General features: G+C 46.2%; 2 protein-coding genes across 2 annotated transcripts; one reads left to right on the forward strand and one right to left on the reverse strand.

Annotated features, from left to right (window-relative positions):
* The first annotated feature begins 644 nt into the window (after positions 1–644).
* On the forward strand, positions 645–30,937 carry TTC16 (tetratricopeptide repeat domain 16). The gene is made up of 14 exons (XM_073590841.1): positions 645–754; positions 1,259–1,310; positions 1,389–1,564; positions 2,528–2,618; positions 2,809–2,952; positions 4,053–4,153; positions 5,140–5,269; positions 25,417–25,631; positions 26,172–26,434; positions 27,098–27,239; positions 27,312–27,477; positions 28,433–28,566; positions 28,644–28,752; positions 30,326–30,937. The coding sequence occupies exons 2-14, from the start codon at positions 1,266–1,268 to the stop codon at positions 30,482–30,484; spliced, it is 1,875 nt and encodes a 624-aa protein (XP_073446942.1). The 5' UTR covers positions 645–754; positions 1,259–1,265; the 3' UTR covers positions 30,485–30,937.
* TOR2A (torsin family 2 member A) lies at positions 30,285–43,063 on the reverse strand. Its single transcript, XM_073590842.1, has 5 exons — positions 42,765–43,063; positions 41,791–42,056; positions 39,404–39,579; positions 38,407–38,534; positions 30,285–33,318 (listed from the first exon to the last, which is right to left on the reverse strand). The coding sequence occupies exons 1-5, from the start codon at positions 42,886–42,888 to the stop codon at positions 33,074–33,076; spliced, it is 939 nt and encodes a 312-aa protein (XP_073446943.1). The 5' UTR covers positions 42,889–43,063; the 3' UTR covers positions 30,285–33,073.
* Positions 43,064–72,089: the final 29,026 nt, after the last annotated feature.

A 72,089-nucleotide genomic window follows, 5' to 3' on the forward strand; every position in this document is an offset into this window, starting at 1 on the left:
GCAACGGATCAGTTTAGGATCTTCATTACGTTTGTCTGTTCTGCAAAACAATGTCCAGGAAAAAGTTGTGTGAACAGAACCTAAGATTTATATTACATAACTACTACAACAAAACAATAAGGCTATGTGCACACGGTGCAGTTTCTGCTGCGTTGTACAGTACCATTCTTTGCAATGGTCAAACCAAAAACGCTGTGCACATGCTGCGGATTTTTCCGCAGGTTACAATCCGCAGCATGTCAATTCTTTGTGCGGAATCTGCTGCGGTTTCACACCTTATCCATTGTGAGGTGTGAAACCACAGGGCTAAACCGCAGGCTAATCCGCAGGTAAACCACAGGACTTTTGACCTGGGGATTTACCTGCGGATTTTTACAAATCCGCAGGGAGAAATCTGCAGCTCTCCAAACTATGTGTGCACATAGCCTTATAATAATAACAAAATAAATAAATAAGGTAAAGCAAATAAACACCAATTTATTGTGTCCCAATGTGTTAAACTGCATCAGATATGAACACGGTCCTACAGATGCAGGCAGAACAATGCAGTGAAATGACGCTCAGGTCCATCACAATGAAGGGCCTTTTCCCAACCCACCAAGCTCAGGATCCTGAGCTCCTCCCGCAGCTGTTGCCTAGTCACCAAGAAGTTGTAAACTCCACGGTAAAGTGACCAAGTGAGCTGCAATGTTTTTCCAGTACAAAGACTAAGTTTCTATGTGATTTCTTGGAAGGACAGTTATAACGCTTTGAGGTAGGGGAGACGAGGATCTATTTTTTTTGTGACGCGTTTTAGGTTTCAGGGGTTTTGCCAGATTTTTAGATTTTACAGTTGCATAATTTTTGGGTCGATTGCTGTTGGAAGAGGTCTTCCCCTCATCAGACGTATTATAGCTGGATTTGTGGTGTGAAATACTTATCTGCTATAACTAAATGCGAAGATTAGTCTATTTGATGCAGTGTGGCATCATTACTGGATAAACTCCTTTCTTTAGTCTCTATTTTACTTTTCCATACCTCCTCTCTTCCTATTTTTGTCCTTTTTAATTCTTGTGAATTTCAATGTAATCCTTGCTGACACTCATGGAGATTCTTCTTCTTTTTCTATATTATACTTGACACCTTTCTGATTGTCTTATTATTTGTAATTTGTTAATTTGTTTTCTCGTTATTCAAATCTGTGAAAAACTTTAATAAAAATTACAGTTAAAATAATAAATAAAATAATAAATTCCTTATAAATATTTTTTTTTCGTAGAGCCTTCATGGAAGAGATGATGTCAGAGATGGATAATCCAGTCCTGGAAGGGGTAAGGATGGGCGACGCTGCCATTGTGTCTTTCTGGCATTTCTGCTCAGATGATGGAATTTCTGATATTTTCCATCAGGCGACATCGGATCTATTCCCCACCGCTGTGAGCAAAGAAAAACTTGAAGAATCTCGGAATAAATCCATAAAGAAGATTTTTGGCTCCAGTAGAGTGTTTTTAGATGTTCACAATGAGAGCAATCAGCGCACCAAGTCTACATATGAAGATATTGTGCACGAGAAGATGACGGAGCAGTAAGTCTTCTCCACGTTCTTGTCGAGCTTCTTCCTCGGACATATAATATCCAGGCAGTCGCAAAACAGACCCACAGAGTTTCACTGATCCATGCACCAGTTAGTTTGAAAAACAGATTCATGTATCCAATCCTATTCTTATCCATTTTTTAGATCAGACTCAATCAATAAAGGGGATGTTCACTACTGAGGCAACCTCTTGTCAATCTCAATGTTCCCCCATAGTAAATTGATAACACCTATGCTCTTCTTCAGTTCCGGTGCTGTTCCGGCGATGTCAGCACTGGCTTTCCCAGGGATCGTGTGACACTGGTATGTCATGCCATCCCTGCAGCCAGTCATTTCTGGTTTTGCTCTGCTACAGCTGTAATTGACATTTGGAGGAAGTAAGAGTGCAGCCGCCGCTCTCATCTCCTCCTGATCCCTGATTTGGGCGAAGGAGAGTGAATCCAGTTCTGATTGGCCAAAGGGATGTCACGCGAGGAGAGCCACTGCCGAAACTGCTGGAATGGCACCAGAGGTTAATATAGTTGTCATTATTTTACTGCGGGGATCTGTGAGACACAGGTGGAACACGGAAGACAGACTTTGTACTTCAGAGTTCCATCCAAGTTTCATCCGTATTTAACTAGTCCATTGTTAAGAGTCAATGGATAAAAAATTTCAGACACATTTCATCCGTATTTAACTAGTCCATTGTTAAGAGTCAATGGATAAAAAAATTCAGACAGTCTATTGATGAGAAAAAAAGGGTGCAACTATGATGGCACCTGAGAAATAAATCACTTCGTTATTTTTGGAAAGTAAGACTTACTCGGGTGTCTGAATGCAGCCTTACAAGCAATATATCATAAGGGATATGCCATAATGAAGTTGGATTACGGCTTCGCACGATGGTTGCGCATCACTCATTTTCTTCTTTCCACCATTGGATACATGCATATATAATTTTTGTTCCTACAGCTATGAGCGTGGTCTGAGGTGCTTGGCCCAAAAGGAATGGGAAAGAGCCATAACTGCGTTTTCAAAGGCCATTTACCTGTGTCCAGAAAAGGTATGATCAGTCAATCATAGTAGAGAATTCTATAATTATTGCCACTTTATAAACTATTATGTCTGATTTTAGCAATAAGAATCTACATGGTCTGCCAGCAGTTCTAATGGCAGTGGATTTTACTATATTTAGCAGTTTCTTCCATTTCTTTTAATTAATGATTGTCTTGTATTTTTAAATGATACCATAGGTAGAGCTGTACGCTAAGAGAGCAGAAGCGTTCCTCCAGATCTGTGACTTCCAGTCTGCAGAGCTCAACTTGAAGAAGGCTTGTTCCATAGCGTCCCCACAGAAAGAGCATGTAGAACTGCTGGCCCTCACATATTCTCTCCAGGTAACTCTGGGCTATAATGTCTGGTTAGTCATAAGTTCGAGAGAACGTGGGTGGAGAACTTGTGAGCGTGGAGAACTCGAGAGTATCGAGAACTTGTGAGTGGTGAACCTTTGAGTGCGGAGAGCTCATGAGTGTAGAGAACTCTTGAGCGGGGAGAAATCATGGACGCTGAGAACCCGTGAGTATGGAGAACGCGTGAGTGTGCAGAACGCGTGAGCATGGAGAACTTGTGAGCGGGCAGAACTCATGAGTGGGCAGAACGTGTGAGCGTGGAGAACTCGTGAGTGTGAAGAACTCGTGAGCGTGGAAAACCCGTGAACGCAGAGAACTCATGAGTGTGGAGATACCTGAAGCTGGGTTCCCATTACATCTGTGTCACCATTATCACTACATGGGAAATCCCCAAAAAATTCCAACTATGCCCTTGACTTAAAGGAGGCAAAGGACTCGAAATTTGTAACTGCAGACACTAACCTTCTTTCCATATTATAGCAGACTGCACTATTATGGATGGGTAAATACATTTGGATGGAAATTTCCAAAAAGGAAGTTACATATTTTGGACTCTGTTTGCTTAATTGAAGTCAACAGCTCCATCCTGGGCAAGTCTTACGTTTTTCACCAATTCAGACAGAGTCATGAATGGTAGAGACACAGATGTGATGTAAACACTATGTAAAATTATGTAAATGCATCTAGAGCAGAGCGTCAGAGGTTGTGCAGCCTTCAGAAGTTTGCGCCACATATTCAGTGTGTAAGCTATTAAAGGGATTGTCGTGTTGAAATTTGATCAGTGCATAGTTCTGTAGACTTATATAAAAAGAACAAAAAAATAAATTGACCTTTTATTGGCTCCAGCAGAGCTTCTACACCAATGCTCCAATTTTTGTTTTTTGGCTGCAGGGTTGACGTCAAGTCTACAGTTCTCGTACCCACTGCAGTCAATCACTAGTCTCAGTAGCTCATGCAGTCCACATCTTTAGCGCTGCTGAGCCCAGTGATTAGTTGCAGCAAGACTGTAACAATAGATAATAACCTATCCATGGTTTCAATTTAATTGAATGTGGTTTCTGGTCCTAAACTACTGTTCACATGTGCAGGGACAGCGATTACTTGAGCAGAACTGTCACATGGATGCCCTGGAGGCCTTTACCTGCGCTGCAGAGGTGCAGCCTCAAAACAGACAATATCACATGCACAGGTGAGAGGACTCACACCAAAAAAATATGTCAAAGGATATATTCACATGTGACAGATGAGTGTTCTCATTCACATACTGAGTTGGGTCTTTTGAATGAGAGCAGTATTCCCCCTCGACTACATCTTAGGCATCTAATTCAGCCAACCAGTACCCTGCTACTGATGAGGGGCAAAAGTCCTGAAACACTGCTGTCAACAGATACTCTCTGGTTTGGTTGACATGCACTACCTTACATACTTGTTTTTCCCATGAAGCATTGGAGGGAAGAAATGTCATGAATAAACTTATTACCCCTGTGGCTCCTGAGGCCGAATGTTATACACTGGAGGCGATGGGCCGAATGTTATCCAACGAGAAAGAGCTGCCGGATATTATACACCGGGAAATGAGGGTGCCGGATGTTATACACCAGGGAGCGACAGGGTCGGATGTTATACACTGGGGCGAGGAACCGGATGTTATACTCCGGGAGTGAGGGGGCTGTATGCTATACACCAAGGGCTGGATGTTAGATACTTGGGTGAGGAGCCGGATATTATACACCAGGGAGAAAGGGGACCAGATGTTATACACTGGGGGCGTGGGGGCTGGATGTTATACACCGTGGGGGGGGCTAGGAGGATGGATGTTATACACTGGGGACGAGTAGCCAGATGTTATACACCGGGAGTGGGGGAACCACCATGTTATACACTGGGGGGAGATGGGTCGGATGGTATTCACCTGGGTCATTTCTGTATGCCAAAACCTGAATTCCATTATTAAGACATGTGTCCCAATACTTTTGCCCATATAGTGTAAGTCTCCATACTAAATTGGGTCTCTTGAATGAGAGACGGTATCCTCCATTTTTTTTGTAAATCTTGTTCTGTGAATTAAACCTTACTATGCTTTCAGACTAAGTTACCAGTCTGATCCCTGAAAGCTGGTCTATAAATCATCTTTGCAGGATATTGCTCACCATCACTGTGCTGGTTTTCTGACAGTATTCATTGTCTGGCCGCATTGGGAAGATACGCAGAATGCATCTATCTGTTGAATAAACAGCTGGAAGAAGAAGGAGGCGATCCTGACATGTACGCAGCACGTGCCAGGCTGTACAATCAGCTCAACCAGGTAACTATAAGGTCTTATTTTCAGTTTTACAAAAGTTGAGTTTTCTCTAAATATTCTGACACTTTTTCTCAAGTCTTATATTAATAACCAACTCATGTAATTCAGGCAGCAGTGGAAACTGGAAATGCAAACAGGAAGGAGGCAGATTTACATAAATTAAAATTACTGCAAAACTCTGCCACATGTGGACATACTCCAATGTGGACCCTAAATCATGCCCGCTATCCCTCCAGTTTTTTGGCCTCATGCACATTGCAAAGTTGAGTCTATGGAGTATCGGAGCCTGTAAGCTGACACATTAACACATTCCTTGGCTACAGTTCTGTATTATGGAGCCAGAGTCAATCCTTCTGTTGTGTGGTGTCTCTGCATGGCACGATACCTCTTTACTTTTGTATAGGATGGACCACGCCATAATTTTTCTCTTCTGAATTCAAGGCACACAAGCAGGTTCGTATTTACCACTCTAGGCCCGATACCTAGGGCGGCGGGTTGCAGGGGGGCGGCGCCTGGATCTAGATTTGAAGAAAACATTTTTTTTAAAACCCTCCCCTTCCCGAGACTAGATAAGAAAACCGGAATCTTTGCAAAAAGGTGGGTGGGACAACATCCCTGTATTCATTTGTCTTAGGGTTTTGAAGACACTGATTCAAATTAACCTCCATGTGTGCAGGCACTTCCGGAGTTCAGTGTAGCTACAATCAGCTCCCTGACCTGATCTTTGGCGGCGTGCACACACTCCTGAGCAGTGCACTACTGAGCAGGCACAAGGATTCTCAAACAAAGCGTCATCATAAAGGAAGCATGAAAAAAAAGAAAAGCAGTTAGATAGTGTAGTGAGGGAAGCATAGGGAATTTATAATGCAAATATATTAGAAAATAGTTTGTATTGTGGCACTAAATAGGTAGGGATTTAGAATGCAAATTGTTTTGCCTTCTGACCAACCCTTTAAGTTACAATTTAAATGTTTACTGGTGCTACTGGCTACAACTAATCACTGTGAAAGTTTTATTTTCCTCTGATTGAGGTCTGGTCCAGGGTCGTGATGCCCCCACGTGGTCTGAGGAGCACATTCCTTAATTAATGTAATAAGACATAAATCTATGTAAGTTCATTCCTGCTCTGAATGTGCCAAATGGCATCATAAGTTTGTATCATACTCTTCTATCTCTTTGAGATGTGAAATTACCTTTCACTACCAGCAATTTCATGTTTTATTGTCAGAGGACAATAAATCTTTCAGACTCCTTATCTATGAAACCCTCCAATATTTACTACCATAGCTGTTTTCTCCCCATCCCACATTGATAGTTCTGCTACAGTCACTTGTCTTATTTACTGCATTATCCTTGTGTCGTGTTGTGCATAAATATGTGACTCTTCAGATTTTGTGTTATACTGATGCCTGTTGAAAAGACTTGAGTAGTCTGAAATGTTTGCTATATATTACCATGTTTTCAGTTAGCCATTAAAAGCTATCAACTACTGAGAACTCTCAAATTTTATTTTTTTTATCTACTGGCTAGCATGGTTCAAAGATATACTTTTCCTGATAACAACAACTGCCAATCATCTCCTTACCATTGTTAAGGACATACTGGGAGTTGCAGTTTCATGCGATAAAAGTGTATAAGCTGAGTGCTAACCTGACAGTGCAAGTGATCACTGTACTAACCTTGGTGATGTGTTCATGTACTTACAGTAGTTCTGGTGCTGTATTTCTGTAGTGACGATTGTTCTGGTGATGTAGTCATTTGCTGACTGTGGTTCTGGTGATGTATTTATGTGCTGATAATGGTTCTTGTAATGTAGTAGTGTACTGATCGGAGTTCTGGTGATTTATCAATGTAGATGTTGTAATCTTAAATTTATTAGACATGATACTTTATCATTATAGGTTCAGCGTGCTGGACTAATATTACAGCCGTATGAATTAGGACGTATTTGTCAGTGAAACAAGTGCTTGACTAATGCCCCCATACTTTATGGTAGACAAACTGTAGGGAAATAAAAGCGCACAAGACCACTGGGTGATAACCTTTTAGCTGCAAAAGAAAGTAAAAGGAAGGTGCTCACCTAAGCAGGTTTTGTGCATGCACAACTCCTGAAAATATCAGCAGCTGCTGCAACGTGGCTGGGTGATGATCTCCTCTAGGATAGTTGACTAATTTTGACTATAAGGCCGGGGTCACACTAACCGACGCAAAATACGGTCAGTATTTTACATGCGTAATACGGATGAATGTCCCCTAAATAGTGCTCCGTATGTCATCCGTAATCAAGGTGTGGTCGCGTATTTTGCGCATCTAAGTATCCGTATGTAATCCGTATGGTGAGATTTTCTCGCCGCCTTGCAAAGTGGACATATAATGGAGCCCTATGACAGTTTTAATAAAGAAATGAAAGAATAGATATAGACACATAGAATGCATATATATATGTATATTTATATATATATATGTATTCTATGTGTCTATATGTATTATTTCGTTTCTTTATTAAACCTGTCAGTGTGAGTTTACTGTATAGCGCACTGAATTGCCGGCTTTTCTAAAAGACACCGGGTGCATATTTCTCGCAAGTCACATGTGTGGTCCGTGTGTAATCCGTATTTTTTGCGCACCCATAGACTTGCATTGGCGTATTACGGGCGTAGTACGCTGACAATCGCAGCATGCTGCGATTGGCACGGAGCGTAGAATACGGATGAGAAATATACAGCTGTTGGGAGGGACCCCATAGAGAATCATTGGTCCGTGTCTAATGCTTGCTTTTAGCGCCTCTCACTCGGCCGTATTCCTCGCCAGTGTGACCCCGGCCTAACACAATATCAGGTTGCACTGATGTAATAAATAATCTATAGGACCAAGATGAGTTGAACGGTTTTTATCTCCACAACGTGTTTCAGCACTGAACTACCGTCTTTCTCAAATTGCATCCATGGTTTTTTTTCACTTGAATAAGATTTTTGTACCACACACTGTAGACAACTGTCTGATCATTCATCCGGCAGCTATCTCACCCAGCTCTGCTATAAACAGGACCGCTCACATTGCCGAGCGCTTCTGTGTTCTCTATAAGGCCAGGATCAGACTTGCGAGAAACTTGGACGAGTCTCGCACGTCAATACCCGGTACTGCCACCGGCACTCTGATCGGAGCGTTCAGCTACATGTATTTCTATGCAGCTGAAAGCTCCGATCCGAGTGCCGGCGGCAGTACCGGGTATTGACGTGCAAGACTCGTCTGAGTTTCTCGCAAGTCTGACCCGGGCCTAAGGGTAAGTTCACACTGCTGCTTTTTTTTCTGCAGCAAAACCTGATTTCTTGGCTGGAAAGAAGCTGCGGCAAACGCAGGTTTAGGTGCATTTTTTGGTGTGGATTTGCTGCGGATTTGGTTCGGTTTTGGTGCAGTTTTTGTGTCTTTTTGTCCATGCTAATGTCCATGGCTTTTCTGCAGAAAAAAACACTGCAAAGGAGGGTGACTTTGGGCTCCTCAGATGGCAGTTGTGTGAGCGCTCAGCTCCTGTGACTTCACCCATTGAAGCGACTCATAACCCGGCAAAAAGGCATTTTTCTCTTAGTTTTATTGGTAATTTTATTCCCCTTAACTAATGGGATCATTTTGATACCAAAAACATGAAATTCGGTTCAGCAATACTCGAGATATGTCCCTCTGAGGGGAATGGTGCAGCTGCCTGAGGTGATTTTCTCATTTATGACAAACTGCGTGCTGTGGAAGTGTGTACCTTCCAGTGAATGCAGACTTCTGGGCTGATTAAGATATCCCCGGTTATCGCCGGTGCCCTGCCTATATTGTAGCGACTAAAGGTACTGTCACACTAAGAGATATCGCTAGCAATATCGCTATAACTTGTGACGTTATAGCGATATTGCTAGCGACATCGCTGTGTCTGATACTTACCAGCGACCGGCTCCCCCGCTGGTTATCGCTGATCGCGCGAGAACGTTCAGGACCGTTTCTCGTCGTCAGCTTCCTGCGGCGCTTCCTGCTGTGAGGACGCGCTACGCGCGGAGCCGGGCGGGAGGACGCAGGATCGCCTAGTGTGACAGGTAAGTAGCGACCCCCGTCCCCGGCGATGTCGCTGGTGAGATCTGCCTGTGTGGCAGCTCACTAACGACCACTTAGCGATGTACCAGCGATCCTGACCGCGTCATATCGCTGGCACATCGCTAAGTGTGACAGTACCTTAAGAACGGGCTCGCTGGCTGCTGTGAGTAAAGACGCAACTGTGAGGAGAGCGGAGGGAAGCTGAGGTGGGAGGTGCCATAGCGATCAGCTGTGTAACTGAACCCACATTGTCACAGAGCAGGCACCTTTTTTTTTTTCTCAGAGAAGTGACAGGTCGGTGCACCGAGACTTGGTGAGTTAATAACGGAACTCCTCCATCACTGCAGCAGTAACCATTGAAGCGGTGAAGAGCTGAGTGAGACGGAGGGAGGAGCTGCTGCGTATAATCAAGGGGCTGAAGAAGCTTTTATCAGCGCTGACACCATCTTTCCCCGCCTTCATCCAGAGACACAGCATCAGAGGATACCTGACAGGATACAACGAGCAACAGATTGGCTAACAGGAAACTGGTGTTATATGGCGAATTAACCAATATATTAGAACGTGACTATTGGATCTCTGAAATATAAAAGCAGGTCCTTAAAGGAATAAAGACACCGGGCAATATTGCTATTTTTCTCTCTTATTTGGAGACACTGAATTCTGCTTGCCTGCTGCGACTTAAGCCCCCGTTACACACTGCGATATCGCTAGCAATATCGCTGTAAAGTCACCGATTTTGTGACGTTGCAGCGATATTACTAGCGATATCGCTGCATGTGATACTTACCTCCGACCGGCTCCCCCGCTGGTTATCGCTGATCGCGCGAGAAGCTCCTGGACCGTTTCTCATCGTCAGCTTCCTGCGGCGCTTCCTGCTGTGACGACGAGCGACGCGTGGAGCCGGGCGGGAGGACGCAGGATCGCCTCGTCTGACAGGTAAGTAGCGATCCCCATCCCCAGCGATGTCGCTGGTGAGATCTGCCTGTGTGGCAGCTCACTAGCGACCACCTAGCGATGCACCAGCGATCCTGACCGCGTCATATCGCTAGTCGGGATCGCTGGTGCATCGCTAGGTGTAACGGTACCCTTAAAGAGGACTGGTGTATTCATAGCAGGGAAGCTATTAAGACATAAAGAGATCCTGGAATCTGGATAATTCAACACAGGACATACTATTCTGAAGGAACAACAGATATTAATGTAACTTAATATACAAACAAAGTTTGGAGGTTGAGTATGGATAATTGTTTTCACTTGCAGGGTTGGAGTGTGCTATTACTATAATACGATATGGGGGTTAAAGTAATTTAAAGTGCTCTTGCATGGTGAGCCGGTGATTCATACTAAGCTCATTTTATAACAGTTGTGATAAAATAATTCTAGTTTAATGCTCTCAGAGTTAATCTCTGGAAGATAAGAGTTTGGTATTCACTTGGTATTTATTGGAATACCTGTAAATAAGAGTACATCTTTGTGCTAATTTGTTAAGTAAGGGTTCTTGATTTAATTTGCAGATCTGAGTTTCATATAAGTCAAAGCTTATATACCTGACTTTATAGCTAACATTCTGTATAACAGCTTAGAAACGTCATATTAAGATATACTATGACAACAGGAGGTGCTAGATCCAAAACCAATAATAAAACAAGAGAACACCACTCCAGTAAGACCAAAAATTCAAAACACAAAGAAATCCCAATACAATCAACTACGAAACCAAATGAGGATTTTTCGAACTTACTAAGTCCTCCAAGGTCTCAGCCATTCCCTGAGAGAGAGGACCCGATTATCAAACCGACCAAAACTTCCTCGATACCCATTTTTAATAAAACTTCAAAAAATGGAAGCGATTTAAATCATATAGTGTCAAAATCTTACCATCAAAGTACTACTAATAGAGGAAGTGATAATATCGAACCACATATTTATACAGTGGAAAGCAACACATTTCAAACACTACTAAAAGGAAAGGTTCTGACAGCAGAGCACCTGATAAAAACTCCTTGAATGACAATTCCGATAGCTTATTGGACGAGTTTTCCCCTAACATGAGTCCAAATAAACAATATCTTAAAAAAATACGACCAGAGCTCACGAGTCCACCATTTGCTCCATTCCCTAAGATGAATTTTGAGGATTTCATTTCCTCAGATAGATAAGTAACAGAAGGTTTTATGGCCAGGCTATGCAAATCTTCCTTCCAGATGGGTTTTGAGGCACAAAGCAAAACACTCCAGGAGATACAGGGTTCTTTTTCTCAGAGATGTGAAGTTAATGAAAAAAGAATCTCAGAGGTGGAAACAAAAACCAACTCCCTTTTGGAGGAAAACTCTGTCCTTAAACAAGAAATTCATTCTCTGAAGGTCAAACTCACAGATTTAGAGGATAGGAACAGACGCAATAATTTAAAAATAAGGGGGGTCTCTGAAAACATAGTGCAGTCTGATCTCTTTAGTTACGTTAAAAGTTCTCTAGTTACGTTAAAAACTTGTTTAAGAACGCTATCCTAAAATTGTCGGATCTAGACCTCACTATCGACAGGATCCATAGACTCCCTAGACCAAAGAATATCACTCCAGACAAACCAAGAGACATTATATTACACATGCACTTCTTTGACACAAAACAAAAAATACTGAATTATATCAGAGAGAGAGGTACTTTCCCAGACTCGTATACAAACTTAAAAATTTTTGCTGACCTTTCCAAAGCGACGATGGAAGCTAGGAGGGATTTTCGAGAGGTGACCACAAAATTAAGATCTATAGGAGTATTATACACATGGGGATTCCCCACAAAAATTCTGGTGTGGCACAGGGGAAAGACTACCCCATTATATACTCCTGAAGAAGGGATACATTTTATTTCTTCTCTTCAGAGGTCCCACAGTAATAAAGAAAATGGCTGAGCTTTAAATTTCTGATGATCTCGCTTCAATTTGATTACTAAGTTATAGTGGTTATCACTTTGTTCAACAGTTAGAAAGATGGATGTGACGCGGGTCATGCCCATTTTCTTTGCCCCCAGGGGAATTCACTAATTTGTAATTGTTCTGTTTCATTTCTTTTTTTTAGTGATAAGTTTACTTGTCGCCTCATTGGAGGACACAAAAACATGGGTGTTATGCTGCTGTCCACTAGGAGGCGACACTATGCATAATCTGAAAAAGATTAACTTTGGCTCCTCCTCTGCAGTATACACCCCTGGACGGCGTCAGCCTTCTCCAGTTTTTGCTTAGTGTCGCATAGGAAGCACACCTAAAGATTTTTTTTTTTCCGTTTTTTTCCTGACGGATTACAGATGAAAAAAAGTGGGTCTCCTGCGAGACCCCCGGCATGGCTCCTTCCTCGGCCCCTATTATATGGTGCCCGGTTGAAGTTGAGGTGGCTATTCCCCATGTCGCTCCTTCCCCAGTCCCTCAGGTACTGGTTCGAAGTCGAGATCCCCCTCCTTCCCCAACCTCTTTGGGGTCTGGGTTGAGGTCGAGACGAGGATGAAGACCCCTGATGGTGACAAACGCACCCTCCTTAATCCCCCTCTGGGGGCATTAAGTTGAGACACCACAGGTACGGTCGATATAAGGCAGCATTCTGCAGCTTAAACAGCCGGGGACCCCAGCCTCGCTGCGGGCTCCTGTTGGGGCCGGGGAACAGTGCAGACAGACATGACACAACAGAGACAGGGCTCCCTGCTCCCCTGTCTCTGCGGCAGCACCTGCTCCATAGCGCCTCTGGGGGACCCCCCATACGGACACTGCTATCGCTGCTGGCCCCAACGCTACTCTGTCTCTCAATGCGGGGGGGTCTGGTTCAGATCCGACCCCCTCCTGGGCATCAGGCTTCTAATTTAGACAGCGGCTTCGGCCTAGCTGAAGCCGCCGCCTTCTCCCCGCCCCCGGCCCGCCCCCGGATGACGATTATGACACTCTATAGTGTCATAGAAGGGGTGGATCGAGGCAGAAAGGGCGTGTTTTTACTTAGCCCTGCGCGCCCTTTTCAGTTCTCCGCCCCCTTCTTCTCCTCCTCAGCGTCCCGGTGGCCATCTTTGCTGCAAGCCATCTCGGAACAGGACGCCCACAGCAACGTTAGCAGTCTCCGGGGGGCACAGGACTGTGATTTGTCAGCGCTGGACCTAGGGGCACACTGGTGGGGTAAGATCACACCTGGGTTCTCTTTACTCAGCTGTGAATCCAAATCACCTATAAGGCTCTCCTATAGGCGCCTCTGCGCAGCCACCCCTGTAGGGTCCCTGATAGCCAGCCTCTGTGCACTATGCCGGGCTCGAGAAAGAGAACCAGGCAGGACTGTTTTTATGCATTCTGCACAGCCTGCAAAACCACTCTCCCCAGTGGTAGCATGTACCCGCACTGCAGGGATTGCATCCAAAACACTGGGTCAGAACCCCAGGAAGCCCCTACCAATGCTTCAGCGTCAGCTACCACACCGGAATGGGCTGCTCAGATGTCGCAGTTTATGTCACAGTCCATAGATAATCTAACCTCCACACTGCTGCAGGCTCTGCAGGGGCATGTCTCGGCTCATAGCACACGGTCATCTCCCTCCAGGGAGAGACACCGTGATTCCAGGTCACCTAGACCGTCCCCTACCAGAGACAGACAACGCAGATCCCCACAGCGATCTCCGACCACAGCAGACCTCCACTCCACTTTGTCCACCAGGGAACGCCTTAGTGACACGCAGGATTCGGAAGGCATCTGTGACTCCGACTCAGACAACGAAACGGAGAAGTCTGCGGTACCTTGTCCCCCTAGCACTACAGTGCTAGTTGAGGACATAGTCTCTGCTATCCACTGGGTGCTGGAAATTTCTGATCCAACCCCGGAAGCCCCAGAACACAAAATTTGCTTTGAAAGTGTCCTGAAACCACCTAAGGTCTTCCCTAATCACCCGGAGTCTCAGACGATACTTACTAAGCAGTTCTCGCAGCCTGAGAAGAAATTTGCCAATCGCAAATATTTGGAAGCAAGGTACCCCTTCCAAGAGAAGGACACCAAGGGGTGGACAGACCCACCCGAAGTGGACCCCCCAGTCTCTAGGCTAGCAAGCACAGACCCTACTCTCACTGCCAGATAGCTTAACCCTCAGGGACGCAGCAGACCGGCAAGTAGAACGCATGGCCCGTTCAGTTTTCGAAGCGGCAGGAGCCTCCCTGGCCCCGCGTTTGCTTCAGTTTGGGCGGCCAAGGCCATTCTGGCTTGGGCCAAAGCATTGCAAGAGGGTCTTCAAGCTTCAAATCCCGGGCTTTCGGACCAAGCGGTTCAAATAGCAGTTGTAGCAGATTACATGCTTCATGCAGCCCTGGACTCTGCAAGAGGTGTAGCGGGGATAGCAGCAAACGCCATCACGATCCGGCGTATCCTCTGGCTGCGGGAATGGAAAACGGATGCGGCCTCAAAAAAGTCCCTCACGCATCTCCCGTACCTTAATGGACGACTTTTTGGTGAAAAGTTGGACACAATGATATCCAACGCCACTGGGAGTAAGAGTACCTCTCTGCCTCAGCTGAAACCTAGACGCACGTTCAAACGGCGTAACCAAACACGATTCCGATCCTTTCGGAATTCTTCGGGCTTGTCCATCTCGCGACCAGCACAAAATCGTAACCGCTCTCCACGCAGGGACAACCCACGGGCGGTGCAGAGGCCGGACAGGACCTGGCAGTCAAAAGCAGGCCAAGCGAAACCCAAGGGAGGAAAACCTCAGAACTCCGCTTCATCATGACTCACGAACTCCGGAAGACACACCACCAGTAGGCGGGCGACTTCTACTCTTTCAGCAAGTCTGGCTGCCTATTACAGAAGACAGGTGGGTCAGGGAAATAGTGTCTTCCGGATACAAGATAGGGTTCACTTCCAGTCCACCGAACCGATTCTTCCTCTCTGTTCCACCAAAACCGCCAGACAAGGCTCGTGCCTTCCACCAAGCGGTCTCCTCTCTCTTTCAAGCAGGAGTCGTAGTACCGGTTCCCGTGAACGAAAGCTTCCGAGGGTTCTACTCCAATCTATTCATAGTCCCCAAGAAAGGAGGCAGCGTCGGGCCCATACTAGACCTAAAACAGCTCAACAAATATGCACGGGTCTGTCATTTTCGCATGGAGTCCCTTCGGTCCATCATTGCGTCCATGGAGCAGGGAGAATATCTCGCCTCCTCAAGACGCATACATGCACATACCAATTGCTTCTGCCCATCAACGGTTTCTCAGGTTCGCGATCAACCAGGACCACTACCAGTTCGTGGCTCTCCCGTTCGGGCTTGCCACGGCTCCAAGAGCGTTTACCAAGGTCATGGCAGCTACCATGGACTTTCTACACTCCAGAGGCATTGTAGTCGTTCCATACCTGGACGACCTTCTCATCAAGTCTTCCACCTTCAAAGACTGCGAGGACAGTGTCTCAATCACAATCGATACTCTGAGTCGCCTGGGCTGGTTAGTCAACCTACAAAAGTCATCGACTATCCCGAGTCAGGCCCTGACCTTCCTGGAGATGCTAGTCAACACTTCCAGGGGTCTGATGCTCCTACCCAGGGACAAGACACTGGCTCTCCATCTGGGAGTTCGCATACTCCTCCGCAATCCTCCTCGATCCCTCCGGTTTGCCATGAGAGTCCTCGGCAGGATGGCAGCGGCAATGGAGGCGGTACCATTTGCCCAGTTTCACCTCAGGCCTCTTCAACTTGCCATCCTCAAGTCTTGGGACAGGAATCACTTCTCCCTCGACAGGGAATTCCGGTTGACATCGTCAACCAGGAGGTCCCTACACTGGTGGCTCAAGCCAACTTCGCTTGCAAGAGGAAAATCTTTTCTCTCAGGTCACTGGAAGGTCCTGACCACTGATGCAAGCCTGACAGGTTGGGGTGCGGTGCACCTACATCACAGGGCACAAGGCAAGTGGTCACCAGCGGAAATGACTTTGCCCATCAATATTCTGGAAATTCGGGCCATCTTCCTGGCACTGGGAGCCTTTCATCATTTGCTGGCAGCCTCTCACATAAGGATACAGTCGGACAATGCCACGGCGGTGCAATATGTGAACCACCAAGGCGGGACCCGCAGTGCCCAGGTGATGAGAGAAGTGGCACATGTCCTCCACTGGGCGGAAGAGACAAGGTCGGTACTCTCAGCGGTCCACATTCCGGGTGTGGACAACTGGGAAGCCGACTTCCTCAGCTGACAAGGAATGGACGCGGGGGAGTGGTCGCTCCATCCCAAAATTTTTCACCAGATCTGCCATCGCTGGGGGACCCCGGACGTGGACCTAATGGCATCCCATTTCAATGCCAAGGTCTCTAATTTCATGGCCAGGACCCGCGACCCACGGTCGCTCGGAACGGATGCCCTGGTGCAGGACTGGACCCAGTTCCAGCTTCTGTACATTTTTCCACCCATCCCCCTGATCTCCAGAGTCGTGAGGAAGATCAAACAAGAGGGAGTTCCAACCATCCTGATCGCGCCGGACTGGCCCAGACGTACATGGTACGCCGACGTCGTGCAACTTACAGCAGACGCCCCCTGGCGTCTCCCCAACCGTCACGACCTTCTGTCACAAGGTCTGTTCTACCATCTGAACTCAGGGGCTCTCAATTTGACGGCGTGGCCCTTGAAACCTGGGTTCTAACCCAAAAAGGCTCTCACCAGACGTCATCACAACCATGATCAGAGCAAGAAAGCCAGCCTCCGCCATGATTTATTATCGTACCTGGAGAGCTTTCTTTACCTGGTGCAAATCCCGTGGACAGGTCCCACTCCCTTATTCCCTCCTGAAGGTGCTGGGTTTTCTTCAATCGGGCCTGGATGCTGAGCTATCCCTAGGCTCGCTTAAGAGCCAGATGTCAGCGCTTTCAGTGCTTTTCCAAAGGCGTATTGCTAACAAGCCGCAAGTAAGGACTTTTCTCCAGGGAGTTTCCCGATTGGTTCCCCCCTACAAACGCCCACTGGAAACGTGGGATCTCAACCTGGTCCTGACAGCATTACAGGCACCACCTTTCGAACCCCTTAAGGAAGTCCCACTCCGCATCCTGTCACAGAAAGTGGTTTTTCTGGTGGCAATCACCTCGCTGCGCAGGGTGTCTGAATTGTCAGCACTCTCCTGCAGATGGCCTTTCCTAGCTTTTCACCAGGACAAGGTGGTTCTCCATACAGTACCATCCTTCCTTCCGAAGGTTGTGTCCACCTTCCACCTCAATGAAGGAATTTCACTGCCATCCCTTTGCCCGGTTCCGGTTCATAGAGTGGAGAAGGCTCTGCATACGCTTGACCTCGTTAGGGCATTGCGTATATACGTGTCTAGGACTGCACCCTTCCGGAAGTCTGATTCTCTTTTCCTTCTTCCGGAGGTCGTTCGCAAGGGTCTGCCAGCTTCCAAAGCTACCCTTGTCAGGTGGATCAAGTCTACCATACAAGAGGCTTACCGACTTAACAATTCTCCTCTTTCGGCCGGTATCACGGCACACTCTACGCGGGCAGTAGGGGCCTCCTGGGCCATTCAGCACCAGGCTTCGGCACAACAAGTGTGTAAGGCGGCCCCTTGGACTAGCCTACACACGTTTACGAAACACTACAGTGTTCATATCCAGTCCTCAGCGGATGCGAGCCTGGGTAGACGGGTCCTGCAGGCGGCAGTGCCCCAAGTTTAGGGACCTGCTAGCACAATATTTGCCCATTGCTTCCCACCCAGGGACTGCTTTGGGACGTCCCATGGTTCTGTGTCCCCCAATGAGGCGACAGAGTAAATGAGATTTTTGTGTACTCACCGTAAAATCTCTTTCTCTTAGCCTCTAATTGGGGGACACAGCTCCCACCCTGTTGCCCTTACGGGCCGTTGTTTACTGTTGAGTTCTCATATTGTTCTTTGAGCTCGTACATAGTTGCCTTCTTACAGGCATGGTTATGTTGTTTCTGTTACGTTCCTCCTAATGCTTTTGCACAAAACTGGAGAAGGCTGACGCCGTCCAGGGGTGTATACTGCAGAGGAGGAGCCAAAGTTAATCTTTTTCAGATTATGCATAGTGTCGCCTCCTAGTGGACAGCAGCATAACACCCATGGTTCTGTGTCCCCCAATTAGAGGCTAAGAGAAAGAGATTTTACGGTGAGTACACAAAAATCTCCTTTTTTTTTTTTACTCTCATCTTTAGTTGCTATTGTGTAATCAGGAGAGCCTAGAGTAGTCCATATGAAATTAAAAGTTCTCTCATATAATGTTAAAGGTCTAAATAGCCCATACAAAAGATTTATCACCTGGAAGGAAATTAAAAATTACCAGGCTGTTATCACTTGCTTGCAAGAAGTAAGATTTGCAAGAGATAATCATCCAATATTTCAAAATAAGAACTATCCCATATTTTCAAGTCACTGCGAGAAAACAAGAGGGCTGGGGTTATCACCTTAGTTAACAATAGTGTCCCATTCCAATTGATAAATGAAGTAATAGACCCTTTAGGAAGGTTCCACATCCTCATAGCCAACTTAAGTTCTAAGGTGTGCACAATTGTCAATGTCTATGAACCAAATAAGAGACAAATCCGCTTTTTCAACAAACTAATAAAAAAGGTCTATGACGTCAGGAGAGGAGATCTAATAATGGCAGGGGACTTTAATGTGGTACCAGATGCCCTCTTGAACTCCTCCTCCTTGGCACGTCGACAGACACAGTCCCTTAACAATTGGATCAATAAAAATGAATTGTTCGACGTATTCCGTTGTCTTAATGCGTCTTCCAGGGAATTTACATTTTACTCTACTGTCCATAAATCATTCTGGAGAATTGACTTGTTTCTGACCAATATATTTTCGTTATCCAAATTTACAAAAATTGATATATTATTAGATAAATCCTTTTCAGACCATTCCCCAATTATAGGTGAATTTATGCTCGGACCCTCACTCAATAATACTTTTTTTATGGAAATCGAATCCAACCCTCTTTAAAATTCCAGAATATAAGGAAATCATAGAAAAGACAATAGTCAATTATTTCGAAGAAAACTCATCAGAGGACATAAACCCGTTTGTCCTATGGTGCGCTCATAAGGCGGATTTGAGGGGATGCATGATCCAACTTTCATCTAGGCTTAAAAAGAAAAACAGGGAATTGATTTCCTCCTTACAGTCTCAATTAAAAATAAAAGAGGATTTACAGAAAAACTTAACCCCCTCCCCAGAAAGCCACCGGGAGATTCTAGTTTTAAGGCAGAAACTCAAGGCAGCCATTCTTGCCGAGTATGACGCCATAATAAGAACCTCAAAATTCAACTATTATTCAGCAACCAACAAACCAACTAAACATATGATGGATAGATTGAAACAAGATCGCATAAGGAAAAAGATTCTTAAAATTAAAACACCCTCTGGGGTCATAAAAACCCACCCAGCAGAAATTGCAAATGTCTTCGCAGACTTTTTGTATAAACTCTATAATCTAAAACAGGACCCTTCAACCCCTACTCCAGATTCGGAATCCATAAATTCCTTCCTATCTGACCTTAAGCTCCCACAGTTGGAGCCCCCTGATTTGGTACTCTTGAATCAGCCATTCACAATAGAAGAAATTACAAATGTCATCATCAAACTCAAATCTCAAAAATCCCCAGGGCCGGAAGGATTCACAAATGACTAGTTCAAGACTTTCTCTAACATTATCTCCCTTCAATTAAAATTGCTGTATGATCACGCTTCCTCAACTGGATCCTTCCCCAGAGAAATGCTACAAGCTAATATAATTATGATACCCAAAGGTAAAGGGGAATCAGACATGGTTCAAAACTATAGGCCTATATCCTTAATCAACGGGGATATCAAAATTTACTCCAAAATCTTAGTTGATCGAATGAAAAATCTTCTTCCCTCACTCATTAAAAATGACCAAATCGAATTTATTACTGGAAGGCAGGCCTCAGATGGCACAAGAAGGATAGTAAATATATTAAACATAGTAAAATCCCTGAATACCCCCTCACTTTTTGTAACATTAGACGCGGAAAAGGCCTTTGACAGAATTAATTGGAATTACCTAAAAGCAACACTATTTAAATTCGGATTCAATGATAAATTTATATCTTCTATTTTTGCACTATACTCAGACCCAAATGCTAAAGTTTATACTAATAATCATCTCTCTAAATTGTTCCCCATAACCATTGGTACAAGACAGGGGTACCCTTTATGACCTTTGCTCTTTGCCCTAGCAATGGAGCCATTCTCGAAAATTTCTTATTTTAAAATTAACCCCCAGAAATCTAAAATCCTGCATTTTTGCTTAAACCAAGACTTAGCCCAAGAAATTAAACAGCAAACTGACTATTTATGGGAAGACAAAGAGATAACATATTTGGGAATCACACTAACAAATAAATTCCACTTATTAATTCCTACGAATGTAGACAATCTGATTAAAACTATATCCAAAGATTTTGCCCGCTTTAAACTTGTCCCTACTAGGTAAGATCCTGGTGGTGAAATCCATTATTTTGCCTAAAGTTCTATACTTATTTCGAACTCTGCCACTGGTGAGTCATTCTTCCTTCTTAACAAAGATTCAAAATCTAATAAAATCCTTTACCTGGAATAACAGAAAGGCGAGGGTAGCTAATGATGTTCTATACAAAATGAAAAGCAAGGGAGGCATAGCTTTGCCAAATGTCCTGGCCTATTACCAGGCTTCCATGATCAGGCGTTGAAGGAGCTATTTAGGGCGGGCTAAATTAACCCTTCACGGTTGATCCAGTGATTTCCAAATTAATTCACAGGGCGTTGCTAGCAACTGGGAATGACCACACGGAGACGGGGGTCTCTGTACGGGAGGATCCAGGCAGACCACTAGTCCCCTTTATTTTAGTCACTTCTTTTATAATCTTTTGCCTAATTATGCACAGTTCTCAGCTACCAATAACATCATTGTAATACATTCACTTTATAAGCCAATAGTATTGCAAGAAAACCGTAATATGTCCCTCGTTACGTGACGTAGAGAATAGAACAATAGCACATTCTTTTAGGGTCTCATATCTCATATCTTGTACAAGCTAGAACAGTCTACTTTCATAACAGCTGCGAACTTTCACCTAATTACAAAATTTATCTTGTAAACAACAAAATGGCATCGCAAGCACAAAAATGGAGTCTGAAGAACAAGATATCCCGTACATCTGAATACTGTACTTCACAATCCCCCCTAGATAAATTTTGTTAACACATATGCAGCATCAGAGGTGCTATCCCAAGCCATAAGCTCGAGGGGTACTGGTCTTCACATGACTGATGCCGTGTTATCAGTCATGGCTGTCGCAGCGCACCCATCCCCCCTGTATACTACAATTTATGAATAACAATTTTTGATGACGGTGGTGGAGATCTTTTGTAGGTAGCCATGTGCTTGGCTTCAACATCTTCATCAAGTAGCCTTTTGAGATCGGTGCAGAGAAGAGCAGGGGCAACGACACCTTTGGTATCATCATTAGCTGTCTTAGTGCAGAATTTCCTAATACATACAGAAATACACCAAAGAACAAGTTTTAGTATCACATATACAACAAGGATACAGGTAGCAATGTGTAACAAGCTTTGTAAGATCCCAGCTATCCTGCCACCAATTCCCTTAAACCAATTGGCGGGATTGAGAAAGGAGAAGGTGTCTGACCACCAACTGTCCTTATTACGATCATTGTCTTTATCGTATTGATCTCTGAGTCTTTGAATATTTTCTAACTTTAACTTCTACCAATAATAAAATGGAAAATGCGAAAAACCAAAACATTATGCCCCTTCATTTGCTATTGGCTTGTTTGGTGATGAGGAGAACTTGATAGGGACCGTCATAAAAGGGTTCTAGTCCGTGCTTCCTGACATGCCTCTTCACGACTACCAAATCTCCAGGCTTCAGGTCATAACAGGTGTCGGTTTCTGCTGAATCTGAAAAAGAAAAGGAAACTAGAGCATGGATGTTAGTAAAAAATTTTGCTAAGCTGAATAACACATTGAACAGCACGGTTAGTTTCTTCTGATAAATGCTGAGGCTGGAAATTTACAACTGGGGGCCTAGCACCAAACAATATCTCATATGGGGACAGGCCATATTTTGCAATGGGGGTAGTACGGATATGGTATAGTACAATGGGTAGGAGCTCTGGCCATGGAGCCGTTGTCTCCTGCATCATTTTGGTCAATTGTTCCCACAGTGTGCCGTTCAGCCTCTCAACTTCCCCACTGGATTGTGGGTGGTACGGAGTATGGAGGGCTACAGTGGATCCAAGCATTGTCAGAACTTCTTGGTACACATGAGAAGAAAAGGCCGGACCTTGATCACTTTCAACAACTCCTGGAACCCCATATCTGCATATGACTTCCATCACCAGTTTCTTCGCTGTGGTTTTTGCAGTCATGTTGGTAACAGGGAATGCTTCCGGCCAACTGGAGAACATGTCAACAACAACCAAACAGTATTCATACCTTCCAGACTTAGGTAACGTGATATGGTCCACCTGGAGCCCTTGGAAAGGATAGTCGGGCTTAGCAAGATACTTCAGGGGTACACATTGAAGTTGACCGTGATTGCAAGTCTGACAGATATTACAGGGACGGTTGAGCGCTGTCAAAACTGTGGAAATTCCTGGGGCCCAGTAGAATTTTTGCACCAGTGCGAGGGCCTGATTCTTTCCTCGATATATAGGCCCATGTGGCCATATGGCAATAGCAGGGTACATCCGCTTAGGGAGACACACAAGTTGGTCCTTTTTCCAGAGACCATTATCCATACGTGGCCCATCAGTCTTCCATTGCTTCACCTCTTCCTTTGGAGACATTCTCTGCATCGTCATTAAGCAGTCTCGCAGGGTCCTACAGAAAACTTCAGTCTGTCGTAGATCAACAGGTTCTTGTAGGGTCAATGCTTCTTGTAACTGTTTACGCTGAGAGCGTGTGGTCACCTGTTATGAATGAGTCACCGAGGAGGAAAAAACAAAAAACAAGCTAAGCCCAGAAAACCGGAGAGGTTGGTAACTAGCGGATTGCAGACCCCTGATCCAATCCACAACAACTAGCAGTAGGCGTGGAGCGTGCCTACGTGGTCCTAGACGCCTCGTCACGGCCGGAGAACTAAATAAGCCTAAAGAAAGAAAGGGAAAATCTAAACTGCCCCAGAGCAGACCCCAAAGCAATAGACAGCCCCCAACATGTATTGTCGGTGAAACAAGATGAAAACACAGACACAGGTAGAAAGATAGGCTGAGCAAACGATGGGGCCCTCGCTAGCTAGAAAGGACAGGAAAGAAAAGCTGCTGTCTGCAATCACGCAAAAAACCCTGCCAAAAAGAATGTCCAACACGTCTGATAGAAAAAGGCCCTGAAGTCGCTAGACTTCAAATTACTATATCAGCACTCAGGTATATTCTGAAGACAGAGCAAAAGAGATCAACTGATCAGAGACAAAATGGGGATTCAGCCCAGTCCCAGCCAGGGCTGGCAAAACACAAAAACTAAGTAAACCAGACAAAAACTCATATGAACAATAGCAGAGAAAACTTAGCTTTAGGAAGGCAGGAACCAAACTGGAAACCAGAAGCCACAGTCAGGAAAAATCACCAGCAAGAAACTAGGGAGTCGGCTGCCTTAAATCCAATCAGAAACTCCTGATGTCCAATCGCAGTCCTCTACCTCAGGTGGCCGGTCTCTGCCATTTAGATCAGCTTCAATACCTCCCTTCATCAACAGATGGAGTCCAGCTGGTACTGTAAAAAGCAGCTGAAAATTAGCATAAAAAAACGCAGCAAAAACGCCCAGTGTGAACATACTCTAACTGAGCTGCTGCTAGATATCTCTGGAGGCTTATCATTTAGAGAATAAAATGATCTTCAGTCCTTAATCAGACAGCTGGATCCTTATCTCCCTGACATCATCAGTCAGGGGATTGCATACATATTAGTCTCTGGACCGAACCTGTCGATATTGGCGGATTCGGACAACTTTAGCCTAATGTGTATGGGAGGGCTTATAGAGGTTTTAAATTCATAGTTTTTCACTACTAATTTAACCCCCTTTAATTTGTCGTAACATGTTTCTAATACACTTCTATTACCTGCCCTGCTCCTGTAAGCTCATCCCTATGTGAGTGAAAATCCTTCTGTTTTGATTCTGGCTCTGCTACTTCCGATCTGGGGACCTGAATCAGACGAACAATGCAGAGAACATCACTGGTGGGTGTACTCTCCTCTCTGCCTGAATGCTGCGTTGAAGTGCTGTCCATTCAGCTGACAAGCCGTGCGATGTGCTGATCATTGGAAAGTATATCACAGGGCTTGTCTGCTGAAAGCACGGCACTTCAAAGCAGCATTCAGCCAGAGGCAGTCTGCACCACACAAGACCAAGCTAACGTCAGGGGCTTCACTCTCTTCTGCCTAACTCTTAGCATTAGTTATACAGTGCTCCTGAAGGAATCTCAAGACTGATGAATGTCAACTTTATGGACTGAAATGTCTCATATTATGTGGATTGCTATCACAAATAAAAATCATCCTTTTTGAATCACAAACGAGTGTCAAGTTGATAATTACTAGGATCCTACTTGAGCATCAACCTACCGGAAGTGCCATGGTGGGTCATACAAATTTCTTTACGGTAGGTTATCATGATCAGATCGGTGACCTGGCTCCTCCACTGATCAGCTGTTAGTAGGTCCCATGGTTGCCGGAAAGTATACACTGAACGGAGCCATAATAGCACTGCGCCATATACTAAGTAGTGGCTGTTATTGGGTACTGCAGCTCAGCTCTCGTTCACGTCAGTATGGGTACTTGGTTTTGGACCGGATCCAATATTAATGATCTAGCATAAGGATAGGTCATGAATAATGTAGATTTGGACAGTTCCTTTAAGCAAAACAATAAAAATGAGAGCCCAGTGACCTCAAATTCTATTTTTTTGGAGGGGTGAATAAACAGCGAGGATAAGATTAATTATCCTTGCAGGTTTGACGCAATCTTGTCAACAACACCACATTGTGGTCGCAACGCGTGAATGTGACCCTAATTCCCTGTGAATAATATAATTTCTCTATGACCTCCAGGCCACATTGTGCTATCAGGATGTGCATACGGCTCTATCACTGGACCCAAAGCATCGGGAAGCACTCAGCTTAAGGGAGAAAATGATGGCAAAAGCAGAAGAGGCTAAAGATAAAGCTGTGAACTTGGCTGTTCAGGGGCAACTACAGGAGGCCTTAAAGAAAATCTGTTTTGCTATAGAGAATAACCGATTATCAGCGGAATATCACATATTCAGGTATTACCATTATACGACCACTGTTATCCCTTCCTTAAAAATGCACGTATTGCCAGTGATCACCCTACGAACAAGCAAAACAGTAATTGAATCTTTCATTCCAGCATTCATATCATTGTTCTCGGCAGCACATAGTCCAGTGTAAACAGGTAATGTGTTGCCGATAGGATCATAAAATATAATTCTTATTAACGATTGTTCTGTGTGCATATAATTCTAGTTGGCTTGTATATTTTGATCGTGGGCAATTACTTATAATTTTTTTTTACTGATGAGAGGGGAGAGGCTCCTGCTGCAGCCAGTTATCTGATGGCCACATATAGGACAGTGAGGAAGTGGAGGAAAGGGCATGGCCGATCTACTGAGATACAGAGATTTCTTTATTTGTTTTGTTTTTTTTTTTTTCTTCAAAAAATGGAAAGGAAAAAATGCATTTTTTGCAGTGTTTTTTTTCCCCCCATTATTTTAAATGGTTGTAGTGCGTAACAAATACGCACAGGAGAAAAAAAAACAGTAAATAATAAACTTTTCATCTTTCAGAGGGACGGTGTACAAAAAGTTGAAGGATTTCAGCCCCGCAGTGGATGATTTCGTATGTGCATTGCAGCATTGCCATACAGAGGACGGTTTTGCTGGGAAAGGCAAGCGGTTGTATGCCGAGGCTGAAAACCAGCTTCTTCTCACCTACAATGACTTCGCTGTGCACTGCTACATGAAGGGCTTCTACCAGGAGGGGGTGCTGTTACTGAACCAAGCACTGAGGGGGCAGAGGAGCAAAAAAGAGCTTTATATGAACAGGGGAGGTGAGTGACCCCTACCCGTCAGGACAATAAATTACTAAATACCATGTGTAGCTGGTGCAAGCTACGTTACATCTGCACTGAAAAATGGAGGCGTTAACCCTTTTATACTGAGCAGAAAACCTGGTGGCCCTGATACATTACAGTCAACCACGTGTTATATAAGGCTCATACATTTATTACTTATCGTGTGCATGGTCGATAACATTAAGCCTGCGGTCACACTTTGCAATTTTTGAAACGTATAATTTTACTGCAGTTTTCCGAAATCATGGCAGAAAAATGCTGCGGTGAAAAAAAATACAAAAACTGTCCGGATATACTGATTAGACTAGTTGCAAGGCCTAGTCTACCATTAGTTTTGATTGGGGAAAGGTTTCTTCTACCTTGTCCTTCATGTGCTGCGACATGATGAATTGGGCAAGCAATCTGGATTAGTTCATTGGCTAAGCCAGCCCCCTTCTCTGTCCGAGGTGTGATGCGGCTTAGCTGAAGAGCTGATCCAGATGGACAACCACCTTCATCATGTGCCGACACAAAGAGGTGGAAGATGCTCTTCTGTGTCAAAACCATTGCAGAAGTGGAGATGACTGGACACCAAGATGAGCACTGAAATTTTGACAGATCTATGTTCTGCTTTGACACTTTTTTTTCTCTCAAAATTAGATTGTTTCTTCCAGTTGGGGGAATTGGTCTTTGCCCTGGCAGATTACCAGCAGGCATTTGACCTGGATGAAGAAGATTGGGGTAGTAGGATTCGAGTTGCTAAACTCCTAGATGCGCTAGGACTGCAGGCTCAGGAACATAGGTGAGATGGGGTGCACGACGCAAACACCATAGACATTGACTAGTTTCTAAACTTTATGATCACCCCTCACAGGCAATACCAGCAAGCTGAGCGCCACTTCTCAGAGGCTATCAGGATACATCCTCTACTTCCCCAACTGTATCTGCACAGAGCCATGCTCCGGCGCTCACTGCACAACATCATAGGTGCACGAGAGGATGCGCTCATCTCCATCCTACTCAACCCAAAAAGTCAGGAGGTAAGAGAGCCCTGGCCAAACACCAAAGAAATATACTGTTGGGAAATGCTCATTGACGCATTTGGGGGTCGGAATGAATACAAGATACTTTATCCTTCCTGAAGAAGGGTCAGACCCTGAAACACGTGTTTTTCACAGTTTCTGCACCAGCGCATTTCCTTATAAACAGCAGCACAGCTGACTTTGGTTCTTGGTCTTCTTCACACCGTTAATGCATTCCAGCTTTAGGCTTAACCTATGTGGTACGGACTTTGGCCATAGCAAAGATCAGTATGCTACAGTTACATCGTCGCAAAATGCTAGTAAACAGGGGGGTCATATTGTGACCCGTAAAATACCATGTAAGTTATAAAAAATTGGATTTTCTGCAACATACCTTGGGGGTCCCAATGCGACCTCATACAATTGTATGCTCTAAGTAAGCCAGCAGCAGTGGTCAATTGTGCAGTGATGGCTTTGATTTACAAAATTGGCGACTTGTAATCTCACGTTAATCTCCTGCCGAGTTGCTCCACGTTCAGGTGATGAGAAGCTTAAACCTTGTATTCTTAACAAGGTACTGGGGCTTTTAGTATTTTTTTGTAAAACAGCAGAGAGGGGAGAGGTTCCTGCTGCAGCTAGGACAGGGAGGAAAAGGAGGAGACACGAAGTTGAGCTCCGGCAACGGAGGAAATTGTGATTATTTTCAATATATTTCTTAATTTTAATTGTAATGTGAGAAAATGGGATTGATGAAAAAGGAAAGATTAAAGGGGTTCTCCACTACTTGGACAATCTGTTCTCATTCTTCAAGTTTGGCTCCATTAGAAAAAACCCACTTACACTCACCTCCGATGCCGTTCCAGCGAAGTTGGCGCTTTCGCAATCCCATAAGAAAAGGTTTTCTCTACTAAATCTGACTGCACTTGTGCAAAGCCAAATTTTCCAGATCAATTTAACTATTCTTTTTTCACAGACATCATCAACCATAGTTGATTTCTTCCCTGGAAAAACAATGGATGAAATTATAACCAGCAAACTTGCCAGCAGTGCTCGATTTTCCCTGTGGCGAAATCTGGAGAATCTGCCAATTACATGTAAAGACAGCATGTAAGTTATCCTCCCACACAGCACAGACCTGGAATGGGTATTATGAGTGATACATTGATTTTTTTTCTGCACTGCAGTCATTCCACATGTGGACACAAGGATGGTGCCCTTCCTGGGACTAGGAGAGACCTTGCTGTTTGTATGACTGATCAGCAACTGGTAGAAATGGTTGGCAAACGCAGGAAGGTGAGTTATACAAGTAGGGTGAGTTCACAGGTGCACATAATCAAATGTACTGCCACGCTGAATGTACTTGGTCAAATCAACACGATCCGCTGCTGGCAGCTGCCTTTATACTTGCTGAAGAATGATGGCCCAGATGTACTCAATCGGAGACAAGTACAGAGGCCATGGTAGCATGTTTAGGCCACAAAGGCTGCCCACAGTAGCACAAGCAACATCTGGCCTTGCGATGTGCTGCAAAACAGCTCCTGGGACCCACTGGAGAAAAAGCTGCTCCACTCTTTCCACTGCTAAATCACTGTAACCCCTGAGATGTTAGGTGTACCTGAGGTGAACACTGGAGAGGTACAGTTATAATACATTATGCTACACCACAGTATAATCTTGGGAGTAGGACCGGTGTGAAGGCTTCTTCATGACTTCACATCACTGCTCTCATAGTGCACAGTAAGAGGACAATGGAGGTCTATCCTATTCAATATGGATTCTTTTTGTCTTGGGCACAATGATAGCCGAAAAATTGGTCTAGAAATCACGTTGGAAACTCCATGAAGAGGCCTTCAGTCGCACTCCCATGATTATGGTCTTGGGGTAACAATGTAAGGGAGCTGGACCCTTCTAGCCTTCATTCCAGGTGCACTAATAGCTCAGTGTTACATTGACTTGGTGGTGGAACCAGTGGTGCGGCCATTTGTCCAAAGTGTCCTAGTAGATGATTTTCAACACCACTCCAGGCCATATTTTGCTCGTGCAATGTAAATGCGCTCCCATGGCTGCAGCGACTCCAAACTTGTCTCCCATCGAGGAAGTCATGGGTTGGTTTACAGAGGAGCTGCCAGCAGCGGATCTTGATGATTTTCCCGAGTGCATTCAGTGCAGCAAAACCTTCCTCACACTACCATTAATAAACTTGATAGCAGCCAATACTGTAAGTGTGGCCATCATATGCCATATTGAATAAATGTTTTGAAACATTGTGGCAAAACATTTCTGTATCCCTGATCACAGCAGCGTGGATATGAAATTACTGGTATTGAAAGGTAACTTCAATTCTCAGAGAGAGAGACGAGTTTGGGAGTACAAATTTATGACGACCTTTGACACTCTCAGTGCTGGAATGAATGTGTCGCATGGATTTATGTCTTTTTACATCAATTAAGGAATTTCCTTTTAAAACCGTGTGGGGGCATCACAACACAGAACTAAACCCCAATCAGAGGACCATAAAACATCCGGACTCCTTATCTATGAACTGGTCCAATGTTTATATTTATGTTTCTCCCTCTCCCATATTGATAGTTCTGCTTCACGTCACTTGTCTTATCTATTGCATTTTTTCTATGCTGTATTGTGCATAAATATGTGACTTCAGATTTTGTATTAGTCTAGCCTGATGAAGAGACCTGAGTAGTCTCGAAAGCTTGCAATGTGTTACCATCTTGTCAGTTAGCCATTAAAAGGTATCAACTACTGAGGACTCTCAATCCTGAATATTTTTCAAGACAACTCTTAGAAACTCATAACATAAATTGCACTTGGTTGGAAAACTTAAACTTTATTTTTTGGATTCATACAGCTTAAAATGGATATCCTAGCAGAACGCAACAGACAAGGATACCTGATGTCAACAGCGCCACGTGTCTCCAGGCCACCGCCACCCCAGGAGGAAGCACCAGCCACAGGTGCCCATTATCACTGGAAGACATTTGGGCTTGGACTGACTAGCTCTAGATAAGCAGTCGTCAACCTGGGACTCTTCACCTGTTGTGATACTACATGTCTCAGCAAGCCCTGACCACCAGAGAGACAAAACAATACATCAGCAATAAACTGGAAGGAAAAGTTTGATGACAAAATGTTTATTGGATAAAAGCATGATCATTTCATCAGGGCAATGAATGCATCTTTAAAAAAAAAAAAAAAAAAAAACAAAAAAAAAAAAAACACGTAAGGCTGTTTTCGATGGCGTCACAGTCAGTGGCTAAAAGTAATAAAAACTTTATTGTGATGAAACTTCTTATGCCTCTGATGTCCCTTCCCACAGTGGATATTCTTGTAGACTACCATTGATGAGATAGGTCTTACCTAATCAGTATGCATCATAAGAAAATTAGTTTGCTTAAAGCAATTTTTTTTCATATCATGATCTCTACGAAAAAAAATAAAATTAAAGTAATCTTACAATCTTCACATTTGTGCTACTTTAAACTCATACTTTCAGTCCTCTATTTCAGCAGACTCATTATCATCAGAGGAAGGATAACAATGACTCTATACACATCTAATAACACAGGACCCATCAATCACAGCAAGTGATGTCACACTTCATCTCCTCCTCCTTTCATAACGACCTTTGCAACGCATTCATTAGATGATTCAATAAAAAAACATAAGGCTAGAATAACTATTGTGGCTATGTACAGGTGTTGTTTCCTGAAACAATAGAAAGTTATAGTCTGCAAAGTCTCAGTGGCTGGCGAGAAAGTTGGAGGGTGGGGGACAATTAATACAAAAGACCAATTTAGACAATAGGTCACCTTCTGATGATACATTCCCTTTAAAGGGGTAGTCTACAACTGCAATATGGATGTTATATGCTTAGGATATGGCCGACACCTGTTCTTTGAAGTAAATATGACTTGATGTACAATATTTAGTGTATAAAGCCGGAGCATCACGGCTCCGTATACTGTGCACTCACTGTGGGACATGGCGACAACAGATCGGTGGAGGCGTTGAACGTCAGACCCCCACAGATGAGTTGTCGACACTGGAAGCATACAGTCCTTTGTGCTTTTACACATCTGTATTTGGTCTCTGGCTGGCACAGTGCAGGCTGTATATTTTTGATAAGTAAATCACTTGGAACCAGAATATTAGAGAAAAATTCTAAAATAAACAGCAGCTTCACATTTCATTTCCTTTCACAGAAAGCACCGATATTGGAGTTTTATAGGAGAAGACAGCAATGTTAAACGCATGAGGGTCTCCAGTTTACCTCCCATAGCAGTGAACCAAAAATTGAGACCCCACATACATCAGAATAAAGTCGCCAACCTGCTGATTTAGGGGAGGCCGAATGACTCTTATGTGTATGGGGGTCTCCAGATTCCACCAACCAATCCTTTTATGCTCAGGGTGGGGGAAGGAGCAGCTGCCCATGGCTTCCTCTTGCACGTGAAATGTACTAATAGTATAAATTTTCATACACCTAAAAACAAAAAAACATAGCTGCTTTCTAGAACAGCGCCACGTCCGACCATGGGTTTTTCCTGATAGTGCAGCTCAGCTCTAGTCACTTACATGGAGCTGATGTTTTTCTAATTTCTGGACATTCTGATTTAAAGGATTATTCCCATCTTCATAGGTAGACAGTCAGATAGCACTTGTTATATCAAGCACTTTTGCAATTTACTATTTTCAGCCATTGAGATATTAATTTTCTAGTTTACAGCTCGTTGCCTAGGAGACCGACCACCGCTGCTGTCTAGTTTGCAAGCACTACACTAAAGTTGGCGGGGTTAGGAGGTAATAGCACGCTCCAGCGATCCTGGCCAACTTCAAAACAGTGCTTACAAGCTCAACAGAAATGAACTTGTAATCAATGTGTACTGTCTAGCAGGTGGTGGTATTTCTCCAAGACATCGAGCTGTAAACAAAAGTGTTATTTTTCAAGAACGCCTGGAAATTTTAATGAGCGGTAAATTGCAAATTTACTAATATTTACAAGCACTAGCCAATGATTTACATATATGAAGATGGAAGTAACCCCCTTTAAACCAGAATGCAACCAAAACTGTAGCATGTAAACCACCCTGAGGCCTGGTTTATACAAGGCAGTTTCAGGCATTTTTCTATACATATTGATTTTGGGACCAGGACTGGCCCCTAAACAATAAAAAAAGTACATAAGTACATAGAAATCCTCTTACCACTTTTTAGATACAATTCTGATTTAGGTCTAAGACTATAAATCTCATAAAAAGAGTGAAGTCTGGCATGCTTAGTTTAAAAGCCTTACCCAAAGTTAAAAAAAAAAAAAAATTGAAGAAAATTGGGGGTTCCCACAGCACACCCACCGAGAAACAGCGCCACTCTTGTCCATGGGCTGTGTCTGGTATTGCAACTCTTGTCCCAGACAATCCCTTTAAGCAGTTCAGTCAATTACATGTAACTATGTAGAATTTCTGCACTTGGTGAACCATTTTATGTAACTGGAAGACATAGGTGCCACTTCCCAGAATTGGGCACGGTCTCACGTGGTTTCTTCCGTAAAACAAAAGTGCGTCCCTATTGAACAAGCGCAAATCCGTTTTTTTTTTTTTTATAAATAGTAGTCAATCCGGAATGCTACAGTTTTGCAGCCTGTGGACGAGAAAACTTTCTCTTCTTCTGGGAAGTAAACCAGACTGTCAGTTACTGAATATACCAGGTCTTCCTCTGACGCCAGTCCCATCTGCTCCAGCTCGCTGCGCACACAGTGCCGCACGTGGTTGGGACGGAGCGGTAAAAAAGGCACGATGACATCGATGAGATTCTGCTTTATGATCTCAGATTGCCAGAAACCATCTAGGAGAAACATACATAATAATCATCAGATATACAATCTGCTCAAATAACACTACCCTAATGTTCATTACCGTAACTCGTTCCCTTTATTAGACCCCGTTCACACTACATCCTGAGTCATAGTTACCATATACATTTATGACAGATGCTGCAAACAAAAAAGCAGTTAGAGTATCAGTCAATTTTTTTCCCCATCAATCAATAGTACATGTGAAGTAAGAAACTTTGTAATATCCTACTGGACTGATCTTTCATTCTCAAAATTCACAATTTTTTAAAAAAATCTGTCTTCAGTAAATACAGATTTTCCCATTACTGAGGTAGGAGCAACCCTGGTTGAGTGGCCAGGTCAGCATTTACGTGGATGAGAGGCCTGCCGGTAACCCCTTCCCCTCTTTTGATTTGTAGTCCTGGTGTGAAGCAACAAGGGATGTTGCGATAAGCCAGCTATTCAAAAGAGGAGTCAGGGATGCCGGCACATTAGAGGAGGTTCCGGCCATTAAATGACTTATATCCTGCATTTTTCACCACTTTACTACCCCCCTCACCTTGTTCCATTTTATATTGCCAGTCTGAGATACAAGGTGGAAATTATCTACAATAGAAAAAGAGGAGATTCTGCTTCCCCTATGCGTCCGTGACAACAGCATGGAGGACATTAGTACTAAGCAATGTAGCTGGTAATCCAGGTCTGGTGTTTTTGTCAGTTGCTTTGCCTCTCTCCCTCACCATAGACTTCTATGAGCATGTAATCAGACCCCTCTGTGAGAAGAAAGTCAGAACTGACTTTAGACATTTTTGACCATGAATTTAATTTTGGGGAAGGAGATTGGAAAGAGAAGTGGCTTATAAGTGAAGAAAGAGGCATATCCCAGACATATTAAACAATTTCTTAGATTATCTTACACAACTGATTTTTTTTGTTTGCAAAGATATACTGAAATATCTGTGACCAATAAAGTATAAAAGTCTAATAATATACTAATTATTAACTATGTAATCTATTTCTCTCTCCATGGATGCCTAGTAAATCTTTAAAAATAACTCACACAGCACCTAAGAAGAAGAATTTTCTTAAATGCAAAGTGAATGAAGAAAAGAGAAATTAAATATTTGGTGATCGCTCTTCACCATCATTTCCTCTAGGTACTTGTATACAGTTTTTGAAGGAACTCGGCAAGAGATTGTTCCTAACATATTGGAGAACTGACCACAGATCTTCTGTGTATGAGACTTGTGAAAATCCTTCTGTGTCTTCATGTGATCCCAGACAGACTGGATGATGTGAGGTCAGGGATCTGCAGGGGCCGGATCATCACTTCCAGGACTCCCTGTTCTTTACACTCAGAAATACAGGCGGAAACTTATCCATCATAATGTATCACGATCAGGGAGGCGTCCGATTTGCCCCAAATTTATTCTGCAGCCGGACGATTCCAAACATCCAGCAAATGTCATTAACCCCTTCACTACCAAGGGTGGTTTGCACGTTAACTCCCGGGCCAATTTTTACAATTCTGACCACTGTCCCTTTATGAGGTAATAACTCTGAAACGCTTCCATGGATCCCGGTGATTCTGACAGTGTTTTCTCGTGACATATTCTATTTCATGTTAGTGGTAAAATTTCATTCATATAGCTTGCGTTTATTTGTGAGAAAAACGGAAATTTGGCGAAAATTTTGAAAATTCCGCAATTTTCCAACTTTGAATTTTTATGCCCTTAAATCACAGAGATATGGCACACAAAAAACTTAATAAGTAACATTTGCCACATGTTTACTTTACATCAGCACAATTTTGGAACCAAAATTTTTATTTGTTAGTAAGATATAAGGGTTAAAAGCTGACCAGCGATTTCTCATTTTTGCAACACCATTTTATTTTTACGGACCACATCACATTTGAAGCCACTTTGAGGGGTCTATATGATAGAAAATACCCAAAAGTGACACCATTCTAAAAACTGCACCCCTTAAGGTGCTTAAAACCACATTCAAGGAGTTTATTAACCCTTCAGGTGCGTCACAGGAATTTTTTGAATATTTTAAAAAAATTAACATTTAACTTTTTTTTCACAAAAAAAATTACTTCAGGTTCAATTTTTTTTATTTTACCAAGTGTAACAGGAGAAATTGGACTGCAAAAATTATTGTGCAATTTGTCCTGAGCATGCTGATACCTGATATGTGGGGGGGAACCACTGTTTCGGCGCATGGCAAAGCTCAGAAGGGAAGGAGCGCCGTTTGACTTTTTCAATGCAAAATTGGCTGGAATTCTGATCGGACGCCATGTCGCGTTTGGAGAGCCCCTGATGTACCTAAACAGTGGAAACCCCCCACAAATGACCCCATATTTGAAACTAGACCCCCTAAGGAACTTATCTAGATATGTGGTGAGAACTTTGAACCCACAAGGGCTTCACAGAAGATTATAATGTACAGCGGTACAAATATAAAATCATATTTTTTCCACAAAATGATCTTTTCACCCCCAATTTTTATTTTCCCAAGGGTAACAGGACCCTAAAAGTTATTGTGCAATTTGTCCTGAGTACGCTGATACCCCATATGTGGGTGTAAATGACTATTTGGGCACATGGCAGAGCTCGGAAGGCAAGCAGCGCCATTTGACTTTTTTGGCTGGAATTGAGATCGGACACCATGTCGCGTTTGGAAAACCCCTGATGTACCAAAACAGTGGAAACCCCCCACAATTGACACCATTTTGGAAACTAGACCCCCCAAGGAACTTATCTAGATGTGTGGTGAGAACTTTGAACCCCCAAGTGCTTCACAGAAGTTTATAACGCCCAGGCGTGAAAATAAAAAAAAAATTTTTTTTCCACAAAAATGATATTTTTGCCCCAAAATTTTTATTTTCCTAAGGGCAACAGGAGAAATAGGACCCCAAAAGTTGTTTTGCAATTTGTCCTGAGTAGGCTGATACCCCATATGAGGGGGTAAAACACTGTTTGGGTGCATGGCAGAGCTTGGAAGGGAAGGAGCACCATTTGACTTTTTCAACGCAGAATTGGCTGGAATTGAGATCAGACGCCATGTTGCGTTTGGAGAGCACCTGATGTGCGCAAATAGTGGAAACCCCCAATTCTAACCCTAACGGGAAAATGGAAATAAATACATTTTTTTAATTTTATTATTTTTCCCTAACTAAGGGGGTGATAACGGGGGGTTTGATTTACTATTTATGGCGGTTTTTATGTTTGACAACTGTTGCACGCTAAAAGACGCTTTTTATTGTAAAAATAGTTTTTGCATCACCACATATTGAGAGCTATAATTTTTCCATATTTTGACCCACCGAGTCATGTGGGGTCTTATTTTTTGCGGGACGAGTTGACGCTTTTATTGGTATCATGTTCGGGTACGTGACATTTTTTGATCGCTTTTTATTTCGTTTTTTGGGACGCAGAATTTATAAAAACCAGCGTTTCATGAATTTCTTTTGGGTGGTGCGTTTACGCCGTTCCGGGTGCGGTAAAATTTATAAGGTGGTTTTATTCTTCGGGTCAGTATGGTTACAGCGATACCTCATTTAGGTCTTTTTTTATGTTTTGGCGCTTTTATGCAATGAAAACAATTTTATATAAAAAATAATTATTTTTGCATCACTTTATTCTGCGAGCTATAACTTTTTTATTTTTTCGCTGATGATGCTGTATGGCGGCTCGTTTTTTGCGAGACAAGATGACGTTTTCAGTGGTACCATGGATATTTATATGCGTCTTTTTAATCGCGCGTTATTGCACTTTTTGTTCGGCGGTATGATAATAAATCATTTTTTTTTGCTTCGCTTTTTTATTTTTATTTTTTAAGGGGTTCGCTTAAGGGGTTAACTATTGGGACAGTTTTATAGGGCGGCTCGTTACGGACGCGGCGATACCAAATATGTGTACTTTTATTGTTTTTTTTTTATTTCCAAAAAATGAATTTATTAGGGAATTTTTTTTTTTTTTTTTTTTTTATTTATTTAGCGATTTTTTTTAAAATTATTTTTACACTTTTTTTTAATTTTTTTTTTTACTTTATTACAATGTCCCAGGGGGGACATAACTGTCCTGTGACAGATCAGCGATCTGTCACATCACAGATCACTGTGACAGATCAGCAATCTGTCACAGGCACTGCACAGGCTTCCTCATGCCTGCGCTTTGCAGGCACTGAGGAAGCCAGCTTCCTGCAGGCCCCCGGAGGTCCCCGTCGCCATATTGGATCCGGGGACCTGCAGGAAAGGAGTCCCCCGCAACAGCGCTGCACATTGCGCTGCCGTGGGGGGCTCAGGGAAGCACGGAGGGAGCCCCCTCCCTGCCGATGCTTCCCTTTAACCCCCGGTACACCGCGATCGTGTTTGATCGCGGTGTGCAAGGGGTTAACGTGTCGGGGGCGGTCCGTGACCGCCCCTGACACATTGTGCCGGGTGTCAGCTATGATAATTAGCTGACACTCGGCCGCGATCAGCGGCGCTCACCACGTGGGCGCCGCTGATCGCGATGACGTAATATTCCGTCCATGGTAATTAGGTCCATGGTCACATGGACGGAATATTACGTCAATTGTAGGTAAGGGGTTAATAACTATCCTCAGCGTGAAAAGCAAAAAAATAAAAAACAAATAAAAAACAAAGAACAAGGAGACCTGGAAGTGATGATCCGGCCCCCACAGATCCCTGATCTCACATCATCCAGTCTGTCTGGGATCACATGAAGAGACAGAAGGATTTGTACAAGTGACATCCACAGAAGATCTGGGGTCAGCTCTCCAAGATGTTTGGAGCAACCTCCTGCCAAGTTCCTTCAGAATCTGCGTACAAGTGACAAGCGTATCTAGTAGTGATGAAGGCAAAGAGCGGTCACCGAATATTCATGGGACTTACGATTTCTTTTTTATTCACTCACTTTAAATTGATAATAAATTATTAACACTTCTAATTATGAAAGCTTCCTTGATCTGCAGCATTTTTTTTCCACACCTGCCTTAAACTTTTGCATAGTAATGTAAGCCCCAAGTATTTGATACTTGAAGTCTGCGCATCAAGGAAGGATTGCCCAGGCAGAAAACACTGTACTCACGTTCTTGGTTGGCTATCACATCTTTCGTTATAGCCGGTGCCACATCACTCAGCTGAATCTCCTCTCGGTCCTTTCTCTCTCTCCAGAAATTCAGTGCCACGTTATTAATGGCTTCTCCTCCCGAATTACTATACAAAGATAAAGAAAAATGCTAAATTGCTGCGGAGAGGATCAGTACAATCTACTGTTCATTAATGGGATTATTTACAGAAAGTTCAAAAAAAATAAAAAATCCATGTTCGCATCACTACCTACAAGATGAGCAAAACACTACCCTTGTCCGATGTCTTCTTCGCTACTTGGTGGCACCTGAATAGGGGTATAGCAAACTCCCTTAGTGGCACTCGAATGCCACCATCCTAAGCGCATCTTGTGATCACTAAGCCAAGGCGGCACACAGTCATTGTGGCATGTGATTGGATATACATATGATGACCGACACAGGAATGTCCCTTTAATAGAAATTTTCCTCACCTACAAAGTAATGAGCTTTGCCTTAAAAGGGGTTATCCATATAGGAAAACTCCCACATATCAAGCATTTTGAGGGCAAGTCACAAGTAGACAGGCACCAGGAACCTCCGGAGACCATACCAAGCCACAAGTGAATCCCCACTTGTCCTGTCATTCACAGTAACCGCTTTTCATTGCAGTAGCTGCTCATGCGCTCAGATAGGATTCCAACTTTATGATGTCCATATGACCAAACAAGACACATAGACTACCCCTTTAACCACTTCCCTGCAAACAACAGACGTCGGCTGTACCGGCATGTAGGACAAGAGTTGGCTGTGTTATATAGAAAGCTCCTAACGGCAGTGAACGGAGCTGTCTCCATTTGCTGCTGTTTTACAGCAGCATTTAAATGGTGTGAGTGCAATTGGTCTGATATGGCTCTTCAAAAACAAACAAAAAAAAAAAAAGGGGGGGGGGGGGATGAAAACAAAGAAAAATTTAAAAAAATTGGATGGCTGGAATTTCACAAAAGCGTGGAATACCTTACAAACACAAATATGGCCTTCTTGTAGTTGGAACCGAAGACGACCCAAGAGGAGCCCAAGAAGGGGGTGATGACATCAATCAGCCCTGGATGCATCTTATCCATCTCCTCGAACATGAACATGGAGCGGCTGCAGGCGGTGAGGTTACTCTGGATCCACAGCTTCAAGTCCTCCTGCATGAGCAGAGAAAGATGAGCCGGACATGTGCATGTTACATGGGGTCTATCATCATGTCCCCAGATAGGGTGGCATGTGAGCTGTTTATCACCTGCGTGTAACCATCGCTGGACTGTGACCTGCTATGTGTCATCTTCTACTGCCGGTGATAACTTATCTCACTGCAAAGTTCCTGTGCACACGTCACCTTTCTGAACGGTAAGCTATTCAGCAAAGAAAGGGTTAACCGTGATGAAACTGCAATGACTGGATAGACCGGGACGGCAGAAAACTACCGGACTTCTGAAAGCGATACAGCTTTAGCCATAGCGACAAGTAAAAATTAACTATTTTGTAAAGCAGGCTGTGTGTGTCACATGTGTTTTTAAAAACGAGAGTTTTCTTTTTCTATGTCATAATCTGCACTAAGGCTACTTTCACATTAGCTTTTCTTGCGCAGCGCATCGTGCGCAATAGAAACGCATGCAAAAAACGCATCATGCGTTTTTGCATGCGCATTCGTTCTCTAGGGGTTAAAACCAGCGTCTACACATTTTTACACCAAAAACGCATGCGCACGAAAACGCAGACGAACGCATGTCCATGTCTGCGTTCCCATAGACTGTAGTGCGTTATTTTGCTGCATTCCATGCGCAAGCATGCGGTTTTTTGACGCCTTTTGGCGGACCCAAAAATGCAACAGGTTGTGTCTGGCATGCCTAGGTGCACACCTTGAAAAAACGCATGCGCACGAAAATGTATACGAATGCGTGCAAACGCAAGACCATGCGCACGCCATGTTAAGCATAGGTACGCATGACACATGCGCATGGACGCGCACAATGCGCTGCGCAAAAAAAAACGCTAATGTGAAACCAGCCTAAGGCTAGTTTCACACTAGCGTTACCGGGCGCAGCGCACGGCCGCCGCTAAGCTCCGCCCCGGCCACGCCCCCTCCGGTCAGCTCCTCCTCTGATCGCATGATGCTGCATGCGATCAGCGTACCCTATATTTAGCACTGTACGCTGGTCGTGAGCTGGTACACTTGACGGTGAATGCGCCCTTTTGGCGCTGCGCCGACGTGCGCCAAATACACTGTGTTGCATTTTTGTGCGCTCGGCGCAGCGCCAAAAGGGTGCAAGCCCCAGGAAAAGTGTACCAGCGCACGACCAGCGTACCCAACGCTAAATATAGGGTACGCTGGTCGCATGCAGCGTCATGCGATCAGAGGAGGAGCTGACCGGAGGTGGCGCGGCCGGGGACGGAGCTTAGCGGCAGCCGTGCGCTGCGCCCATTAACACTAGTGTGAAACTAGCCTAAGTCTTAAAAAAAAAAGCCCAAGGAAAAAAAAAAAGAAATCTTGCAGTTTTCATACTAACTTCTTATTTCAGAAAATGAACAGGTACAACATCAACCACAATGATCCTATCTTTTGCATTGACGCATCTAATGAGCGTGTGCAAAGTTCATTGTGGAGGGAGGAGGTGAGCTGTGACATTGCCTATTGTGATTGGTGGATCCTGTGTCATCAGCCATGTATAGAGGTGTTACCTCTCAGTATAACGCTGCCTCTGATAAGGAGCCTGCTGAAAAATCTTCCTAGTATGTGTCAAAAAAAAGCCTCAGTGTGATAACTACAAGTATTCTATTTCATTATTATTTTCTTATCAAATAATGTGATAGGAATAGAAAAAAGACAAAACTATTTGTTAAAAAAATACATGTAATACAAAAAAAAAAATGATTTAAACAGTCATGTTATGATAATTGATTTCTTTTTATAGAAGAAAAGGGAGTTCCCACTTCCTTCTTGCAGACCTGCACATTTTTTGGCAGACTGCTGTTTATGGCAGTTCAGGGAACTGCAGACTTCTATAAAAACAACGATATTCTGACTGTTGGGGTCCACACACTAGAAGTAGGTCAAGTGATTTTTGGTGGAACAGAGCAACTATCTAAAGTGTAGCCCCCCACCAACAGGGAGGGAGGAAAAAAAAGAATCAATGCTGCATTCAAATAGCAGTACGGTGGCTCAATGGTCAGCACTGTTGCCTTACATCGATGGGGTCCTGGGTACAAATCCCACCATGGACAACATCTGCAAGGAGTATGTTCTCCCAGTGTTTGCGTGGGTTTCCTCTGGGTTTGATAGGGAATGTAGCTTGTGAGCCCCAATGGGGACAGCGATGATGACGTCTGTAAAGTGCTCGCGATGAGTAAACTCTCACCTTGTACTGATTGACATTCTGGGCATGAGGGAAGTGCAGGATCGGAGAGAAACGATGCACGTACGGACTCCTGTTTCCATCTTTGTACAGGTGTTTTACCAGCAAGGAACTCACAAAAGTTTTACCAGTTCCGCTCCAGCCGTGGAATGACAGCACGAGGGGCTTACTGGGCTGCTCTGTCTCCACAAAGGCTTTTAGGGCCTTCACCAACTGCTCCCTTGCCAGGTGCTGACCAAAGACATTACGAGCAAGATCACAATCCAACGCTACAGATGAGAGAGAGAAAAAAAAAGACAAATATAATTTTACTTATCTGAAAACGGAAAGACTCTCAGGCACTAGGTGAAATTAAAAGGGTATTCCATCTCAGACATTTATGCAATGGACATAGAATAGGACCCTATAAGAAACGTCTCACACTCCATAATCCAAACCTCGCGCCTCAGTCTCCACAACTTCTCTCGTGCTGCACCAGTGTTCTGGAATGGACTACTAACAGATCCAACTAACATCTAGCCCCCATGGTTTTTGAGCTTTAAAAACACCTCTCTTTAGACAGACCTATTCATCTACCTCCACATTCTCCATGCACCCAATAGCACACGGCAACTACACAGACAGATCCCGGCTGACCAGATCATACATCTTTATATGAAAACCCTTATTTATTATAAGGATGGCCGGATCGGACATAACAGCCCGTTCTGCCTATTATGTCTCCCTATTTTCTCATAGATTGTAAGAAAGCGGAGAATTGTCTGTGATGGGAAGGGTTTATGTGGGAGCGCAGCGGAGAAGACGGGCAGGAGACGCACAATACCACCAGATCCATTGTATCCAAGTACACTAATGGCAGGAGGACCACTCGCCAAAGCAGTCATCCAGTAGCCAGCATTGCACAATTCCCTGGTCTTATGCTACAGCCCAACTTGAACAGATGACGTCACCACCCACATCCGTGACGTCACACTCACCCTGAAGATCCGGCCTGAAGCTGCAGTCGCAGGAGTTGTACACCTTGCAGTGGAGGTCCAGCAGCTCCCAGCATCCTCCGGTGCCCAGAATAAGCAGGAGCAGCAGGCTGTATTTGCCCGCCATCCTCAGCTGCCCCACAGCATGACGGGAGCCACATACGTGCACTACTCCCTGCGAAACTTCTGCCTCCTGCTCCTCCAGGAGCCCAGACAGATCTGTGGTGACGTCACAGTCATGTGACCACACCACCTGACCACACCTCCCAGCTGTTCAGCGTCGCAGGAAACGAGTCTGCTGTAAGCGCGCCCTCTGCTGTAGGCTAGGAGCATTGCAGCATGCATTCTCTCTCAGCAGCTGTAGCAAAACTACAACTCCCAGCATGCCCAGAATCCGGCAGCCTGAAGATGACCAGTGTCTAAGGTGACAGGAAAGTTTTGACTCTTCTCAAATAACTTTGTTCCATTCCTGCGTATAGCCAGAGAGACATAACACTATATAATTCCTGAGAGGAACTTTAATAAGAGGTTGATTTGTTTTTCCAAGCACTTTGCAACTTTAATAAGAACTTGAGACAATGTGACACACAGAAATGTGAATGTGCCCCAGCTCCTGATGATACAAATGGCCGCTATGCTTCCTCTTCACCATGTACGACATTTACAAGGGATAAATCAAGAGGAACTAGGTGCTGTAATGGGAAGAAAGCTGCGAATCAGCAGCCGGAGGGCGAACGCGGGAAGCGGCGCATGGCCGAGTTCACAGTGCACTCCTTGGCAGGGCTGCCATCAGGGCATGACAGCCCTTACTGCTATATGGGGCCCGGTGAACAGAAGTACAGAAGGGGGGCCTGCATGTCAGGGACCCCGCTCCCTGCTTCTAGTCATCGGTCCCCAAGTGCTGTGCGCTGCCAGGCCTGCGGCGCGGCGCGCACACATCAGAAGAGCAGCAACAGCGGCCGATATCAGATGAGAGATACTGGGGGCAGGATGGAGACATGGGGCAGAATGGAGATACGGAGCATGATTGGAGACTCGGGGCAGAATGGAGATATGGGGGCATGACTGGAGACACTGGGGCAGTATTGGAGATACTGGGGGCAGGATGGAGACACAGGGGGCAGAATGGAGATATTATTGGTCATTTTAAATATTGAAAAATAAATAAAAATATATTTAAATTGTATTGCATATTTTAACAAATATTTAATAGGTTACAGTAGAGTAGAGCTCGGCCAAAAGTGTTATGGCGGCTTAAAAAATCTTTTGGCCAAAACAAAAGCTGCCAGCTATATGTGTGATCTGGAGATGGGAACTGTTAATGTGTGATAGGTGAGAAATGGAGTTTTTCCAAGAGAGAGCGGTGGAACTATGGACAGTTTGAGGGGTGGAGCCTGGGCGGAGTCTCAAGGGAGCCCCGAAAATTTTGCCAGTATGGGTCCCCAAAATTCCTAGTGGCAGCCCTGCTCCTTGGTGACTGTGTGCTCAATGCACAAGTCCTACAAAACACTTATAGGGGGTCTTCAGAAATCGAAAAAGAAATACACAAATAAATTGTCATCTTGTTACATTGACAGAACCCAGTCCTAGATTAATAGCAGTGGTCCCTGTGAGCCGGAGACAGACAACAGTATGGGGTATACAGTTGTGTGAAAAAGTGGTTGCCCCTTTCCTGATTTCCTATTCTTTTGCATGTTTGCCACACTTAAAGGGAATCTGTCCCCCCCCCCTTCCAAGACGCGTATGACCTATTATGGGCATACAGGTAATAGAAATGTTACACTAGTCCTACCTGTATGCCTCATAGTAATGGTCTTGTTGCTGAGAAGTGTTATATTCTGTCTTTATGCTAATGATTTTTTCCAGGCTTCGGGGTGTGCGGTGCTGTAAGAAATCCCTGCCTCCTCTTCTCATTGTAATACTACCCCTCCCATCATCTTTGCAGAATTGTTGTAATTCAGCCACATTGAAGGGTTTCCGAGCATGAACTGCCTTTTTAAGGTCATGCCACAGCATCTCAATCGGATTAAGATCAGGACATTGACTAGGCCACTCCAAAGTCTTAATTTTGGTTTTTAAGCCATTCAGAGGTGGACTAGCTGGTGTGTTTTGGATCATTGTCCTGCTGCATAACCCATGTGCGCTTCAGCGTGAAGTCATAAATAGATGGCTGGACATTCTCCTTCAGGATTTTTTGTAGACAGCAGAATCCTTGGTTCCATTTACCACAGCAAGTCTTCCAGGTCATGAAGCAGCAAAACAGCCCTAGACCATCACACCACCACCATATTTTAATGTTGGTATGTTGTTCCTTTTCTGAAATTGTGTGTTACCTCTACGCCAGATGTAATGGGACATACATCTTCCAAAAAAACTTCCAAAGTTAATTTTTGTCAGCCGGCCATGCCTGGGAAGGTTCACCACTATTCCATGTTTTCGCCGTTTGTGGATAATGTGTTAGGGACGGCAGAACGCACTAAATAATAAATAATGGTAAGTGCGTTCGCCACCCGGGGTCCACCGTGCAGAGGTGTTACACTGCTGCTATGTAATGGCAGACGCACAATATGGCAGTATAACTCACGCAGGTTGAACGTCACCCAGTGTGCGCTGGGCAGTCTCTGTTTCTTCACAAAGACGCCTAGGCGTTAAATACAAAGACCGAGCCTGTTGACTTCACAGGACTCAGCGGAATGCATGCACGGTATATGGTCACAGGACTCGGGCCCAAGACACAGGGTCAGCGTCCCTCTGGACCTACCGTGCATGCGGCGTCGCAACCGCAACGCCAATAAGTACTGCTGACTGCAGCGCGGCGACAGACACTGACGCTGTACGACAATGCCCGGTAGCAGGCACACTGTCGGACGCTAGTACCGTGGATGATATGCACTGTGGCCTGTATCTTGCCACTGACTGGCGCTGACTCTATCACTAGTTCCCTATCCACACACGTAATATCAGAGGGAGGGGTATCATAATGAGTCATTTGCAAGTCCATGTAGCCATCATCATTCACACAAGTAGCAACTAGAGTCTATACTAGCGCTTGGCCGAGCTGCCATGCGAACCTTTTATAGCCAGGACCTTCCGGAAGCTTCCCTGAGATGGACAAATCAGATCTGGAGAAGGACCTGTGCATGTGACTCCCGATCTCCAATGGGAAAACGTCTCGTGAGCATGCTCAGTGGAGCGACGGAAGGACTTAGCCTCTGTAGTGGCTTGCAGCTGAGCAGCCTGCGTTGCTATTGCTGGCCCAGAGGTGGCAGCAACAGCCAGACCCACAGAGCTGGTCTAAGCAGAGCGTCGGGAATGATGGGGCTGCTGAGCAAACTCCTCTGCGGTCGATGGAGAATGGGAGACCGCTGAATGCAAGGCTCTGGATTCCTGCTGTGCTGCTGCAGGAACCCGACGCCTAACATAATGGCTGTCAATGTGGTTCGCTGGAATCCCAAAGCTTGAGAAATGGCTTGGCAACCTTTTCCAGAGTGATTGATCTCAACTACATTGTTTCTCATTTGTTCCAGAATGTCTTTGGATTGCGGTATGATGTCAAGCTTTTGAGGATTTTTTAGGTTTACTTCACTTTGTCAGGCAGGTCCTATTTAAGTGATTTCTTGTTTGAGAACAGGTATGGCAGTAATCAGGCCTGGGTGTGGCTAGGGAGTTTGAACTAAGCTTCTCAAAGATGTGATAAACCACAGTTCATTTATGTTTTAAGAGGGGGCAATCACACACAGGGCCCTGTAGGTTATTTCTTTTTCCCTTAATAATAAAGACCTACATTTAAAAACTGCATTTTTTGTTTCCTTCTGTCATCTGTAGCCCCAGCATCACAGCATGCTGCTCCTCTCCCCTGGCAGGGACACCGACTAGCCCACTGCAGCTGCCCCAGTCTCGCACTTTCTCCTCCTTTCTCTCCGGTAGTTTCCTGAGGTCCACGCATGGCGCGCAAATCCCCGGGGCACTGTGCTTAGGGCACGTGCATGCTCCTTACTTTTTAAAATGGCTGCACACAGTCCTATAGTGTCATCAACCAATGGCTGGGAGACATTTAATATTAAAGGCATCTCCACTTGCATGGAGGTGCTTGTGCAACGCTGTTAGTTTGTTCCCAACATGCTTGCTAGTTCTCAGGTCCCTGTCCATTAGTTCCCGCCTAGTTCCACTAGTGTTTGTCTGTCCCTAACCTCCGTGCCTCCAGAATCGCCTGCACCTGCTGTGCCAATCAGTTTATCAGCCGGACCCATCTGCATCTGTGGTACCTGTGTTCCTGCCATGCCTGCCTGTATCAGCTGTACTCTCCTACCGAGCCGTTCCAGCTACCTGTCCTTTGGGGGTCAGCTGCCTTGCGTCCCAGGACTGTCCTGGAGTAGTACTTGGTATTCATCGTTAGCCAAGCCTAACCCCACCATCAGGGGCTATAGTTAAGAGTCAGTTGCTCACCTAGTTGTGGGAGGAAGGACCAGAACAATAGAGTCAACGGTGTCTCTGGGCTAGAACCATTGGGATTGGCACTAGTGTTGCAGGGGGACAGAGAACCTGACCGGGACAGACTTGTGACCCCTGCTGCCAAAGGCAGGTCTGTTATAAAAAGGGCTGGGAGTGGGAACCCGGGGTTTTTGGTGGGAAGACAGGAGGTGCGGCAGGTGAAGGTTTTCTCCCTCCCTGCGGGTAATCGTACAGATGGCAGACTACGCTTGAGTGCGTACTTCCCAGCATCCAGCAAAAGCCCCATTGACTGCTTACCGCTGCCGGATGCCGACCCTACGCGACCACAGGCAGGAAATGCTGACCGAATTGCGCAACGCTTGACCGCTGATAGCGTAGGGTGCACAGCCCCCATCAGAGACTTCAACTCTACAGCCGCGGCTGCGGCCTTGATACCAGATCCCTCTGCCTCATTCGCTGAAACAACAGCCACTGGCACCCGGACAAACAGCGGCCTGTTATGATTGGGTCACCGAGGAGGAAAGAAAGACCAAGCTAAGCCACAGAAAACCAGAGAGGTTGGTAACTAAGCGGATTGCAGACCCCTGATCCTACCCACACAACTAGCAGTAGCCGTGGAGCGTACCTACGATGATCCTAGACGCCTCGACACAGTCGGAGAGCTAAATAAGCCTAAAGCAAGAAAGGGGAAATCTAAACTGCCCCAGAGCAGACACTAAAGGAATAGATAGCCCCCAAACATATATTGTTGGTGAGACAAGATGAAAACACAAACGCAGGCAGGAAAATAGACTGAGCAAATGATGGGGCTCACCCTGTCTAGACAGGACAGGAAAGGAAAAACACTGTCTGCAATCACGCAAAAAAACCTGCAAAAAATGTCCAACACGTCTGATAGAAAAATACTGAAGTCGCACGACTTCGCCCACTATATCAGCACTCTGGTATATTCTGAAAGCGGAGCAAAAAGAGGCCAATCTAATAAGGGACAAATACAAACTGGCACAAGCAGTAACATATGGATGGAAATTCAGCACAGCCCCAGCCGGAGCTGGCTGACCACACAAAACTGAAATAGACAAAACCAGAACAAATGTGAACAATAGCAAAAGAACACTTAGTTGAGCATGCAGGGACTGAGCTGGAAACTAAGACCTCAGGAGGCAGGAAAAAACCATCAGCAGGGATAGAGGGAGTCGGCTGTCTTAAATCCAGTCAGAAACTCCAGATCTCCAATCGTCCTCATTATTAGGTGGCAAGCCTCTGTTAATCAGACCAGCTCCATTACCTCCAGTAACCACCAGAGGGAGCCCAGAAAGAGAACTCGCAACCCCTCTGTCAATATAACCAGCTCCACTACCTTCACTAATAACCAGAGGTAGGCCAGAAAGCGAATTCACAACAGCGGCCCACCAAAAGTTCCCAGACTCTTCACCACCTCTAAGAGACAGTGCCTCCGGTACATCCAGGACGGCTCCTCAACGTGACGTGCCGTCTGCGGTGCCTTCGTGGGATCTTCCAACCACCTCTCTCTGGACGACAGAGTCTTATAAGTTGAACCCTACTTTTTTTCCTTTCCCGCTGTTAGCAACTCTGTTTCTTTTTTACCGTTGTTGACAGCTGAAGTCAGGCTGTCACCGCATTATACTGTACTTCCACATATCTGCCCGCGCAATACTTCTGTGCATCTTGTATATATCAACTCCCTGCGTGGAGAAAGTGTTGTGATCTTTTTCTCTTGCTATATAAAACACCCGTTAACACATGCTCTGCCTCCTGCTCGTCACTGCATCCTATGCACCTGCTAGTAACCTACAATTGGCGTAGTCGGCAGGCTGCAGTCCAACAGCACGGATGCGGCAGACCAAGGTCCAGCATATCATTGGGGGCCATACTGAATAATCTGCCAAGGTACACCGGTAGTAACACCATGCTGTGGAGCTGGACCGAGCGGATACAGGGCATGATGAGAATGCACCCGATAAACCCTGCTTTAGAGGCTGAGGTGGCCATTATGGCCTTAGATGGGGAAGCCAAGGACTTGGTAATGTTATGGACCCCTTTGGACCGCAATATTTTTGGCAAGGTTCTGCAGCTCCTAGAGGAGACTCATGGGGACCCGACTGATGTAGGGGAACTGAGGACTCGCCTGTTCAGTCGTATGCAGAAGGAGGGTGAAACTGTAAGGGGGTGGCATTGCTATGGACAGTAGAGACAAACTGCCACTTTAAGAGACAGAACCCCCTTGGCTAGAGCAATTGTACATTCGGCTCTCCCTGCAATAAGACTGTTTTGGTTTGTTCTGCCAGCTATGAGAGGGGAGGGGCTGTTTTTCCTGTGAGTGTCCTGTGCTGGATTCTGTGAGGAGAAAAACGTAGTTTGTAACTGACTGAACTTGTGGGATTGTGTATACCCATCTGGGGATAACGAAGGTGTCTTTCCTGTGTTACTGTGAGGAGCCACGAAGATATACGAAGAAGGAAACCAGAGGAGGGAATTCACCGTTTCTAGGAACAGGCTTGGGATCTTCACACAAGGACAAGACCACGTTGCACAGAGCTTCCAGGGAGGACTTTGCATCATCTTGCAGAGAACTGCAGGGCCCCCCCCCCCCCCCCCCGGGAAGGAACTGAGACACCAACTTTACTGTGAGTGTTAACCCCGTGTGCGCACATTTAGGGCTTAGGATAGACTGCAATAGACAAATACACGGTAGCCATGCGGCCAGAGTAGCAGCGGCCAGTCAGGCTATAGTTAGAGTAGCAGCATACTGTATCTTATTGTATTGTTTTGCCTTTTGCAAAATACACTGATCTGTAATAGTTGGTGCACCGTGCCATTTGTACGACCTAGCTAGAGAATATCACTTTTGTAAATTGTTTTAGGTCATTGCATGCCCCTGTTTACACTTTCCTAACACTGCATTTCTTTTTTGTAAATAAATTAACCCTTTGTTGTTTGCACCTCATCTTGCGTACTGTAGCACCCCTGCATTGTGGTGGTCTCCCGGCTATCGCTTCAAAACAGTGACCCAATACATGAATGCTAGAGATGAGCGAGTAGTGTAGTATTTGGACTCGCTGTACTCGTTGCGAGTACCTCCTAATACTCGGTGTGGTACAGCAAAGGGTGTTTTACTGGATGGGAGATACATTTCTCCCAGCAAGTTAATGTTTGGCAGGGATTTTCGCTAAAGACAAGGACCTGCGATTATGTCAGGGTCACGTGATCAGCCCATGTGATGTCTACCTCACCTGTGGGAGGGGTTATGGGCTATGTAATGGAGGTTGGTGTTTGGCACATGGTGAGTGTATGTGGAAGATACAGGAACTTGGCTGGAGTTAGCCTGAATTTGTTTGCAGGATTACCCGTGCTGCAGAGCTATAGCAGCAACACTCCAAACAACCCTGGGAATGGCACCTGGTGGATGCCGTTGACCTGGCAGTCGCTTAGTTAAGCCCGTCCCATGCAAGGGTGAGTCTGGGACCAGTGGTTCTCCAAGCTGGAGTATATTTATGTTTCCGTTACTTTCTGTTAACCTGCTGTTTACCAAAGTGACATTAAACCACTGAAGTTGGACTCTAAGCCTGTGTGTTGCCTCGTTACTGCGGCCCTGCCATCGCCTACCAGAGCAAATCCCTACAATTGGTGGAAAATGCGGGCAAACGCTGTGAGGCCGGGCTGTTTTTTGCTTATTTTTTGCTCTGTACTCCAGCCTATGTCCTGGGTGAAAGGAGTGGTGCAGACCCAGGCGGGGAACTTTCCAGAAATGGAGAGCACGGTAAAAATGCTTATGGAGGCCATGTGACAGCAGCAGCAGGCTATACAGCAGCAGCAGGAGGCCATGCGACAGCAGCAGCAGGCTATGCAGCAGCAGGAAACCAATCAGCTGTTGATACAGCATATCACGACAGCACAGACAACAGGAACTATCCGGGGAATCCATGATGTCCGGAAAGCGGTTCGTACAGCGGTTCCCAAAATGGAGAAGTCTGATGATGTTGAGACATACCTGGAGATGTTCGAAGGAGTGGCTGAGAGGGAGAAGCTACCCAGGGACCAGTGGGCAGAAATCATTGCTCCGTTTCTTGCCCCAAGACCTTTGAAAGCATATCAGGACCTACCCACGGAGCAAAGGGCTGACTACACAATTGTCAAGGGTGAGATACTGGCATGTCTTGGGGTAAATGTGTTAGTTCGCGCCCAGCGGGTACACCAGTGGGAGTATACCCCCTCCAAGCCGGCTCAGTCCCAGTATTACGACCTGGTGCACCTGTTACAAAAGTGGTTGGAGCCTGAGGTATTGTCTCCCACGGCCATGCTGGACTGCATAGTGACTGATAAATTTTGGAGGGCGTTGCCCCACCCCCTCCAAACATGGGTCGGGCAGGCATCCCCTACTAATGCCCTTCAGATGATAGACCTCATAGAAAGATATGGGGCTACCAAAGAGCTACAGGGAGGGACTCCCCGGAAGGTAACAGGAAGGTTCCCTAAGTCTCCACCTCAACGAGCAGAGCCCCGGAAGGCCGCTCAGGACTTATCTGGGGAAGAAAGGAGCCACATAATCTGCTGGCGGTGCCAGGCAGGGCCGGCCCGAACGTATAGGCGAATTAGGCGGCCGCCTAGGGCGCCGACCCAAAGGGGGCGCCAGAGAAAAAATAGAAAAAATTATAAAAAATCTTTTCAAAATGCAAAAAGTTTTAGGGATGGAAAGAAAAGTGTACATATTTAAGGGCAAATATGACGCAAGAGAGGTTGGTTGGGTTGGCAACAATTTCGATAGAATCTGAAGTTGCTAAACAAATTAATCTCGGTGACTTAGTGTCATCCTTTTCAAAAAAAAGGCAAGGAAACAAAAATTTTAATTACCTATGGTCGTTTTTGTTTTGTGTTATTGATTACTTTGTATATATTTGTCCTATACAACTTCTCAGAAGATTAAAGAGTTAGGAGAGAGTTAATTAATCATTGTTGTTGTGGTTTATTTTGCTCCTAAATTTATATCCCAAGTTTTCATCTACTGCCAAGAATAGTAGGGGCGCAACAAAATAGTTTCACCTAGGGCGCCGTAATCTCTCGGGCCGGCCCTGGTGGCAGGGCTGCTTTTTTGTCCCAGTCCGGCCCTGAGTAGGAGCAATCAGACACTGTGGTCTTCTGGCTTCTCTCTGTTGCAGTAAATCAGAGACAGTACCCCCCCTTCTACGAGGGACCTCCGTAACCTCAGGACTATATTTAATGGGGTTTGCCATGTGAAAAGCCCGGATCAGTCTGGCTGCATGCACGTCAGATGCTGGCACCTACATCCTCTCCGCAGGACAGTACCCCCTCCAATGTACCAGATACTGAAGCGACCGACAAACTAAACGAGAATCCATAATTTTCGCTATCTGAAATTCTAAGTTTCCATCGACAATAACAGGAGATGGTGGTAATGGTGATGTTACCGAAAATGCAACTTATTTTTTGATGAGAGATGGATAAAATACATTATGGATCCTAAAAATAGGCAGCAAAGCAAGGCGAAATGCTATGGGATTGATGATGGCTATGATCTTATAAAGACCGATAAACCTGGGACCCAGTTTCCAAGATGGAACCTTCAACTTAATAATGTTCCTAGAGGACAACCACACCAAGTCACCAACATACAGGTCCGAACCCACCAAACGTCTCCGATCAGCCACACTTTTATATTTGGATCCTTTCTTCATCAAATTATTAGTAACCACCTGCCACGCGACCTAATAGATAATGAAAACCGTTTCTCTTCAGATAATGCAGAAGAACGTTTCTTATTAAATGAGCTAAACTGAAGATGGAGCCCATACGCCCCGAAAACCGGTGACTTACCAGTAGATTCATGACAACGATTATTCACTGCAAATTTGGCTAGCGGTAAGTAACCCAATCCTCCTGATTCTCAGATACAAAACACCTAAGATAAGTCTCCAGAATCTGGTTAACCCGTTCAGTCTGTCCAACAAACTGCGGGTGAAATGCACAAGAAAATGACAGATGGATCCCCAGATGGATTCAAAATACCCTCCAAATCTTGGAGACAAACTGTACCGCCCCCAGTAAGAAATAATAATAGTTGGGATCCCATGTAATTTTACAATTTCCCTAACAAAAATTTGAGCCAAGGACTTGGCCTTCGGTAAAGCTGGTAATGCAATAAAATGAGACATCTTACTGAATCTATCCATGACCACCAAAATTACCGTATTCCCCAACGACATGGGTAGATCCGTGATAAAATCGACCGACAAGTGAGTCCAAGATCTACTGGGAATCTCCAGTGGTTGGAGAGCTCCCGACAGGCGAGTATGAGAGGTCCTAGAACGCGCACAGACCCTGCAGGTGGCTACATACTGCGGGACACCCTGATGAACACCTGGTCACCAAAAACACAGAGTAAGAAGATCAGTGGTGGCTTTTTTACCAGGATGTCCGGTCAAGACTAAATCATGATGTTCTCTTTGGACTCTTCCGACAACACAGCCCCCACTCCCCCTCAGAAGCGTCAACCTCGATGATAGAAGGCGTCAACCCCTTCAAAATATCAAATCTCTACCTGGCCGGACTGGACTACTTGGAAAAGTCTGTCCCCTTCCTAGTCAAAGCTGTCAGAGGTTTGGCTGCTACCGAAATGTTTTTAATGAACTTACAGTAGTAGTTGGCGAAAACTCAAAATCTTTGCAACGCATTCAAATCCTTGGGACGACCCCAATCGAATACCGCCTGGACTTTCGCCAGATCCATGCAAAAACCGGTGGATGACAACACATATCCTAGGAAAGGAATCTCCTCAACCAAAAACATACATTTTTTCTGGTTTGACATATAATTTATTGTAAGACCTGCCTGACATGTACCTGGTGTGACTCAAGGTCAGGTGAATAAATTACCGTACATAGTCGAGTGTAAGTGAACCCGAGTATAAGCCGAGGCACCTAATTTTGCCACGGAAAACTGGGTAAGCTAATTGACTCAAGTATAAGCCGGGTATGAATTGTCCCCTCATCCCTGTCCTACTCTGTGTGGCTCTCCCCCCTCCGAGTATGCATGGCTCGGCTCCCCCGTCCCATCCTTCTATGTATGGCTCAGCTCCCTGTCCTCCCCCGTCCTCCTCTGTGCTCACCTGTCCTCTTCCATGCTCCCCCATCCTCCTCAGTGCTCCCCCCATCTTCCTCAGTGCTTCCCCGTCCTCCTCAGTGCTTCCCCCATCCTCCTTCACGCTCCTCCGTGCTTCCCCCCGTCCTCCTCAGTGCTTCCCCCATCCTCCTCAGTGCTCCCCCCGTCCTCCTCAGTGCTCCCCCGTCCTTCCCAGTGCTTCCCCCTTCCTCCTTCGTGCTCCTCACTGTTTCCCCAGTCCTCCTCAGAGCTTCCCCCATCCTCCTCAGTGCTCCCCCCGTCCTCCTCAGTGCTCCCCCATCCTCCTCAGTGCTTCCCCCATCCTCCTCCGTGCTTCCACCGTCCTCCTCCGTGCTTCCACCGTGCTCCTCAGTGCTTCCCCCGTCCTCCTCAGTGCTCCCACCGTCCTCAGTGCTTCCCCATCCTCCTCAGTTCTTCCCCGTCCTCCTCAGTGCTTCCCCCGTCCTCCTCAGGGCTTCCCCCGTCCTCCTCAGTGCTTCCCCCGTCCTTCTTAGTGCTTCCCCCGTCCTTCTCAGTGCTTCCCCGTCCTCCTCCGTGCTTCCACCGCGCTCCTCAGTGCTTCCCCCGTCCTCCCCTTGTCCTCCTCAGTGCTCCCCCGTACTCCTCAGTGCTCTTCCCATCCTCCTCAGTGCTTCCCCCGTCCTCCTCATTGCATCCCCTGTCCTCCTCCTTGCTCTCCCCCGCCCTACTCACCCTCCTCATGCCATCGCTGAACATCCCTGCATCCTCTGTTGTCATGGTGTCAGCAGCTTTTTCCTGTGTTGAGTGGTCACATATGCCTCCACACCTATGGGAGTGGAGTTGCATCCATATTCATTACCTTAATGAGCGGTACCATGTGACCGCTCAACAAAGGAAGAAGCTGTCGGCCTTGGGACAACGGAGGATGCAGGGACGTTCAGCGATGGTACGAGGAGGGTGAATATGATGTCCCAGCCACTGGCTCCTGCCGCCGCTCCCCCTCCCCCGCTGGCTTTCTGTACAATGACTCATGTATAAGCCGAGGTGGGCATTTTCAGCACAACAAAATGTGCTGAAAATCTCGGTTTATACACGAGTATATAAGGTAATATGTCATCCAGATTCATAACCACAAATATGCCTACCAGATGACTAAAGATGTCATTTAAAAAGTGCTGAAAGACAGTGTCCGCGTTCGTCAACACAAATGGCATCACCAGGTTCTCATAGGGTCCCTCAGGCGTATTGAATGCTGTTTTCCACTCATCCGACTCTTTAATGCGGATGAGATTACACACCTCCCTGAGGTCCAGTTTTGAAAACAATTTTGCTCCTACAATCTGATTAAAGAGATCCGGGATGAGAGGGAGTGGATGAGGATCACGGACAGTGATCTGATTGAGTTCGCAGAAATCTAGGCAAGGGCATAACCCCATCTTTTTTCTTTACAAGGAAAAACCCCGCAGCAATGGGGGATGAGCATGGTCTGATATGACCCTTTGCCAAACTTTCCACAATATAGTCCTTCATGGATTGCCTTTCTGGACCAGAGATATTATACAGTCTGCTCTTAGGTAGCTTGGCACCAGGAACAAGACTAATTGCGCAGTCATAAGGATGATGGGAGGAAGTTCTTGGCACCCCTGTTCTGAAAACACATCTCCATAGACAGACAGGTATTTCGGCACAGACTGGATATCCACCCTAGCAAGCCAGGTACCCAAGCAGTGTCCTTGACAATACTCACTCCACTTTACTACTTCCTGAGTCTACCAATCCACCACAGGATTGTGCAGAGCAAGCCAAGGAAGTCCAAGAACCACAGGTAAGGGCAGACGCTCTAGCACATAACAGTCTATTACTTCAGAGTGCATGTGTGGCGCCCCTGAGGGTTCAGTCGCCACAGAGGTATTGCACCTCCTCCTGAGGTGTGGTACCCCACCATTCAGGTAAGGTGGGGACACCTGACCACACTCCAACACCTGCATCCCACACAACATAGTAGTGTAGCAAAGCACCCTTTGGTGGCTCCCTGCTTGGAACACGAAGCGTGCTGGGAGGCGGGTGGAGTTTAGTTTGCACCAGAAGAGCGGGAAGAGTTTAGGATTTAGTCAGTCTGACAGAGTCAGAGGAAGAGTGAAGATCCCCTGAGTGGGTTGGATGAAGGAAGTGCTGCTGCTGACCTTAGTGACCTGGGTCCGCTGGCACAGGAAAGAGACATTGATGGAAAGCCTAACTATCTCGATAAGAAAGAAGGATTAGTATGGAACTTGAGGAGAGGAGGACTAAGGATTAGGGTTAGAGCAGAACCCTTCCCAAGTTCACAGCGCAAGGCCGGGGTCCGGTCCCCGAGGTTGTATGGATACTAATGGTCCTGCGACAGACACCGGAGGAATAGAAGTTGTCAGCACTTTATTCCCACACAAGACTTGGGGGCACAACAGCAATGTGAGTGAGCCGGGACTTAGTAGCAAGGAGTCTCCGAAGCAGGCTACAGCTGTCTGCCATACAAGTAGAGTTCATAGGAACATCTGACAGGAGGAACTCCAGTGTAACTCAGTACTGAGAGTACTTCACTATAGGCGCAAAAGGGAGACGTTCAGAAAAGGCACATATGTTGGCGGAGTGTTGGAACAGAGGACTTCATCTTGCCTGGAGGTTGGCTGAGCCCCGGATCTGGAGGACACGGCACCAAAGCGGGCACCTGTATGCACAACAGACTGTGAGTAAAGCTTTGGAACTACATGCCCTGGTGTCCTCCGCTTATTCCCGTGCCAACCCACTCAGCACCGCTACATCTCTGTGCCAGACACTACACCCTCTCCCTCAACACCTATCTTCTTCATCTCCGATCAGCCACACTTTTATATTTGGATCCTTTCTTCATCAAATTATTAGTAACTACCTGCCACGCGACCTAATAGATGATGAAAACCGTTTCTCTTCAGATAATGCAGAAGAACGTTTCTTATTAAATGAGCTAAACTGAAGATGGAGCCCATACGCCCCGAAAAACGGTGACTTACCAGTAGATTCATGACAACGATTATTCACTGCAAATTTGGCTAACGGTAAGTAACCCAATCCTCCTGATTCTCAGATACAAAACACCTAAGATAAGTCTCCAGAATCAGGTTAACCCGTTCAGTCTGTCCAACACACTGCGGGTGAAATGCACAAGAAAATGACAGATGGATCTCCAGATGGATTCAAAATACCCTCCAAATCTTGGAGACAAACTGTACCGCCCCCAGTAAGAAATAATAATAGTTGGGATCCCATGTAATTTTACAATTTCCCTAACAAAAATATGAGCCAAGGACTTGGCCTTCGGTAAAGCTGGTAATGCAATAAAATGAGACATCTTACTGAATCTATCCATGACCACCAAAATTACCGTATTCCCCAACGACATGGGTAGATCCGTGATAAAATCGACAGACAAGTGAGTCCAAGATCTACTGGGAATCTCCAGTGGTTGGAGAGTTCCCGACAGGCGAGTATGAGAGGTCCTAGAACGCGCACAGACCCTGCAGGCGGCTACATACTGCGGGACACCCTGATGAACACCTGGTCACCAAAAACGCAGAGTAAAAAGATCAGTGGTGGCTTTTTTACCAGGATGTCCGGTCAAGACTAAATCATGATGTTCTCTTTGGACTCTTCCGACAACACAGCCCCCACTCCCCAACTACTACTGTTCTGAAAACACATCTCCATAGACAGACAGGTATTTCGGCACAGACTGGATATCCACCCTAGCAAGCCAGGTACCCAAGCAGTGTACTTGACAATACTCACTCCACTTTACTACTTCCTGAGTCTACCAATCTACCACAGGATTGTGCAGAGCAAGCCAAGGAAGTCCAAGAACCACAGGTAAGAGCAGACGCTCTAGCACATAACAGTCTATTACCTCAGAGTGCATGTGTGGCGCCCCTGAGGGTTCAGTCGCCACAGAGGTATTGCACCTCCTCCTGAGGTGTGGTACCCCACCATTCAGGTAAGGTGGGGACACCTGACCATACTCCAACACCTGCATCCCACACAACACAGTAGTGTAGCAAAGCACCCTTTGGTGGCTCCCTGCTTGGAACACGAATCGTGCTGGGAGGCGGGTGGAGTTTAGTTTGCACCAAAAGAGCGGGAAGAGTTTAGGATTTAGTCAGTCTGACAGAGTCAGAGGAAGAGTGAAAATCCCCTGAGTGGGTTGGATGAAGGAAGTGCTGCTGCCGACCTTAGTGACCTGGGTCCGCTGGCACAGGAAAGAGACATTGATGGAAAGCCTAACTATCTCGATAATAAAGAAGGATTAGTACGGAACATGAGGAGAGGAGGACTAAGAATTAGGGTTAGAGCAGAACCCTTCCCAAGTTCACAGCACAAGGCCGGGGTCCGGTCCCCGAGGTTGTATGGATACTAATGGTCCTGCGACAGACACCGGAGGAATAGAAGTTGTCAGCACTTTATTCCCACACAAGACTTGGGGGCACAACAGCAATGTGAGTGAGCCGGGACTTAGTAGCAAGGAGTCCCCGAAGCAGGCTACAGTTGTCTGCCGTACAAGTAGAGTTCATAGGAACATCTGACAGGAGGAACTCCAGTGTAACTCAGTACTGAGAGTACTTCACTATAGGCGCAAAAGGGAGACGTTCAGAAAAGGCACATATGTTAGCGGAGTGTTGGAACGGAGGACTTCATCTTGCCTGGAGGTTGGCTGAGCCCTGGATCTGGAGGACACGGCACCAAAGCGGGCACCTGTATGCACAACAGACTGTGAGTAAAGCTTTGGAACTACATGCCCTGGTGTCCTCCGCTTTTTCCCGTGCCAACCCACTCAGCACCTCTACATCTCTGTGCCAGACACTACACCCTCTCCCTCAACACCTATCTTCTTCGTCCTGGGACTACAGCCCTGCCTGTGGAGGGCTACACCATCATTGCTGCACCACACCATCTGTCCCAGAGGATCTGTCTGCAGCGTCGGCTTAACATCTTCATTGCCAAACACCACAGGTTGCGTCACGAATCACTCACTCATAAACTTTACTCCATCACTTAATCCATTTTACAATGGATGCCCAGGGCCATGGACCGGGTCACAGCTACCGTGACATCTCCCATTGAAATCCATCGGGCCCGGCTCCGAGTACCCCCCACGGCCCTGGCACGGGGCGCTCCACATGGTCCCCACCTATAGATGTAAACCTCGGATGACTTGAATAAAATATCTATCTCAAAGGGTCGGAGTCAATGGAGATAATGGCTATGGGTCTGGACAGTGTATGTGGATTGAGGCCTCGGACCTGGATGAACCTGTAACAACCCTGCTGGCATCGCTGCATAGCCTCCCATCCCCCACACACCAACTTACTCACTGCTCCAGGCCATGCTGTGATTTCTGTCTGCTGCCAGCTCCATGCTCTGTGCCACTTGTCTCCTATCTGCTCTGTGCATGTTTCCTGTCTGTGTGCATAGAGGGGCGGCACCAGAACTCTCTCGTTCTTATGGAGTTAGGGTACACCTGTCCAATGTGTCCCTGACCAATTACCACGAGCCCTCTAGTATTTAGGGCAGCTCCACCCAGTGGAACCTTGCCTGTGCAATGTGTTAACTCAGTTAGTGTCTTCCTACTGAGCTGCCAGGTCTTGTTCTATCTTCCTCCTTCTCTGGAGGCTTTTCTCCTAACTTTGCTTGGTACTTCTCTGTCTGCCCTCCAGGAGGCAGAATATCCTGGTCTCTATCTTTGTTCTTGCCTTTGCTCTGTGTGTACTCTGGTCCCTGTGTCCTTGGCCCTGTTGCATTCTGTTGCCCTGTCTGAACTCTGTCCTACCTTTGTCTGTCTCCCTGTCTTTGGCTTCTTTCCCTGCTGTGTCTTTCCTTGTGTCCTCCCTGTCTGCTTGTGTTCCGCACTCTTGCGGCTCTGTTCATGCTCAGCTCTTTTGCGACTCTGCCTGCTCTGTACTCTTTAGGCTCTGCCTGTGTTCCATACTCTTGCGGTTCTGCATGGTTCTGGTTCTGTTGCTGCAGAACCTCTTGCTGCTCTACTACTCTTCTCCGCAGTCTTGCGGCTATGCTCATGATCTGCTCTCTTGTGACTCTGCCAGCTCTGTACTCTTCAGGCTCTGCCTGTGCTCCATACTCTTGCGGTTCTGCTTGGTTCTGCTGCAGAACCTCGTGCTGCTCTACTATTCTCCGCAGCCTTGCGGTTCCTCTCCTATGTGAACAGGTCCAAACCTGTTCTGTCATACTCCACTCTTTCCTGTCAGTACCTGCTCCTGTTCCTACTGTGTAAACAGGTCCAAACCTGTTCCGTGATACTCCACTCTTTCCTGTCAGTACCCGTACCTGCTCCTTCTGTGTGAACAGGTCCAAACCTGTTCTGTCATTTTCCACTCTTTCCTGTCAGTACCTGTACCTGCTCCTCCTGTGTGAACAGGTCCAAACCTGTTCCATCATACTCCACTCATTCTTGTCTGTACCAGTACTAGCACCCGCTGTGTGAACCGGTCTCTATCTGTTCCTTCATACACCACACCTGTCTGCACCATGCGCCTCAGCCGTGCCAGCCTGCCCTGTATCTCAGCCGTGCCTACCTGTCCTGTGTCTCAGCCGTGCCTGTCTGCCCCATGCCTCAGCTGTGCCAGCCTGCCCTGTGTCTCAGCCGTGCCAGCCTGCCCTGTGTCTCAGCCGTGCCTCCTTGCCCTGTGTCTCAGCCGTGCCCTCCTGCCAGTGTCTCAGCCGTACCTGCCTGCTCGTGTCTCTGCCGTGCCTGCCTGCCAGTGTCTCAGCCGTGCCACCATCTCCCCAAGTGGCATCAGCAGCCACAGCCAGACACCACCCTGGAGTGGCACCTGGCAGCTACCTGCCGCACAAGCCTCACCATCAGAGGCTCCAGTGAAGGCCAAGGCAGCTGTCCTAGTCACGCCCCTTCCAGGGTAGTCTGATTTGTGGCACAGTGGGATCACAACCCCCTGGCTCACGCCCACCAGTCAGGGCGTGGGCGTGAGCGTGACCGAACCTAACGTTCATCAAATTAAACCCTGACCCACTGTGCAGAAATGCAGACACATCTACCTTAATTTCACCCAGGTGAATTTCAGCTGGTAGAAAAAATTGTGTCCTACCCACCAAGGTCAAAACTACACTCAGGTTGCTAACTTGCCCACGACCCGGGCCTCTTAATTTCATTGGCGGCTGTTTTACTGTGAGGTCGGGAAGGACACGTGCCCACGAAATGACCCTTATTACTGTAGCAGAGAGCATCTTCTGAGAATCCCCACTGGTACATAAGAGAACTTCACTGAGCAAGTTATCTTGAGTAAACAGTATTTACTTGATATGGGTAAACACGAGATAAGAATTCAGTAGCACACAGTCCGTGCTGCTGCCACAACACACTCAAAGCGAAAGTAAAAAGAACAACAACAATAGAGAACTTCCCTCCCCACAATACAGCAAACATATAACTTCACACTATTGCCATCTGCTGTCAGGCTAGTATAAAGTCCTCCCTTCACTTATAATAAAGGTACCGTCACACATAGCGATGCACCAGCGATCCCGACAACGATATGATCCAGTCAGGATCGCTGGTGCATCGCTAAGTGGTCGCTAGTGAGCTGCCACACAGGCAGATCTCACCAGCGACATAGCAGCGGTCGGCGGTCGCTACTTACCTGTCAGACGAGGCGATGAAGACGTCCTCCTGCCTGCATCCACGCGTCGCTCATCTCCACAGCAGGAAGCCCAGCAGGAAGCCCAGCAGGAAGCTAATGACGAGAAACGGCCCAGGCCGTTCTCGGGCGATCAGCGATAATCAGCGGGGAGCGGGTCGGAGGTAAGTATCACACATAGCGATATCGCTAGCTATATCGCTGCTGCGTCACATAACCAGTGACGTTATAGCGATATTGCTAGCGATATCGCTTAGTGTGACGGGGCCTTAAGTCCTGATCTGTTGCATATGTCAACAATTACCACAGTAGAAACACCCCTTCTCTTTTCGCCGAACAACAGAAGTTTTCCACAGTGAGATGCCGCACCCACAAGCATGGATTCCTCAGATGACTCAGTCCCGATCTCCCTTGGCTTCAGATCTCCTGCTTACAGGGGTGTCTCCTCTGTACCTGAGGAAACCGGATGTAACCTAAAGTACAGTTTACAGGGCTCCCTGAAAACAACAAACTTGTCACGCGCCCCAGAGAACCTGTCAGGTAAAGCGATTTCGGGATCCACTATGGTCTGCCTGGGAGATGTGATTTCTATAACAGATATATTAGGATGCTGCTAAACAACCGTGCATAGATCTGCCACCTCCAGACTGAGCTCCTCCATCTGTTCTCTTCCCCCACCCAGGGAAGAGGGGCGCTGCAGTGCACCGCAGTACACCAACTCAACGAACAAGGCAACAGGAACAAGGGGCAACTGAAAATACCAGGCATACAAAATATTCACTCCCATACAAGTTCCTTCTCATATAACCACCAAAACAACTCTCCTCCAAGCCATGCAGTATAAGTTAGCTACAACGATGTGTTTCAATTAGGACCCAGAATATAAAGGGGATAGAAGCGGCTAACCAAGCTCAGCTGAGAGCTCAGACTCCCAGAGCTCCCAACATGGCCGATTAGCCTCTGTTCTGCCAAAAGAAATTAACACCATTTAAAAGGTGAAGTGCTTCTTTTCAGCACAGGAGTAGGAGCAATCAGATGCTGCGGTCTTCTGGCTACTCTCTGTTGCAGTAACCCCGTGACAGCATTTATCCGGAAGTCTTCCAGCTGGAGCAGAATTCTTCTTTGTAAAGAAAAGGGACAGTTCTCTTCAACCCTGTATCGATTATACGGTACTAAACCGAATAACGATCAATAATAAATACTGTAGGGATTCGCTCTGGTAGGTAATGGCAGGGCTGCAGTAATGAGGAAACACACAGGCTTAAAGTCCAATTTCAGTGGTTTAATGTCACGTTGCAAACAGCAGATTAACATAAAGTAAGGAAAAACATAAATATACTCCAGCTTGGAGAACCACTGGTCCCAGACTCACCCCTTGCACGGGACAGGCTTAACTAAGCAGCTGCCAGGTCCGCGGCATCCGCCAGGTGCCATTCCCAGGGTTGTTGAGAGTCTTGCTGCTATAGTCCTGCAGCACGGGGATCCTGTATACAAGTTCAGGCTAAGTCCAGCCAAGTTCCTGTAACTTCCAGACACACTCACCATGTGTCAAACACCAACCTCCATTACATAGCCCATAACCCCTCCTAAAAGTGAGGTAAACATCACACGGGCTGATCACGTGACCATGACATCATCGCAGGTCCTGTCTTTAGGGAAAAACCTGGCAAAGCATTAACCTGCTGGGAGAAATGTATCTCCCATCCAGTAAAACACCCTTTACTGTACCACATACCTCCCTCCTATGTTCAACCCTAAGGGGGTGGACACATGACATACAGTGAACTCTGGACAGGGCATCTGCGTTCCCCTGCAGTCTGCCTGCCCGATGTTCTACTGAAAATTTAAAATTTTGCAGGGACAGGAACCACCTGGTGACTCGGGCATTCCTCTCCTTAGCTTTACTTATCCACGTAAGAGGGGAATAATCTGTCACCAACCGAAATGTTCTCCCCAGCAAATAGTAGCGCAATGACTCCAGTGCCCACTTGATGGCCAGGCACTCTCTCTCCACAATACTGTACCTGGTTTCAGCTGGGGTAAGCTCCAGCTTAGGAAACTAACGGGATGCTCTTCTCCGTTAACCTCCTGAGACAGCACGGCCCCGAGCCCTATCTCAGAGGCATCCGTCTGCACAACAAACTCTTTTTTCAAATTTGTAGTGATCAGGACTGGTGTACCACACAGTACCTCTTTTAACTTTGTAAAGGCCTCCTCTAACTGATCATTCCAGTGGACCATCACAGATTTCCTCCCTTTTAAGCAGTCTGTTAAAGGCGCGGACAGGGTTGCAAAGTTGGGAATGAACCGCCTGTAATATCCCACCAAACCTAAAAAGGCTTTTTCCTGTTTTGTTGTGAGGGGATGGGGCCAGTTCTGAATTGCCTCCACTTTGTTTACTTGAGGCTTGAGAACTCCTCTCCCAATGACGTAACCCAAGTACCGAGCTTCCTCCAACCCTATGGAACACTTCCTTGGGTTGGCAGTTAGCCCTGCTTGTCGCAGAGAGTCTATCACTGCCTGTACTTTTGCTAAGTGACTTTCCCAGTCGGTGCTGTACACAATAATATCGTCTAGATAGGCTGAGGCACAGCGGCGATCGGGACGGAGAACAATATCCATTAATCGTTGGAACGTTGCTGGTGCGCCATGCAACCCAAAGTGTAACACCTAATACTGAAACAGCCCCTCGGGTGTTACAAAAGCCGTTTTTTCCTTCGCGCCTCTTTTAGGGGTACCTGTCAATAACCTTTTGTGAGGTCCAGAGTTGTAAAATACCATGCCTGCCCAAATCGCACTATCAACTCTACAACCCGAGGCATAGGCGTCAAACTTTGAAAAGTCATTAAGTTTTCTAAAATCATTACAGAATCTTAGAGACCCATCAGGCTTGGATATTAGGACTATTGGGCTGGCCCACTCACTTTGGGACTCTTCTATGCCCCCTAACTGTAGCATGGTTTTTACCACTTCCGAGATGGCTTGTCGCTGGGCCTCAGGCAACCGATATGGCTTTAGTCGGACTTTGGCCTGTGGCTCCATGACAATGTCATGTTGGATTAGGGAGGTGCGTCCAGGGAGCTCCGAAAAAACATCAAAACATCTGTATTTCGGTTAATAAACTCCCAGACCTCCTGAACCTGTCTAGGAGACAAAGTGTCTGCAATTTTGACTGCGGGTTGGGCTTTTTCTGCCTCGCCCTGAGGTGATGGAGCCTTCTCTATCTGAAACGTAGGCAGCGGACTATCACCACCAAGGCTTTCTCTATCTTTCCATGGTTTAAGCAAATTAACATGGCAAACCTGTTCTGGCTTTCTCCATCCTGGCTGGTGTACCTTGTAGTCTACTGGCCCCAGCTTTTCCATGATCTCATAAGGTCCCTGCCACCTTGCAAGAAATTTGCTATCTACGGTAGGCACAAGTACCAACACCCGATCCCCAGGGCTAAAGGTTCTTACCTGAGCCCCCCGGTTATAGACCCGACTCTGTGACTGTTGTGCTGCATCCATATGTTCCCGGACTAAGGGTAGGACTGTCTCCATTCTTTCTTGCATTTTTGCAACATGTTCTATAACACTTTTGTGGGGGGGTAGGTTGGTTTTTCCCAGGCCTCTTTGGCTATATCGAGTAAGCCCCGTGGATGTCTGCCGTACAATAGTTCAAAGGGCGAGAACCCCGTAGATGCCAGAGGCACCTCCAGCACTGCAAACAACAAATATGGCAGGAGATCCCAGGCCTTCCCATCTTTGGAAACTGCCTTTTTTAACATGTTCTTCAGCGTCTTATTGAATCTTTCTACCAGATCATCTGTTTGGGGATGATAGACCGATGTGCGCAACTGTTTAACATTTAGCAAACGGCAGAGTTCCCACCCGCAAAAACATACCCATGAGTTCCTTTGCTATAAGCTTAGCTGATGTGTGGCGCAGAGGAATGGCCTCAGGATATCGGGTAGCATAATCTAGAACTACCAAGATGTATTGGTGTCCCCTTGTCAACTTATTGAGAGGCCCGACCAGATCCATTGCCACTCTCTTGAAGGGTACCTCTATGATTGGTAAAGGCACCAAGGGACTCCGAAAGTGAGGCTGGGGACTGGTTACCTGGCACACTGGACAGGAATTACAGTACCGTTTAACTTCTTCATGGACCCCTAGCCAGTAGAACCGCTGCAGAATTCGGTCTAGGGTTTTCTTTTGGCCCAAATGCCCCCCAAGTACATGGGCATGCGCTAAGTCCATTACCAGCCTACGATATGCCTGAGGTACGAGTAACTGTTCTACCATTTCCCCACGTATTTTCTCCACTCGGTACAACAAGTCTTGGTTCAGCTCAAAGTGTGGCAACACTGTAGCTGCCCCAGGTTGTTGGGGTTCCCCATTAACAAATAGTACATTTTTTCTGGCCTGGGCCAAAGTAGGGTCTCGGAGTTGTGCCGTACCAAAATTGTCACCTGCTACATTCAAGTCTGTCAACTCGGGTCCCGGTGGCAAGTCTTCCACCTCTCCAGCCAACACTTCTATGGAAGAATTCTTCCCCTCCTCCACCGAAGAGAAGGTTACCCCTACCGCCAAAACTTTTTCCTCCGGGCAACCAGGTTCATGCCCTACTTCTGGAGAATGTAACCTGGTTGCCTCTGGTGCCGGCAGTTGCTCTGTGGGTGGGACAACAGATGGCCACAGCACAGAAAATAAAGGAAAGTCCAATTATCACTTCATAATGCAGATTAGTCACAACCCCCACCTCGTGGCACTGCCTTCCCGCTGGCGTGTTTATCACCACTAGTGCGGTGGGAAAGTCTTTTAAGTCCCCATGTATACACAACACCCCTATTTTCCGACCCGTATACTCGCTGGTTTATATCCAGCTGGCTCGTACCAGGGTTACAAGACTCCCTGAGTCCAATAGGGCCACAGCCGTGGTGCCTTCCACTTCAACCCGACACAAATGTTCCATATTGGGATCCTTCGGGGTGCCCATTGTACACATCGGTTCGGCATAGTGAGACTGGCAGTACCCAAAGTTTGTGTCCATGGGCTCAGCCAGGTGGGGTCAATCAGCTCTCATATGACCTGGTTCCTGGCACCGCCAGCAGATTATGGGGCTTCTTACTTCCTCAGATAAGTACTGAGTGGCCTTCCAGGGCTCCGCTCGCCGAACCAGGGGTGGAGCCTTAGGGAACCTTCCTGTTACCTTCCAGGGAGTCCCTCCCTGTAGCTCTTTGGTAGCCCCATCATCTGCATGGCATTAGTAGGGCATGCCTGTCCGACCCATGTCTGGAGGGAGGGGGGCAAAGCCCTCCAAAACTAGTCACTATGCGGTACAGCATGGCCGTGGGGGACAACACCACAGGCTGCAACCACTTTTGTAACAGGTGCATCAGGTCGTAATACTGGGACCAAACCGGCTTGGAGGGGGTAAACTCCCACTGGTGTACCCGCTGGGCCCGAACAAACACATTTACCCCAAGACGTGCCAGTATCTCACCCTTGACGACCGTGTAGTCCGCCCTTTGCTCCGTGAATAGGTCCTGATACGCTTTCAAAGGTCCTGAGGCCAGAAACGGAGCGATGATTTCTGCCCACTGGTCCCAGGGTAGCTTCTTTCTCTCAGCGACTCCTTCGAACATCTCCAGTTACGTCTCCACATCGTCCGACTTCTCCATTTTGGGAAACGCTGCACAAACCGCTTTCCAGGCATCATGGATTCCCCGGTTAGTTCCTTTTGTCTGCGCTGTCGTGATATGCAGGATCAACAGCTGATTGGTTTCCTGCTGCTGCATAGCCTGCTGCTGCATAGCCTGCTGTCGCATGGCCTCCTGCTGCTGCCGCAAGGCCTCCTGCTGCTGCTGCATAGCCTGCTGCTGATGCATAGCCTGCTGCTGCTGCACATGACCTCTATGAGCGTTTTTACTGTGGCCTCCATTTCTGGAAAGTTCCCCACCTGGGTCTGTGCCACTCATTTCACCCAGGACATAGGCTGGAGTAGAAATCAAAAATAAGAAAAACAGCCTGGCCTCACTGCTTTGCCCGCATTCAGTCCACCAATTGTAGGGATTCGCTCTGGTAGGTAATGGCAGGGCTGCAGTAACGAGGCAACACACAGGCTTAAAGTTCAATTTCAGTGGTTTAATGTCACGTTGCAAACAGCATATTAACAGAAAGTAAGGAAAAACATAAATATACTCCAGCTTGGAGAACCACTGGTCCCAGACTCACCCCTTGCACGGGACGGGCTTAACTAAGCGTCTGCCAGGTCCATGGCATCCGCCAGGTGCCATTCCCAGGGTTGTTGAGAGTCTTGCTGCTATAGTCCTGCAGCACGGGGATCCTGTATACAAGTTCAGGCTAAGTCCAGCCAATTTCCTGTAACTTCCAGACACACTCACCATGTGCCAAACCCCAGCCTCCATTACATAGCCCATAACCCCTCCTACAAGTGAGGTAAACATCACATGGGCTGATCACGTGACCATGACATCATCGCAGGTCCTGTCTTTAGGGAAAAACCCGGCCAAACATTAACCTGCTGGGAGAAATATATCTCCCAACCAGTAAAACACCCTTTACTGTACCACAATACCCTCTGCCTCTCATCTTCGAGCTGTTTGATCGTCTTTAAAGGTTCCAGAGTCTTCACAAAACTCGACCTCCAGGGGTCATATAACATGATCAGAATACACCAGGGAGATGAATAGAAGATGGCCTTTAATACCAGCGATGGCCATTATATTATGAGTATCGTGTAATGTCACTTGGACTCTGTAAAGCCCCTGCAGTCTTTCAAGAACTGGTGAATGACATTTTCCGGGATCTTTCTTACAGATGATGTGTGGTAGTTTACTTAGATAATATTTTAGCGTTCTCTCCAGATCTGTCTTCCCACCAGAGGGATGTTCGCCAGGTTCTGCCGAGATTTAGGAAGAATCATCTGTATGCCAAGTATGAAAATTGTGTCTTCGAGCAGACTTCTTTCCCTTTCTTTGGTACATCATCTCAGAGACTTTCCTGAAAATGGATCTCAAGAAGGTGTCAGCTGTCTTGAAGTAGCCCCATCGTGACTGCCTGAAAGCTATCCAGTGGTTTCTTGGATCCGCAAACTATTACTGTCAGTTCATTCTGCATTTTTCTTTTCGGACCGCTCCTATTTCTCCTTGACCTGCAAGGGGGCCAACCTAAGATATGGAGGCGCTCTCTCCCTCTGCAGCCCCTGTCTCCACTGGCCGTTCCGCTCTCTCCCTCAGCAGCCCAGCTCTACATCCACGTCCCACTCTGTCCCGTAACAGCCCCGCACTAACCCACCATCACGCTCTCTCCTTCCACAGCCCTGGTTTCCACACACCGTCCCGCTCTCTTCCTCTGTAGTCCACCTCTCCATGCACCGTCCCATTCTATCCCTCCGCAGCCCTGCTCTAAATCCGTGTCCCGCTCGCCCTCCACAGTCCCGCTCTCTCCCTCCACAGCTCTTTTCTCTCCCTCCACAGCCCTGCTCTCCATGCGCCGTCCCACTCTATCCCTCCGCAGCCCTGCTCTCCATCCGTGTCACGCTTTTCCTCCACAGCCCCGCTCTCTCCCTCCACAGTCCAACTCTCTGTCTTCACATCCCCGCTCTCCATGCGCCATCCCGTTCTATCCCTCCGCAGCCCCGCTTTCCCTCCATGTCCCGCAATCTCCCTCGCAACCCCGCTCTCCAGCCATCAGTAGGCGGGGCTATGTAGAGTGGGCGTGACTTGATACATACAAACACACATACACTCCGCTTTATATATATAGATTTCCGGCTGGCAGATAAGAACGTCAAGGTTGGCTCACTTTCTAGGTCTTTTCTGTCTTCCAATCAAGAGGAAGAGCCTCAACACATCATCGAGCCCACCAAAATAATTACAGTCGCTCCATTGGATTTATTGCGACTCCCATCCAGAAAAACTTATATTGCTGAACCAGCCAGGAAGCGGGTTCTTCTGTGGGGTCACTCGTCTAAGTTGGCTGGCCATGCTAGACTGAAGAAAATGGCTCTCTTCATTTCCCAACATTACTGGTGGCCGACCCTGAGCAAGGATATTTTGGATTTTGTCTCTGTCTGTCCCTCTTGCTCCGAGAACAAAACTCTGAAACATCTCCTGACCGGTCAGCTACTTCCTTTGTCAGTACCATCTGCTCCCTGGCGGCATATTATGATGAATTTCATCAGATCTTCCAGTATCGGCCGGGTGTACCATCATCTAGGTGGTTGTGGATCTCTTTTCCAAGATGGCCCATTTCTCTGCACTACCCGGTCTCCAGTCTGCTCCAGTGCAGAGAAGTTTATTCTACATATTTTCCGCCTCCATGGATTACCGCTCCATATTGTCTCGGATAGAAGCATCCAGTTTACTTTTCTTTCTGGAAATCTACCTACAAGCTACTGAAAGTCACTTTGGATTTCTCTTCGGCATACCATCCTCAATCCAATGGCTAGGTAGAGCGGGTTAATCAGATCCTGACTAACTTACTGCGGCACTTCGTCAATGCTCACCACAGTGATTGGGCCGAACTCTTGCCTTTGATCGAATTGTCATACATCTATGTGAGTGAATCCTCTGCTACAGCTACATTTTTTGTGGTTTCCTATTTCTACTACCTCCGATATTTCTGCTGCTAAATCCCTGTCAAGGGATTTTCTAAGATCTGGTAGGATACCAAGACCATGTTACTGAAATTCTCTGAACGAATGAAAAGACACTCAGACAAGAGACCTCTGGATCCACCCGTTTCGACCTGGGGACAAGATTTAGCTGTCGTCTAGGTATATCTGTATCAAGATTCCCTTGTATAAATTAGGTCCTCGCTTCATCGGTCCATTTGAGGTTCTAAAACAGATTAATCCAGTAACTCAAACTCCCGGCCTCTTTATGGATCCCCAATTCATTTCATGTGTCTCTCCTCAAGTCCTATAGTGTCTCCAGCCTATGGTTGGGAGACACTTATTATTTAAGCCACCTCCAGCTACCTGTCCCTTGGGAGAATGCTGCCTGGAGTCCAAAAGTCAGTCCTGGAACAGCACCTGGCGTCCATCGGGACCCAAGTCTCACCCCACCATCAGTGGGGTATAGTGAAGAGTCAGGTGCTCACCTAGTCATGACTCTAAAGGGTCTCCTCAGACACAGTGGCTCCACCACGCCCGTTACATTATCTTTGTCTAATATTTAAATTTGTTTGGTGATCTGAAATATTTATGTGTGACAAACTTGTAGAAGAATAGGAAATCAAGAAGGGGCAAACACTGTTTCACACAAGTGTGGGTTTCCACCAGGTCATGGCAGCGGAGCCTGTTATGAATGAGTCACCGAGGAGGAAAAAACAAAAAGCAAGCTAAGCCCAGAAAACCGGAGAGGTTGGTAACTAGCGGATTGCAGACCCCTGATCCTATCCACAACAACTAGCAGTAGCTGTGGAGCGTGCCTACGGTGGTCCTAGACGCCTCATCACGGCCGGAGAACTAAATAAGCCGAAAGAAAGAAAGGGAAAATCTAAACTGCCCCAGAGCAGACCCCAAAGCAATAGACAGCCCCCAACATGTACTGTCGGTGAAACAAGATGAAACCACAGACACAGGTAGAAAGATAGGCTGAGCAAACAATGGGGCCCTCGCTAACTAGAAAGGACAGGAAAGAAAAGCTGCTGTCTGCAATCATGCAAAAAACCCTGCCAAAAAGAATGTCCAACACGTCTGATAGAAAAAGGCCCTGAAGTCGCTAGACTTCAAATCACTATATCAGCACTCAGGTATATTCTGAAGACAGAGCAAAAGAGATCATCTGATCAGAGACAAAATGGGGATTCAGCCCAGTCCCAGCCAGGGCTGGCTAAACACAAAAACTAAGTAAACCAGACAAAAACTCATATGAACAATAGCAGAGAAAACTTAGCTTTAGGAAAGCAGGAACCAAACTGCAAACCAGGAGCCAGAGTCAGGAAAAATCACCAGCAAGAAACTAGGGAGTCGGCTGCCTTAAATCCAATCAGAAACTCCTGATGTCCAATCGCAGTCCTCCTCCTCAGGTGGCCGGTCTCTGCCATTTAGATCAGCTTCATTACCTCCC

Source organism: Dendrobates tinctorius, unplaced genomic scaffold (genome assembly GCF_039654945.1).
Source record: "Dendrobates tinctorius isolate UK_male_01 unplaced genomic scaffold, ASM3965494v1 ptg000120l, whole genome shotgun sequence".
NCBI lineage: Eukaryota > Metazoa > Chordata > Amphibia > Anura > Dendrobatidae > Dendrobates > Dendrobates tinctorius.

Coding starts and splice junctions, on each gene's coding strand:
- TTC16 (XM_073590841.1), top strand. CDS start 1,266: ATGGAAGAGATGATGTCAGAGATGGATAATCCAGTCCTGGAAGGG. Junction 27,240..27,311: donor CTGCAGGCTCAGGAACATAG/GTGAGATGGGGT, acceptor CACCCCTCACAG/GCAATACCAGCAAGCTGAGC. Junction 28,753..30,325: donor TGGTTGGCAAACGCAGGAAG/GTGAGTTATACA, acceptor GGATTCATACAG/CTTAAAATGGATATCCTAGC.
- TOR2A (XM_073590842.1), bottom strand. CDS start 42,888: ATGGCGGGCAAATACAGCCTGCTGCTCCTGCTTATTCTGGGCACCGGA. Junction 42,057..42,764: donor CTTCAGGCCGGATCTTCAGG/GTGAGTGTGACG, acceptor TCTCATCTGTAG/CGTTGGATTGTGATCTTGCT. Junction 38,535..39,403: donor GCCATATTTGTGTTTGTAAG/GTATTCCACGCT, acceptor ATCTTTGTATAG/TAATTCGGGAGGAGAAGCCA.